This window comes from Bombina bombina, chromosome 7 (genome assembly GCF_027579735.1).
Source record: "Bombina bombina isolate aBomBom1 chromosome 7, aBomBom1.pri, whole genome shotgun sequence".
NCBI lineage: Eukaryota > Metazoa > Chordata > Amphibia > Anura > Bombinatoridae > Bombina > Bombina bombina.
Genome location: NC_069505.1, coordinates 579,243,845 through 579,295,336, shown reverse-complemented (window position 1 = coordinate 579,295,336; position 51,492 = coordinate 579,243,845). Strand labels below are relative to the sequence as shown.

The 51,492-nt window shown below is 37.1% G+C and overlaps 2 protein-coding genes across 5 annotated transcripts; both read left to right on the top strand.

The window, feature by feature from the left end:
* The first annotated feature begins 3,679 nt into the window (after positions 1 to 3,679).
* Positions 3,680 to 13,748, top strand: LOC128636101 (uncharacterized). 2 transcript variants are annotated; one of them, XM_053689167.1, is made up of 3 exons: positions 3,680 to 3,788; positions 9,237 to 9,344; positions 12,749 to 13,748. In XM_053689167.1, exons 1-3 carry the CDS (start codon positions 3,695 to 3,697, stop codon positions 13,381 to 13,383), a joined length of 837 nt encoding a protein of 278 aa, XP_053545142.1. In that variant the 5' UTR covers positions 3,680 to 3,694; the 3' UTR covers positions 13,384 to 13,748. The 2 variants fall into 2 exon arrangements, with proteins under 2 accessions (XP_053545142.1, XP_053545141.1); XM_053689166.1 differs by having other exon boundaries at positions 9,237 to 9,350.
* A 10,955-nt stretch (positions 13,749 to 24,703) lies between these two features.
* LOC128667113 (zinc finger protein 41) lies at positions 24,704 to 47,406 on the top strand. Of its 3 annotated transcripts, none has more exons than XM_053722020.1 (10): positions 24,704 to 24,986; positions 25,839 to 25,955; positions 27,634 to 27,693; positions 30,888 to 31,035; positions 34,389 to 34,496; positions 35,307 to 35,417; positions 37,347 to 37,454; positions 41,405 to 41,512; positions 43,902 to 44,021; positions 45,418 to 47,406. In XM_053722020.1, the coding sequence occupies exons 2-10, from the start codon at positions 25,878 to 25,880 to the stop codon at positions 46,335 to 46,337; spliced, it is 1,761 nt and encodes a 586-aa protein (XP_053577995.1). In that variant the 5' UTR covers positions 24,704 to 24,986; positions 25,839 to 25,877; the 3' UTR covers positions 46,338 to 47,406. The 3 variants fall into 3 exon arrangements, with proteins under 3 accessions (XP_053577995.1, XP_053577993.1, XP_053577994.1); XM_053722018.1 differs by having other exon boundaries at positions 41,405 to 41,518; XM_053722019.1 differs by lacking the exon at positions 24,704 to 24,986 and adding an exon at positions 25,023 to 25,686 and having other exon boundaries at positions 41,405 to 41,518.
* The last annotated feature ends 4,086 nt before the right edge of the window (positions 47,407 to 51,492 follow it).

The following is a 51,492-nucleotide window of genomic DNA, read 5'->3' as shown; positions in this document are numbered from 1 at the left end:
GTAGATGCTTTTTAAGTGAGAGTGCGCTTTCCTTACTCTATTATATATATATATATATATATATATATATATATATATATAATATATATATATATATATATATATATAATTATACAAGACATCAAATTATTGTATAGAAAATTAGCAAATCTAGGCAAGTTATCAACTCTTGTTTTCCCCCAGAAGTACCTGTATACATTGTTACCAGTGCACCAGGGAACTCTGAGTAAGATATGCAAATTAGATATACAATATCTCACGCTTTTATCTCCACTTCTGGACAACTGTTTGGAGTTTTTTAACTCTCATCAGCAGACGATATGTTTAATTTTCTGCTTGGTGAAGCTTATTTCAAGAGAAAAAGCAATACTCATTTGAGTTATGGTGGAGATAAAATCGTGAGTTTAAAATCCTCCATTTCATACAATTAAGAATAGAAATATTGTAAAGAAAATTAGCAAATCTAGGTAAGTATCCCCACTTGCTTTTCCCCAGAAGTGCTTTGTATACATTGTTACCAATGCACCAGGGAACTCTGGGTAAGCTGGGTAAGATATGCAAACTAGATATACAATATCTCACGCTTTATCGTTACCATAACTCAATGACTATTCTTTTTCTCTGAAAATAAGCTCTCACCAAGTAGCAAATTTTAAAACTCATCTTTTGCTTATGTCTGACAATTAAAACATTTGAAACAGCTGTCCTGGAGTGTATTTTTTGTTATTTTTATTTTTTTTGCTGCATCTACAACATCAAGGATTGCTGTGTATAAAACAGTACTTGGAAGCAAAAAGCATGAGATATTGTAATCTAATTTGCATATCTTACCCAGAGTTCCCTGGTTCATTGATAACAATGTATACAGAGTACGTCTGGGGAAAAGCAAGCTGTGATACTTGCCTAGATTTGCTAATTTTCTATACAATAATTCTATGGTCACTTTTATGAAATGGAGAATATTACTTTTTTGTATCTCCACCATAACTCAAATGAGTATATATAATGTAAGATTTTGAACACATCAGTACAACAAAAATATTTTGGTTGAGTAATAAGAATTAGAAACTTATTTTCATTTTTGGGGTTTAACAGGTCACAGTGATAATAATCTCGATATAGAACCAGTCATTGAGAAGGTAGAGGATGAGCAACTTGGAAAAACAATTCCACATGTGGAGACCCACTCAGATCTATTTGCCGGTAAGTGATAGAGCTTTGCGGATTCACCAGAATTAGAAAAATTATTTGGCTTTTTTAATGTATAAAAGGACGCTAAATACATTTCATGCATTTTCCTGTAATCATGGGAGCTGCCATTTTGGAACCTAAGTTACACTGCAGGTATCTGAAGGAGAGTTACTGCACATGTGCGCAGAGGTCAGCTCTGGAATGTAGTAAAAATATTTAAAAATGGCAGCTCTCATGACTAGAGGGAGGTGAGAAATATCCTTAATACAGGTGGCCCTCGGTTTACACCGGTTCAATTTGCACCGTTTCAGAATAACAACCTTTTTTTTCAGTCATGTGACTGCTATTGAAAAGCATTGAGAAGCAGTGCATTGATTAAAATAGCCAGTAGGTAGAGCTGTCCGCTTGTGTTGCAGCACAAGATATAAAAGCCAAGCAAGCTGAAGATTAATCAGTTTAACCAGACCTGAGCTATCGAGCAGCTTGCAAAGGAACAAGATCTTCCTGTCTATAAATCGGTCCCAGATTGGAATGCATAGAAAGAAATGTTTGCAGAAGAAATGCAAGTGAAGTCGTGTGTTATGTGATTATTTTATTAGGTTTATAATGCTGTTTAGCATTTAAAAATCTTCATTTCAAAGCTTTAAAAATAATGTATTAGGTGTTACTTATGCCATTTTTCAGAGGGGCCTGGAACCTACTCCCTCACTTTCCCATTGACTTACTTTATATGGGATTTTCAATTTACAACAGGTTTTCAATTTTACAACCATTACTTCTGGAACCTAACCCTGGCGTAAACTGAGGGCTACCTGTACTATACTTTTTCTCTGCTGCATCTTAAAGGAACATTGTACACTAGGTATTTTTTTGCTTAAATGTTTTGTAGATGATCCATTTATACAGCCCCCCTGGGAGTGTTTTGTAACAATGTATAGTTTTGTTTATTTTTAAATAATTGTGCTGATTTTTAAGACTCCTAACCAAGCCCCACAGTTTTAGATGTATACTTATGTCTACAGACTTCACATTGATTCTGTTTGTGTTATGAGTCATGCAGGGGAGGGGGGGGCAGGGTCATATCTTTCTTTTATGATAATTGATACAAAATATGATCACTAAGAAATGTTTTCCTACAGGTGAAGATGATGATGAGATTAAGATTGTAGTGAATACCGAACAAACAGACCTAGTGTGAGCGCATCAGATGAGAGCAGAGCACAGAGACTTGGACAATATATTGGACCTGGTAAACAAACATAATATTCCTACAAGAAGAGGGTTAACATGCGAGTGCTTAAAGGGACATGAAACCCAAATGTTTACTTCATTTAAAGGGACAGACAACACTAAAATTGTTATTGTTTAAAAAGATAGATAACGCCTTTATTACCATTCCCCAGCTTGCACAAAAAAACATTGTTATATTCATTTACTTTATAACCTTTTAACCTCTAAATTTCTGCATGTTTCTAAGGTCTCTAAAGACAGCCCCATGATCACATGCTTTTGTATATGCTTTTCACATCAGGGGGAAGCTAGTTCATGTGAGCCTATAGATAACATGTGCTGACCCCCGTGGATTCTAGCAACACAGCACTAATTGGCTAAAGGGACGTGAAACCCAATTTTTTCTTTTGTGATTCAGATAGAGCATGACAATTTTAAGCAACTTTCTAATTTACTCCTATTATCAATTTTTCTTCATTCTCTTGCTATCTTTATTTGAAAAAGAAGTCCAGACAGGCACTTGTTTATTGGTGGATGAATGTATCCACCAATCAGGCAAGAACAACCCAGGTTGTGCACCAAAATGGGCCGGCATCTAAACTTACATTCTTGCTTTTCAAATAAAGATACCAAGAGAAGAAGAACATTTGCTAATAGGAGTAAATTAGAAAGTTGCTTAAAATGCATGCTCTATCTGAATCACAAAAGAAAAATTTGGGTTCAGTGTCCTTTAAGTGCAAGGTCAGTAGATAAAGTCGTGATCAGGGGGCAGTCAGAAGATGCTTAGATACAAGGTAATCACAGAGGTAAAAAGTGTGCAAAACTGGGGAATGGGTAATAAGGGATTATATATCTTTTAAAACAATAACAGTTTTTGAGTTGACTGTCCCTTTAAAACTTTCTTGCTTCAGATAGAGCATTGTCATTGTAAACACCGGTTCTGATTCACCTTTAAGAATCACATTTACTTTGTTCTTTTGTGTATCATTTGTTGAAAAGTATTCCTAGATAGACTCATGAGCAGCAATTTACTGCACATATATGCCTCTTGTCATTAGCTCAACTGATGTGTTCAGCTTCAGCTAGCTCCCAGTAGTGCATTGCTGCACCTTCAACAAAGGGTAACAAGAGAATGACATTTGAAAATAGAAGTAAATTGGAAAGTTGTCTAAAATTGTATATTCTGTCTAAATCATGAAAGAAAATGTTTGTATTTCATGTCCCTTTAAGGAAATGACTTTGTCTTTTTACAGGTGAAGAAAATGGTGATAATATGTTAAGTGGTGCCCAAACAGAAGAAGAAGCGGCTTGTGTAAGGCGACATCTTATAGTTCCTGAGCAGAACATCTGTAACAATATCTGCAAAGGTGTGTTATATGTGAGGGATTTCTCATACAATCAAAAATATATAGGGGAAATTCATGTCAAAACTCTCAAAATACGGGCACTGCGATTTTCTAAATGATAATATAATAATATGCGCATGTAGTCACATCCACGAGACTTCCCCGGACACCTGTATTGTTGGCGAGAAATAATAATACATGCATGTCATTTTTACAACTTAGACCGCCGTATTCTATGGATTTTGATACTCAAAAAAACCCCCATCAGAACACACGAAAAACGTTCACAATCTGCTTGCTGAAGATTGTATCTAAAACAGAGCAAAAAGAGCCAAGATAGCAGCATATCTATATATCTACTAGACGTGCGTTCCTTGCTTTCTTTGCACAATTAATGCCAAATTTGTTCGCGAGTAGCTCTCTGCTGAGCCGAATTTCTTATGAAAGTGTAATACACAAAGTGTGTTGCACTCTAACAAAAATAAATTCGTCTCCGAAGAGATCCAAATGTCGCTAACCGCACCTGCAGCCATATTTGGCATTTATTGTACAAAGAAAACAACAAATGTTTGTCTTATACTACATGTGTTTTTACGGCACTGCTTCCTTCATCAGAGCACCCCAGCAACAATTAAATACAGATAGCTGTACAATAAAATTATTTACACTGACATTCAACAATTCCCTTAAATCAGGGTCACTTTTTTGGTCTCCTTATGTGAATGTCCTTTATAGAGTTGTGTGAAAACCATGCTTTCATGCATAGTTACTATACTGTCGCGGTCTGTTGCTGGATATCTTTTATTTTATTTTTTTTTTTATTTTTTTTAAAGGCAATAAAATTCACCTTTCACCACAAAGATTATATACAGCACCTTGCTAGACACATAAGTTATTGTGCAAATTGGGACAGGGTAGCTGCTATGCCCCATAAATAAATATTGAACAAGAATTCGCAACAGGCAGACCATGTAATTACCATCAATCTTTTATTGAAATGGAAATCCAAACAAACAGGTGATGTTTCAGGGATGTTTTTGTCAGTATATACCAGGGTTATAATACAATTTATTTTCTATTATTCTTTAAAATAACCTCCAATAAAAATATATATACGAAACAATTGAAATTAATATTTATTCCTAAATTCTTGAGATTAGTTAAATTTATAAACACATTGAAATATATTAAGTAGAGACTAGCTTATGAATCAAATTACACACATTTATTCCGTTACAATATTCGTATACAACAGATCATAAAAAAACTATACTTTAAAATTAACTTTACTCACAATGAATCACATTAAAATACCAGAATATGGACCGCTAACTTAGCAGTGTTTAGTTGAACAATATAACAAGATACTTCACACAAATCTTACTGGGTCTCAGTAGATTTAAGATAACTTTCAGACAAGTATAATTAAGCTACTTAGCCCACAAATGATTCTATATAACTCCAATTAAAAACACCAGAAGTTGTATATATTATTAATGCAAACAGCGAATTTATATGCCAATTTGTCTGACCTGAATTTACCTCTTATTTAGCTCCAATAAGGCAAGTTCTAAAATATATATATATCAATAACTGTAATTAATTTCTGATATTAAAATACAAAATTCTTTCTAAACATTAATATTTAATACCAGTATATTTACTACAATCTAACTAAAGCTTTAGAATATCTTTGATTTAAATATAAAAGTATGAAATAACCTATTATATGTTACCAGATAAAATTGAAGTTCACCTCATAAATTAAGAGAGGTATTTTTGCAATATGGATGAAAAGGTAGCCCAATTCTGCTTATAGTGACTGTGTCCCAAATAAGCAAAAAGGTAATCAGTCAAAAATTTAGCAAGCCAAATACCCCCTTCTTTCTCTTTGCATGAGGTTATATCATGTGATACACCCCACTCCCTTTTTATACTAATCATTGATGAACATGAATATACTCCACTTAAAATTTCTTAAAAATGCGTTTTAAAATAATTTTTTCTATGAAAAGATTTAAAAGGATTATAATACCTTCATCATGGACTCAATTACTTTCTCAGTTATCATCTTAATATCACATACATACCTTGAGATCAGCAATTAGATGTCATTACACATAATTATATCTATACTGGACTATTATCCCATATTAATATAAATATTGCATATCTGTACAACTCTGCTGAGTGTATAAAAACATATGATATTATTTACAGCACCAATTATACATATACACTTATTAGATGCCTGAAAAATATAAGAATATACTATCCATTTTGAAACAAGTTGATTAAACATTTAAAATAGGACAGTTACATATTCACTTTAGATTTAAAGGGTATCTTATGCATTATATATATATATATATATATATATAATATATATATATATATATGAACTGGGAGATGTGTCTATGTATTTGAGTATTTTAAATAGATTTGAAAATTATAGACAAATCATGTATATGACTTTCTAGGTATACATTTAATATATCTAAGAACTATGTAGATCATTTTGTTATCAAAAGTACATAGGTTAAGAAGATATTTTGAAATCTTGATTCTTAGGCTTTCAACTTCCCATATGTCTGTAGGTAACTTGAGTTCAGATTCTTTGTGTATTTAAAACTCAGCATGGAACAATTTAAAACTTAGACGATAAGGGCTATCTCCTCTGAGTATGTTTGTATATTCCATTATCAGTTCAGACTAAGCGACTGCTTTTTCAGATAAGGAAAAACCTCTGAGGGGCGCCTCATGTGCAGGATCATCAAGTGTATGTGTGAACACAATGTTGCATAAGCCAAATGGATACTCCGCATATTAGTTGAGCACACCAATGTGCTAGTAAGGTGCAGGCTGTAGAATTATCGGGTGTAACAGCTCACCCCCAGCTAGGATTTCGTATGCGCTGCAGTAGATATATAAAGAATAAAAAAGGCACTATATGTGCAGGTCAATCAAAATATGATTATATCTAATTTGCAAACGCTAAATGGGTACTCACATGCTGACCAAGCACACCAATGTGCTGGTAGGAGCAGGCTGGCAGATTTAAGACAGGTGTGTCAGCTCACCCCACAAAGGTTTTCCCAATAGACCAGATCCAAGTGTATGGGCGTACTGGTAATTGTACTCCAAAAAAAGGTGTAAATCGGTAACACAGGCAGGTAAGGTGTTTTCCACTCAAAGTTTTTTTTTATAAAAAGGGTATTTATTAAAAAAAAGTTTAAAAATAAAGTACAACAAGGGGTATTCAAATATCCCCCTGTACATGCAACGCGTTTCTCGGCTCTATAAGGCCATTTCCTCAGGCATAGTACTCACCTTACCAATATACCTGCTTTATATAGCTCTTACCTAGCACAAATGAACCATGTTCAGCCCTCTAAAGGGTGTGTTCTCTAATTAATTTGATGCACCTGCATATTCTAAGTCTACCTCTGTGGTTAGAAGACAATCAAGCTGTATTTGCTAGTGTGCACCATCCAAATGTGTATGAGGCCAGCAATCATAAAACCAATATAAAACTTGTTCCATCATAAGGTAGCATAAAAATACATATAAATTAAAATGTACATTTCACTTCATTATACATTTCAAAAGAAAAAATGATATACACATTTCACTTTATATTACTTTCCATCAGCATCATTATAAGTGATTTTCACAAGTAACCTGTTAACATAACATATATATATTATACTATAGTTATCTCACAACAATCTCCATTTCAATGTTAAATCTAATAAATTCCTCCATCCTCTCTTTCAATATACTATAATGCCATATTTGATCCGTATATAAGATCTAAATCCAAAATGGATGGGGGCGTGATTTCAATAAACAAAAGCTATATTAGTCCTAGCCATCTGTTTTTTATTGTTGACGGATCCCTAGCAGGCCTATCTACCCATCCTACCTTTATATCTCCGTTTGTATGAGTCAGTTAATTCCTTTTTCTTTTTTCAAAAATATGTGGTATATGTCTAATTATTTTGTAAAACATTCCGGATTAAGTGTGTATTGTTTGTAAACACTCCGGATTACAAACACTTCCGTATTTGAATTATGTTACCGCTTGCTTAGCCAATGTGTATTCCTCACTTGTGAGAGCAAATTTTCTGGGACCTATCATAACAGAGGTGTTTCCTTTCTTACTACCGCCCACGTCCATCATAATGCCTATGAGATGAATCTCTGTGTGCTTAGCCCCTTGATGTTGTCCTGTGATTGGTCTGCATATATTGTCGGTTTGATATGCAGATGGTGGGTCTACACTTAACCCTTGCATCACTGGCCCAGGTAACCGATTACTGTCGGTCACAACTAGGATCCAGATCTACATACTTGCTGCTACTCTATGTCTAATTTGAGATGTCCTGGCCTGTAATATGTACCTAGTCACAGCAAAAGGGGGGTCTGTGGGTCATCCTGAGATTTTACAGATTGTGAGTCCCTTTGTTCCTGATGTTCTGTAATCAGGAAAAAGGGGGGTTGGTCTATTTCGGTTATAGCCCACACAACTCATGTCAAGGGAGATCTTAGCTGACATCAAATATCACAATGTATTTGATACATATGTATTTAATGCTATTCACAGGTACCCTGACAGTTTAACCCTTAATCATGCATGATTATGGGCTAAACACCCGAAACGTTGCCTGTTGTTTGGATTTCCATGTTCCAAAAGATTGATGGTAATTACATGGTGCTATGGGATTCTTGTTCAATAAAATTCAACTATGGCATGACCCATATGGACGTGTCGTATCTTTTAAATTTCCATGAATATGTGTTTTAAGGTTATAGAGACTGTTTGCCTACATTTATTTTGCTATATCTTCCTGGCAAGCCACCCATCAGCTTAAATCTGTCCCATCCATATGCCCCAGCTGTGTCATTTTGAGGGGCTGTCCTAATATAGGATCTCATTCCTGTACCCCTAAGATACTCCTTTCAGATCCCATCATGTATATAAACAGACATCACTGCATTGCTGGTGCATGTAAATGAAAAGGAAGATACAGTTATGTCTGGTGACATTATTATGTTTTGTGATGAAGTTATGAAAGGCAGATACACCTCACTGCATGTGGTTTAAGGGCCCTCTTCCATAGCACATATGTTGTCTTCTGTACCACACAAAGGACCAATTTAGTTGAAAGCAGAAAGTATTCTCTTTCAAATGAGTGGCTGCATATTCCTCTATGATGCAGGGTATAACTAAACATCCCCTGCAGTACAGGAATATAGTTACTTTTTAGTGAAAAGGAGGGGTGAACCTAACCAGCCCCCTATCTTCTTTGTTTGATAGAGAGGAAGCCCCTCTTTTGAATGACTGGTTGTGTGATAACTGTGAGGCACCTATCTGACTGAAATAAAAATATATTAATGGAGAAAAAAAAGAAAGAATAGAACATATTACTTGAATATGAATATTAATATTATTATTTGTTTGTACAGATGACATTAAGACTGAAATTATACTAAATACTGAACAATCCAATGATCTGTGTATAAAGAGTGACCTAGATGCCCCAGTGCAAGAAGTGTGTGACGGCATCAGCATAGGTGAGCGTACGTATCCATCTTCTGTTACGAGTAGGGCTCTATTATAGTAATTATGGTAATTGAAAATGAAAGTCAATTTATTTTCTTAGTCCATTTAAAAAAGTGCTTAATAAAATTCTATATGCATTTTTTTTCCTTTTTTTTTTTTTTTGCAAAAAATAAGCTTTATTAGCATAGTGACTGATACAATATAACATCATTAAATAACATTTATATACCATGACTTATATAAGCAAGAGAGCTGCTAAAACTGTATTGGATTTCGGAGCCCCCTGTATAGATGTCATAAGTCCAGTGAGTCCACAATTACACAGCCGAGAGTTAGACTTACTTGTTTTTTTGTTCTTATATAGTTCCATGTCCCTTAAATAAGCTTGATCCTATTCCTTTTATACTTCAGTATTTGTATGAAGTGTTATGTAATAACTAGTCCTAAAGCCCGTTCACACGGGCCATTTTTTGCAGTACAGCGGTCCCACCTCTTGCGCTCTTCTCCCTCCCCCTCTCTTTTGCTCTCCCTCTCTCCCCCTCTCTTTTGCTCTCCCTCTCCCCCTCTCTTTTGAGCTTTCTCTCTCCCCCCTTCTCTTTTGATCTCTCTCTCTCTTTCTCTCTCTCTCCCTCTCTCTGTTGCGCTCTCTCCCCCCTCTCTTTTACGTTCTCTCTCCCCCCTCTCTTTTGAGCTCTCTCCCCATCTCTTTTGAGCTCTCTCCCCATCTCTTTTGAGCTCTCTCCCCATCCTCTTTTGAGCTCTCTCCCCCCTCTCTTTTGCGCTCTCTCCTTTCCCCCCTCTCTTTTGCGCTCTCTCTCTCCGCCCCTCTCTATTTGCGCTCTCTCTCTCCCCCCCTCTCTTTTGCGCTCTCTCTCCAACTCTCTTTTGCGCTCCTCTCTCCCCCCTGACTTTTGCGCCTCTCTCTCTCCTCCCCCCTCTGTTGCGCTCTCTCTTCCCCTCTCTTTTGCTCGAGCTCTCCCCCTCTCTTTTGCTCTCCCTCTCCCCCTCTCTTTTGAGCTTTCTCTCTCCCCCCTCTCTTTTGATCTCTCTCTCTCTTTCTCTCTCTCTCCCTCTCTCTGTTGCGCTCTCTCCCCCTCTCTTCTTACGATTCTCTCTCCCCCCCCTCTCTTTTGAGCTCTCTCCCCATCTCTTTTGAGCTCTCTCCCCATCTCTTTTGAGCTCTCTCCCCATCTCTTTTGAGCCTCTCTCCCCATCTCTTTTGAGCTCTCTCCCCCCCTCTCTTTTGCGCTCTCTCTTTCCCCCCTCTCTTTTGCGCCTCTCTCTCTCCGCCCCCTCTCTTTTGCGCTCTCTCTCTCCCCCCTCTCTTTTGCGCTCTCTCTCCACCTCTCTTTTGCGCTCTCTTCCCCCCTGACTTTTGCGCTCTCTCTCTCTCCCCCCCTCTGTTGCGCTCTCTCTTCCCCCTCTCTTTGCGCTCTCTCTTCCCCCCTCTCTTTTGCGCTCTCTCTTCCCCCCCTCTCTTTTGCGCTCTCTCCCCCTCTCTTTTGCTGTCTCTCTCCCCCTCTCTTTTGCTGTCTCTCTCCCCTCTCTTTTGCTGTCTCTATCCCCTCTCTCTTTTGCTGTCTCTATCCCCCCTCTCTTTTGCTGTCTCTATCCCCCCTCTTTTGCTGTCTCTATCCCCCCTTTCTTTTGCTGTCTCTCCCCCCCCTCTCTTTTGCTGTCTCTCTCCCCCTCTCTCTTTTGCTGTCTCTCTCCCCCCTCTCTTTTGCGCTCTCTCCCCCCCCTCTCTTTTGCGCTCTTCCCCCCTCTCTTTTGCTCCTTCTCTCTCCCCCCTCTTTTGCGCTCTCTCTCTCCCCCCTCTCTTTTGCGCTCTTCCCTCCTATCTTTTGCGCTCTCTCCCCCTCTTTTGCTGTCTCTCTCCCCCTCTCTTTTGCTGTCTCTCTCCCCTCTCTTTTGCTGTCTCTCTCCCCCTCTCTCTTTTGCTGTCTCTCTCCCCCTCTCTCTTTTGCTGTCTCTCTCCCCCCTCTCTCTTTTGCTGTCTCTCTCCCCCTCTCTCTTTTGCTGTCTCTCTCCCCCCTCTCTCTTTTGCTGTCTCTCTCCCCCCTCTCTCTTTTGCTGTCCTCTCCCCCTCTTCTCTTTGGCTGTCTCTCTCCCCCCTCTCTTTCGCTGTCTCTCTCCCCTTCTCTCTTTTGCTGTCTCTCTCCCCCGTCTTTTGCTGTCTCTCTCCCCCGTCTTTTGCTGTCTCTCTCCCCCTCTCTCTATCTCTCTCCCATCTTCCATCTATTGCGCGACCGCGACCGGCCACGCCCCCTTCACGCCCCGCCACGCCCCCAGTCACGCCCACTTCTACCGCAGCGCAGATCTTCAGCTAGGGACTCAAAGGCCAGGTGTGTTTTTCCTCGTGCTGTCTCTACTGCGCATGACAGCTTCGGACAAACACACTTGGCCTTTTATTATATAGGATGTTAAACATTAATAAACAAAAACAAATGTCTGTGTCTCTACTAATGATTCAGATAGAACATATGATTTTAAACAACTTTCCAATTGTTTTGTTCTCTTGTTATCCTTTGTTTAAAACAATCCCTAAGTAGGCTAAGGATCTGCTGATTGGTGGCTGCACATATATTCCTCATGTTATTGGCTCACCCCAATGGCATTCATCTAGGTCCCAGTAGTATATTGCTGCTTTTCAACACAGGATACTAAGAGAATGAAGCTAATTAGATAATAAAAGTAAATTTGAAAGTTGTTTAAAATTATATTCTCTATCTGAATCATGAAAGAAAAAATGTGTGTGTTATGTCCCTTTAAAGGGACATGAAACACTGAATAAATACTAGATAAAGTGATGTGTTCAAAGGAACAGTTAGCCTAAGAATAATATTCAGATATATTTTTTATTTACAAAATACATTCAGTTGTTTATATATTGAAAAAATGTGTAAAGTTTTAGTGTCTGTAAAGTAATGGGAGCTACCATGTTGTAACATAGGTTTTCCTCTCTGCTTGAGACCAATCAGTTTATAAATGGGTCACTAGAGTAGATATCAATGACCAATTGTGTAGAATATAGCAGTGCTAAATAGGATGTCTGCACTTTTAACAGGGAACTGGTAACCCCTCAATTTTTATAATTAAACTGACAAGTGAGTCTATTGCATACAACCTGATATGTGCAATAAGTTAACTAATTATATATTGTGCAAGCTGCTGATTGGTGCCTGCACACATTTGTCTCTTGTGATTGGCTAACTAGATGTGTTCAGCTAGCTGCCAGGAGTGCAATGCTGTTCCTTCAGCAAAGGATAACAAGAGAATGAAGCATAAAATAACATAAACATAAAATTGTATGTTCTACCCGAATCATGAATTAAAATTTTGGAGTTTCCTGTCCCTTTAAATATTTTATATTACAATCTTAAAGTTTCATGTCTCTTAAATTAATTTCCAACAGATGGATCACTTAACCAGGAAGACGAAATCCTGGACGTTTATTCATCGCAAAGGACAAGAGGCGCTAACAACAGTTATAATACACAGCACAGTCAAAGAGAAGTATCTAATTACTCATTTGTAGAACCGATATTATGTGCTGGAGACAATTTTGAATCCATATTTGCTTCTTCTTCACAGGAGCAACAATTATGTTTAAACAATAATTTTGATAATGAAAGTGACGATGTGCTATTTCATTCCATAAATTTTAAAAATGAAGACTTGGCAGACTGTGCCAAACAAATTAATAAAAATGTAGCTTGTGAATCTTACCGAGAATTGACGACTGAAGAGAAGCAATACATTTGTCAAAAATGTGGGAAGGGTTTCTCCCAGAACTCGCAAAAGATCACGGTTCTCCAAACACGGTGTTTGCCAGGAATGTGCAAAAGTTTCCTCTGCCAGATCAAATCTGGTTACAAAACAAATAACTCATACGGGGCGGACAACGCCATCTTTATCAGAAATTTGGTAAAGGCTTTTCCTTCAAGTCACACCAAGGAATTCATACAGGGGAGAAAACATTTGTTTGTAGAGAGTGTGGAAAAGGTTTCTCTGCAGGTCTTCCATGCTAAAACATCAGCAGGTCCATAGAGAAATAACCGATATGGTTCTGAGGTTTTGGCTTCTACAGGAGAAAAAACATATGTTTGTCATGTATGCGGAAAAGACTTTCCTCACATAGTCGGTGTTGATCACTCATCATAGAACTCATACAGGAGAAAGGCCATTTACCTGCAACAGTGCGGCAGAGCTTTCGCCCAAAGCGGTAGCTTGGTACGGCATCAAATCGTTCATACAGGAGCAAAGCCGTATGTTTGCCAGAAATGTGGAAAAGCCTACACTCGGAGGACATATTTGATGATGCACCAAAAAAAAACCATGTATGGGTTTTGGTGCAATGAATCGGTTGCACTCTGGTGTGACAGTTAAAAGTGTGTTGTTTTTTTTTTTGTTTTTTTTTTTTGGGGGGGGGGGGGTTATTTACAAATATAATACACAGGGTGTTCAAATGACTAATGCATTTTTGTATTAAAAATAACCTGTATGTGTATTCTATAATTAGTGTTATCTCTTTATTACATTAGTATTAACAACAAATTAACTTAATTTTTCTCCTATTTCATGATCACTTAAAAACGTTAACTTTTAACCCAAAAAGTGTTTTAAAAATAAATAAATGTTTCCAAAGCACATGCTTGGTACAGAACCAAATTGTTTATACAGGAACAAAGCTATACACTTTCTAGAAAGGTATAAAAAAACCATATTCTGGGTGACAGTTGAAAGGGAAATTCCTTTATTGTTCGTGAAAAAAAATGTTTACACCAAGGTTGTTCACATTACTGACGCGTTTCACACACAGATCATAATTATAGAATACACATACAATTTATTTCATTTAAAGAGATATGATCAGGTAATTAAGTTTAGTCTCCTTTAATTTCATGAAAATGCCAAAAACATTAACCCTTAAAGGGACTGTTGACACATTGAGATTGTAATGTAATATAATATGCTAATTATTCATAGTAAAAAAAATAATAAAAAATGCAATATTCTTTCATTATTTAATTTTTCCCCTTTTCCTATAATTTAAAAAGTTATGGATTTTCCGGTCCAGAAAACTGAAACATTGGCAGGCTTCAAAAGCCTAACACTGCCACATAACTGTCCATAATTTACAGTTTGTTAACTTATCTTTTCTGCTGAACCAAACAATAGTTTTTTTTGTTAACACAATGACAGTAGCAAGTATTGTTGTCTCCAGACAAGTCCTGATTGACTCCACCCAATAAGGAAAGTGGTGGTGGAGTTTAACCACTGGAAAACAAATGCAGCAGACAAGGTGTTAATCTGTTGTAATAACATTCAGACTCTGCTGCTATATTAATCTCCTAAAAGACTGCAGAAAAAATGTAGTAATTACAAGGTGTATACTGCCCCTTTACACCAAAAATTGTTTCAAAAAGTATCACATTCTCAAAGAGGAAACACTTCTTTATTGGATTTTGTCTTTAGCGCAGATAGACGTTTGGCTGGCAAGGTAGAGCATTTATTCATATATTAAGTAGCCTATTAAATTCAACATGTAACTCCTTTTAAAATGTCTAATTATGCAAAGAAAAATAAACTTGCAGTGTACTTTTATTTCTTGTTTGCCTGTTTTTTTGTTTTAGTTATTTGAATTTGTTGTAATTGAGAGCATATATAACATATACTCAAATGGTATGTCCCTGTACTGCAAACATTACAAACAAAATTGCCCCAGACTAATATTTAAAAAAAACAAAACTTAAAGTGATTGTAAACTTTAATTAATTAAAGGCCAGTATTAAATAATACTCTTAAAAACAGGGGCACTTTAATTACTTTAATTAATTAAAGGCCAGTATTAAATAATACTCTTAAAAACAGGGGCACTTTAATTCATTAAAGTTTACAAAAACGCTTATTTTTTAAAATATTTACCTTTTGCTATATGGTAACCTTAACACCGTTCCTCCGGCAGTAGATCCTCCTTTCTTTAGATCAACGATGATGAATTTGGCTTCCTCCAATCGTTGCGTGCCCCCTTTGGCGTCCAGCTCGTGGGGCAACGTGACGATTGGAGAAAACCAATAACGCAATCGTAAGTATTTTTAAAAAATAAGCGTCCAAAACAAAATGACCACAATTGCCGGTACCTTCTATTATTATGTAATATTATTATTCATTATTTATAAAGCGCCAACAGATTCCGCAGCGCTGTCCATGAGTACAAAGATATAAGTACAACGGTGAAACAACACAATATAAGACAGCATTTTACAGACAAATACAGGTGGAATTGAGGGCCATATTCCCGTGGGAATTTACAATCTATCTGCTGTTCACCTCTCCAGAGTTGTTTTCTTTAGGTGTCATCTTGTTTACCCATCCACCAGAAATCACCAAAACACACATTTTTAGTGCAACTTTTTCTTGGGGCCACAAAATCTATGGCACACTTTCTTACTTCTGCTATTTCCCAGGGGCCTCAAAAAGTAGTGCAGAGGGCCACCTGTGGCTCATAACCAGCCAGTTGGTCATCCCTGTTAGAGCGTTTTATTATTCTACCATTGTTAGTATATAACCGTGTGTTCAACCTCTGCAAAGGGGTTAAACACATAGTTAAAGTCAGACGCAGAGCGACAATGAACTGCTGGGAGCTAGCTGAACACATCTGGTGAGCCAATAACAACAGACAAGTGTGTTAGCCACCAATCACCAGTTAGCTCCCTGTAGGGTAGGATGTGTACATATACTTTTTCAACAAAGGATACCAAAACAACAAAGTAAAGTTGGAAATAGAAGTTAATGTAATAGAATCTTAAAAAAATATGCTCTATCTGAGTCATGCAAGTTTAATTTCTACTTTCCTATCACTTTACACTGCAAAAAAGAGGTTAAAGGTATTAGATAACGTCAGAGCAGAAATGCACTACTGGGAGCTATGGTGAGCCAATCACAAGAGGATTATGCACATATCTACCAATCACCAGCTAGCACCCTCTTGTGTATTGCTGATCGTACACTTATACACACACAGTTTGGGGCTGCATTTCTGCAAATGGAGTTGAGTATTTGGTCAGAATTAATGGTCTCCTCAATGCTGAGAAGTACAGGCAGATACTTATCCATCATGCAATACCATCAGGGAGGCATCTGATTGGCCCTAAATGTATTCTGCAGCATGACAATGACGCCAAACATACAGCCATAGTCATTAAAAACTTTAGCTTAAAAAAGAACAAGGAGTTCTGGAAGTGATGGTACGGTATGGTTTGGCTATCTGCTATATGTAGATGGGTGTCTTTTGGTAAGTATGTTTTTTATTTCTTAAGACACCTCAGCTATGGTTTGGCACTTTATGCATTTATATAAAGTTCTAAATATATGTATTGTACTTATATTTGCCATGAGTCAGGTTCATGTATTTCCCTCTGCAGACTGTCAGTTTCATATTTGGGGAATATAAACATTTTTAAAAAAAATAAATTTATTTCTTACCTGGGGTTTAGTCTTTTTTTCAATTGACTATTTCTTACAAATTGCGGGCGGTATTAGGCCCGCGGGTGCGTCAAATGCTTAACTTTATTGTGTCATTTTTGGCGCGAAAAAGTACATCTATGACGCAAGTTCGTCACTTCCAGCGTCATACGTGACGCCGAGACCTTTCACACTGTTGCGTCATTAGTGACGCGAGTGTGTCATTTCTGGTTATTTTTTCATTATTTCAATACCCCATTGATGTTTGCCTGTTGCTTTTTTCTATCAGAGGGCTATGCTATTTGCATTTTTTCCCATTCCTGAAACTGTCATATAAGGAAATAGATAATTTTGCTTTATATGTTGTTTTTTCTCTTACATTTTGCAAGATGTCCCAATCTGATCCTGCCTCAGAAGTTTCTGCTGGAACATTGCTGCCTGACATCGGTTCTTACAAAGCTAAGTGCATTTGTTGTAAAATTGTAGAAATTATCTCGCCGAATGTCATTTGTAATAGTTGTCATGATAAACTTTTTCATGCAGATAGTGTTTCCATCAGTAATAGTACATTGCCGGTTGCAGTTCCCTCAACTTCTAATGTACATGATATACCTGTAAATTTTAAAGAATTTGTTTCTGATTCTATTCTGAAGGCTTTGTCTGCATTTCCACCTTCAAATAAACGTAAAAGGTCTTTTAAAACTTCTCATTTAGTTGATGAAATTTCAAATGACCAACAACATAATAATTTATCCTCTTCTGATGAGGATCTATATGATTCAGAAGATCTTTCCTCAGACATTGACACTGACAAATCTTATTTATTTAAAATTGAGTATATGCGTTCTTTATTAAAAGAAGTGTTAATTACTTTGGATATTGAGGTAACCAGTCCTCTTGATGTTCAGTCTAATAAACGTTTAAATGCTGTTTTTAAACCTCCTGTGGTTTCTCCAGGGGTTTTTCCTATTCCTGAGGCTATTTCTGATATGATTTCTAAGGAATGGAATAAGCCAGGTACTTCTTTTATTCCTTCTTCAAGGTTTAAAAAATTGTATCCTTTACCAGCAAAATCTAGAGAGTTTTGGGAAAAGATCCCCAAAGTTGATGGGGCTATTTCTACTCTTGCTAAACGTACCACTATTCCTATGGAAGATAGTACTTCCTTTAAGGATCCTTTAGATAGGAAGCTTGAATCTTATCTAAGGAAGGCCTATTTATATTCAGGTCATCTTCTAAGACCTGCAATTTCTTTGGCCGATGTTGCGACTGCATCAACTTTCTGGTTGGAGAATTTAGCGCAACAGGAATTGGATTCTGACTTATCTAGCATTAGTCGCTTACTGCAATATGCTAATCATTTTATTTGTGATGCTATTTTTGATTTTATCAAAATTGATGTTAGATCCATATCTTTAGCTATTTTAGCTAGAAGAGCTTTGTGGCTTAAATCCTGGAATGCTGATATGACATCTAAATCTAGATTACTATCTCTTTCTTTCCAAGGTAATAATTTATTTGGTTCTCAGTTGGATTCTATTATTTCAACTGTTACTGGGGGAAAGGGAGTTTTTCTGCCTCAGGATAAAAAACCTAAGGGTAAATCTAAGGCTTCTAATCGTTTTCGTTCCTTTCGTCAGAATAAGGAACAAAAACCCAATCCTCCCCCCAAGGAATCTGCTTCCAATTGGAAGCCTTCCTCAAATTGGAATAAATCCAAGCCTTTTAGGAAACCAAAGTCAGCCCCTAAGTCCACATGAAGGTGCGGCCCTGATTCCAGCTCAGCTGGTAGGGGGTAGATTAAGGTTTTTCAAGGATGTTTGGATAAAATCTGTCCAAAATCAATGGATTCAGAGCATTGTCTCTCAAGGGTATCGAATAGGATTCAGAGAGAAGATTTTTTCTCTCACGTATCCCAGTAAATCCAGTAAAAGCTCAGGCTTTCCTGAAGTGTGTTTCAGACCTGGAGTCTTCAGGGGTAATCATGCCAGTTCCTCTTCTGGAACAAGGTTTGGGGTTTTATTCAAATCTATTCATTGTCCCAAAGAAGGAAAATTTATTCAGACCAGTTCTGGATCTGAAAATTTTGAATCGTTATGTAAGAGTACCAACTTTCAAGATGGTGACTATAAGGACTATTCTGCCTTTTGTTCAGCAAGGACATTATATGTCCACAATAGACTTGCAGGATGCATACCTTCATATTCCGATTCATCCCAGAACATTATCAGTTTCTGAGATTCTCTTTTCTAGACAAGCATTACCAATTTGTTGCTCTTCCATTTGGCCTAGCAACAGCTCCAAGAATCTTTTCAAAGGTTCTGGGTGCCCTACTCTCTGTAATCAGAGAACAAGGTTTTGCGGTGTTTCCTTATTTGGACGATATCTTGGTACTAGCTCAGTCTTTACGTTCTGCAGAATCTCACATGAATCAACTAGTGTTGTTTCTTCGGAAACATGGTTGGAAGATCAATTTACCAAAAAGTTTCTTGATTCCTCAGACAAGGATTACCTTTTTAGGCTTTCAGATAGATTCAGTGTCCATGACTCTGTCTCTAACAGACAAGAGACGTTTAAAATTGGTTGCAGCCTGCCGGCACCTTCAGTCTCAGTCATTCCCTTCAGTGGTTATGTGCAGGGAAGTTTTAGGTCTCATGACTGCAGCATCGGACGCGATCCCCTTTGCTCGTTTTCACATGAGACCTCTACAGCTTTGTATGCTGAAACAATGGTGCAGGGATTATACAAAGATATCACAATTAATATCCTTAAAGGGACATGAAACACAAATTTTTTCTTTCATGATTTAGAAAGAGCATACAATTATAAACAACTTTCTAATTTACTTCTATTATCTATTTTTCTTCATTCTCTTGATATGCTTTGCTGAAAAGCATATCTAGATATGCTTAGTAGCTGCTGATTGGTAGCTGCACATAGATGCCTCCTGTGATTGGCTCACTGTGTGCATTGCTATTTCTTCATTAAAGTATATCTAAAGAATAAAGCAAATTAGGTAATAGAAGTAAATTGGAATGTTGTTTAAAATTATATTCTCTACCTTAATCATGAAAGAAAATGTTTGGGTATAGTGTCCCTTTAAATCCCAATGTACGACACTCTCTGACATGGTGGATAGATCACCATCATTTAGTTCAAGGGGCTTCTTTTGTTCGGCCAACCTGGACTGTGATCACAACAGATGCGAGTCTTTCAGGTTGGGGAGCTGTTTGGGGATCTCTGACAGCACAAGGGGTTTGGAAATCTCAAGAGGCGAGATTACCAATAAATATTTTAGAACTCCGTGCATTTCTCAGAGCTCTTCAGTTTTGGCCTCTGTTAAAGAAAGAACCGTTCATTTGTTTTCAGAAAGACAATATCACAACAGTGGCATATGTCAATCATCAGGGTGGGACTCACAGTCCCCAAGCTATGAAAGAAGTATCTCGGATACTTGCTTGGGCGGAATCCAGCTGCTGTCTAAACTCTGTGGTGCATATCCCAGGTGTAGACAATTGGGAGGCGGATTATCTCAGCCGCCAGACTTTACATCCAGGGGATTGGTCTCTCCATCCAGATGTTTTTTCTCAGATTGTTCAGATGTGGGGTCTTCCAGTGATAGATCTCATGGCCTCTCATCTAAACAAGAAACTTCCCAGATACCTGTCCAGGTCCAGGGATGTTCAGGCGGAAGCAGTGGATGCGCTGACACTTCCTTGGTGTTATCATCCTGCTTACATTTTCCCGCCTCTACTTCTCCTTCCAAGAGTGATTTCCAAAATCATCATGGAACAATCATTTGTGTTGCTGGTGGCGCCAGCATGGCCACACAGGTTTTGGTATGCGGATCTGGTTCGAATGTCCAGTTGCCCGCCTTGCCCACTTCCGTTACGGCCAGACCTACTATCTCAAGGTCCGTTTTTCCATCAGGATCTCAAATCATTAAATTTGAAGGTATGGAAATTGAACGCTTAGTACTAAGTCATAGAGGTTTCTCTGACTCAGTGATTAATACTATGTTACAAGCTCGTAAATCTGTCTCTAGAAAGATTTATTATAGAGTTTGGAAGACTTACATTTCATGGTGTTCTTCTCATAAATTTTCTTGGCATTCTTTTAGAATTCCTAGAATTTTACAGTTTCTTCAGGATGGTTTGGATAAGGGTTTGTCTGCAAATTCCTTGAAAGGACAAATCTCCGCTCTTTCTGTTTTATTTCACAGAAAGATTGCTATACTTCCTGATATACACTATTTTGTACAGGCTTTAGTTCATATTATGCCTGTCATTAAATCAATTTCTCCTCCTTGGAGTCTTAATTTGGTTCTGAAGGCTTTACAGGCTCCTCCATTTGAGCCTATGCAATCTTTGGACATTAAACTACTTTCTTGGAAAGTGTTGTTCCTTTTGGCTATCTCTTCTGCTAGAAGAGTTTCTGAGCTATCTGCTCTTCCTTGTGAATCTCCTTTTCTGATTTTTCTTCAGGATAAGGCGGTTTTGCAGACTTCATTTGAATTTTTACCTAAGGTTGTGAATTCTTACAACATTAGTAGAGAAATTGTTGTCCCTTCCTTGTGTCCTAATCCTAAGAATCCTTTGGAAAGATCCTTACATTCTTTGGATGTGGTGAGAGCTTTGAAATATTATGTTGAAGCTACTAAAGATTTCAGGAAGACTTCTAGTCTATTTGTTTTATTTTCTGGTCCTAGGAAAGGTCAGAAGGCCTCTGCTATTTCCTTGGCCTCTTGGTTAAAGCTTTTGATTCATCAAGCTTATTTGGAGTCGGGTCAAGCCCCGCCTCAGAGAATTACAGCTCATTCTACTAGATCAGTCTCCACTTCGTGGGCTTTTTAGAATGAAGCTTCAGTTGATCAGATTTGCAAATCAGCAACTTGGTCCTCTTTGCATACATTTACTAAATTCTACCGTTTGAAGCAGTTTTTGGTAGAAAAGTTCTTCAGGCAGCTGTTTCAGTTTGATTCTTCTGCTTTTGTTTTAAGTTTTTTTCTTTCAAAAATGAAAATAAACTTATTTTTTTGGGTTGTGGACTAATTTTTTTAGCAGAATATGGCTATTTTTATTTTATTCCCTCCCTCTCTAGTGACTCTTGAGTGGAGATCCACATCTTGGGTATTGATATCCCATATGTTACTAGCTCATGGACTCTTGCCAATTACACGAAAGAAAACATAATTTATGTAAGAACTTACCTGATAAATTTTCATATTGGCAAGAGTCCATCAGGCCCACCCCTTTTTATGGTGGTTATGATTTTTTGTATAAAGCACAATTATTTCCAAATTTCCTTTGTTGATGCTTTCTACTCCTTTCTTTATCACCCCACTGCTTGGCTATTCGTTAAACTGAATTGTGGGTGTGGTGAGGGGTGTATTTATAGGCATTTTGAGGTTTGGGAAACTTTACCCCTCCTGGTAGGATTGTATATCCCATATGTCACTAGCTCATGGACTCTTGCCAATATGAAAGAAATTAATTTATCAGGTACGTTCTTACATAAATTATGTTTTTCACACTTATAAACACACTCTTCTATCTATAAACACATATAAGTGTGGTAATAAATGTGTGCATAGATGTATGGTAATAAATATGTTTAGATAAATGTGTTTGTGTTTAGAAATGTGTTGTTAAATATGTGTATAGATAGATGTGTGTGTATAAGTATAGTAATATATGTGTTTATAGATACACAGTCACACTCATCTATCTATACACACATACTGTATAAGTGTGGTAATATATGTGTATAGATGTATGGTAATAAATATGTCTAGATAAATGTGTTTATGTTTAGAACTTTGTTAATAAATATGTGTGTGTTTATACGTATGGTAATATATGTTTATAGATCTATGAGTTTGTGTAAAAGTGTGGTTATACATGTGTGTGGTAATATATGTATGTATAAAAGAATGTGTATGTGTAGTAATAGTATATGTATAGATTGGAGTGTATAAGGTGTGTGAGAATTGATGTGTGTATAGGAGTGTGTGTGTCGTGAGTATAGATGTATAAATATATAAGGTGTGTGTGTATATAAGGGAATTTATATGTGTATAGGGGAGTGAGTGTGTATAGATGTATAAATATATAAGGTGTGTGTGTATATAAGGGAATTTGTATATGTATAGGGGAGTGAGTGTGTATAGATGTATAAATATATAAGGTGTGTGTGTATATAAGGGAATATATATATATATATATATATATATATATGATGTGTGAGAATTGATATGTGTGTGTAGATGTATAAATATATAAGGTGTGTGTGTATATAAGGGACTTTATATGTGTATAGGGGAGTGTGTATAAATATATAAATATATAGGTGTGTGTGTGTATATAAGGGAATTTATATGTATATAGGGGAGTGGGTGTGTATAGATGTATTAATATATAAGGTGTGTGTATATAAGGGAATTTATATGTGTATAGGGGAGTGTGTGTATAGATGTATAAATATATAAGATGTTTGTGTATATATATATATATATATATATATATATAAAAGGGAATGTATATGTGTATAGGGGAGTGAGTGTGTATAGATGTATACATATATAAGGTGTGTGTGTGTGTATATATATATATATATATAAATAAGGGAATTTATATGTGTATAGGGGAGTGAGTGTGTATAGATGTATAAATATATAAGGTGTGTGTGTATATATATATATATATATATATATATATATATATAAGGGAATGTATATGTGTATAGGGGAGTGAGTGTGAATAAATATATAAGGTGTGTGTAAATGAGGGAATGTATATGTGTATAGGGGAGTGAGTGTGTATAGATGTATAAATATATAAGGTGTGTGTGTGTGTGTATATATATATATATATATATATATATGGGAATGTATATGTGTATAGGGGAGTGAGTGTGTATAAATATATAAGGTGTGTATATATATATATATATATATATATATATGGGAATTTATATGTGTATAGATGTATAAATATATAAGGTGTGTGTGTGTATATATATATATATATATATATATATATGGGAATGTATATGTGTATAGGGGAGTGAGTGTGTATAAATATATAAGGTGTGTGTATGTGTATATATATATATATATATATATATATAGAGAGAGAGAGAGAGAGAGAGAGAGAGAGAGAGAGAGAAATTTATATTGTATAGGGGAATGAGTGTGTATAGATGTATAAATATATAAGGTGTGTGTGTGTGTATATATATAAAAGGGAATTTATATGTGTATAGGGGAATGAGTGTGTATAGATGTATAAATATATATAATGGAATGTATATGTGTATAGGGGAGTGTGTGTGTGTATAAATATATAAGGTGTGTGTAATTAAGGGAATTTATATGCGTATAGGGGAGTGTGTGTGTGAATAGATGGATAAATGTATAAGGTGTGTGAGTGAATATTATGTATGTATAGGGTAGTGTGTGTACTATAAGTAATGAAATATGTATAGGGTAGTGTGTGTATATAAGGTAATGTATATAGGGGAGTGTGTATAGACGGATAAGTGTGTAAGTATGGGAATATATATATATATGTGTGTGTAGATACCTACAGATAGGTGTATTTACCACATACCACAGTAACGGATATAAAATAACTATACAATGTATAGGGTAATATTTTTATTCAGAAATGATGAATGGTGGGTGCTGCAGTGGTACAATAATCTGTTATTTTGTAGCTGTTATTTGTGTGATTGCCTTCCCTCAGTGATTTCCTCTCCCTCCAGTCAAGGGCAAAATTCCGCAATTCGTATATGAAAGGTATTTTGACCTTTAGTGAATCCACTACGTCTTGACTCTCCCTCAACCAATCACTACATGTGGGTGTATATAAGAGGGCGGTGTCTATCCGATATTCCCTGATTCTCCACAACACAAGCTGCCAATCATTTACGTAATATATGTTCGTAAACAACTTCCGCCAGTTCATCCGAGTATTTAGAGAAACTATAATTTAGTTCCGCCAGCACCGCGATCTTCTATACTCAGGAATTTGCCGTAGTTCTGCACATATAACAAAGTCCTTGCTAGTATTGGCGTATAAAGAATGTGATATTCCTTTTCTGATTGGCTGTTTCTGTAAGGGGCGCTGGGATTTGTAGTCCAGTAATACACAATTAAGAAGACTTCCGGAAGGTCTTGTTTCCAGGTCAGTAAATCATCAGATGTTTTTAATTTAGTGTAAATGGCTTTATGGGTAATGTAAGGACAGTAGGTGTCTGTGTAACCGACACTAACCTCCTGCACTGTGTTAGAAAAAGGAGAAAAGGTGCTGAGGATAATATAGGATGAGGAAGGAATGGGTTAAAGGGACATGGATCCCCTTTTTATTACTTGAAGATTCAAGAAGCAGCAATGCACTACTGGGAGCTAGCTGAACTCATCTGGTGAGCCAATGACAAGAGGCATATAGATGCAGCCACCAATTACCATCTAGCCCCCAGTAGTGCATTGCTTTCTGTGGCTACCTAGGTATGCTAATTAACAAATGATGTCAGGAGAATTAAGTAAATTAGATATTGGAAAGGTGTTTAAAACTACATGTGCCGAGTCATGAAAATGTAATTTTGCCTTGACTGTGTGACAGTAGCTTGTGCCAGTGAAGGGTTAAATAATATCACCAGATCTCTGCATATAGACTGTCCAAAACATTGTTGCAAAAATGTGCATTTAATAAACATCAGTGTTTGCAACAATCTACCTGAAGAGATTTTTGGGGAAAGTCTGTGGGGAGAAAAGGGCTCCTGCACCCCAAAATATCTTTTGTCTGGGGCACAAACACTCTGATATTGCTCATAACCCTGGCTTGGATACCCATACTGATTTTCTGCAATGTAATAATATTGCAGGTATGTTTCATGCTATTTAAAACAAACATATGTAGTGTCAGATTTGGTCAAAATGAATAAATATATTTTATAGAAATTCTTATCTTTGCTTAATGATGTAAATGTAATAGACGTTTGTGTTCCTTTGCTTTTCTCATTTTCTATTATTTCAGTTCATGCATTTCTAATAGCTTTGGAATAAGTGCCTGACAATGAACAAACACAAGAAACAGATGGCGGAGCGGTTCTTGAATCACGCCCTGGGTGTCATTTACCTGCTGACTGGTGAGGTGAGAACTGCTGAGAAATGAGATAATGACGTCTCTCTATTGGTTATTCTATGTGACAACAAAAGGATTTTGTACAGGCAAAGTGATTATGAACAGGGGTAAAGTGAAATTATTGGGTAGAGTTAAAGGGAAACTAAACCCAAATTGTTTATTTAATGATCAGAATAGAGCAGCAATTTTAAGCAACTTTCTAGTTTACTCTTATTATCAATTTTTCTTTGTTCTCTTGGTATCTTTATTTGAAAAAGCAGGAATAAAAGCTTAGGAGCCGGCTGATTTTTGGTTCAGCACTCTGGATAGCGCTTGCTGATTAGTGGCTACATTTAGTGTTCCCCAGGTGCTGAACCTAATATGGGCCGGCTTCTACGCTTGCATTCCTTTTTTTCAAATAAAGATACCAAGAAAATGAAGAAAAATTGATAATAGGAGTAAATTAGAAAGTTGCTTAAAATTGCATGCTCTATCTGAATCCATGAAAGAAAAAATGTGGGTTTAGTTTCCCTTTAAGACGCAGACTAATACTGATTTAAAGCGGTTTATATACCACCATGTAATCACAATATAAATACACAATCACTCCAAGTCATCATTTGGACACAAAACATTCAGAACATCCATTTTATTTAAACAAGTAAAAAAGCCATACAGGTCACTGTGTACCACATCATTTAACACATTTAGATTCTGCTTCCTCAGAGGATGTTTTGCTTACTAACAAGTCCTAAATGCTTTAATTGTGACCAAAGGATGACTTGGACTGATCGTGTGTCTATATTGTGATTAACTCTACAAAACCTAAATCATAGCACATCTCTGACTCAAGGAGGTTTCAATAACATCTAAATCGCTTCACAGGACATAAAATCATTGCACTCACATTAAAAACTTAATACATAAGTATATCTCATAATCACCTCGCATCACCAGGGTTTCCTTTCCTGTGGGTCCCTCTTGTCCAGATAGCTCCACTCCGAGTCCTCTGTACACGCCGTGATCTCTCAGGACGGTTAACAGTCATGTGGATTTGGGTGCCTGTGTAACTTGTTCGCATGGACGAAATCTTGGGATTCGACATTTGTTTGCTAAACAAATGCTGAATATGGATGCAGGCAGCAACGTTCGTTTTGTTCTAGTGCTAGATATATCAGTGTGAAATAGTAACACACAGAGATCTATGCAAATCCAAATCTTTGTGTGTTCCACTTTCACATTGATATATCCGGCACAGATATCTCTTCTCTCTACACACACAATTTATAGAGGTAAACAATACTATTATAACACCATTATATGGGAGATTTAAATTTTAATTGAATGTTTCAGTAAAGAATTTTTTTATATATACTTGATTCTTATAAATGTTACCTTGCATACCCATGCCTATGTTTATAGCGATGCGGTATCTGTTGGGGCTCTACAAATAACTGATAATAATAATAGTATATGAATAGTATATGTCACAAATTAGGCACTGTATTGCAAGATATCTGTACACAAAATAAACACATGAATGCAATAAAAAAATAAAAAAAATTGAGTTGAATTGTAGGGTTTTGCAAATCCATATTTTTGGTGTTTGTGTGTGTGTATCTATCTATCTTTCGATATGTTGTCTAAATTGGTGATATTGTATCGAGCTTAATGTTGAAGACTAATCTGTCCCTCTCTTATGCTGCAGAAATATACGATTGTGAAGGAAAATTCCTCCCACAGCAGCGTTCACCGGCTGACAGGAGAGGTGAGCAATACTAGAGAACGCAACCTTACAAATGGCTTCAGGGCACAGCCACCATACTGTATCCTACGCCCTGTCTGCTTCTGCATGTTCTCAGTAACATTACCACGACTGTGTCAGTAGAATACTCGTTTCACGTCACACACGTTTTGTTACACACATAGATACACTATCCAGTTCACATCGTTTATTTTTTTATTTATTTTTTTGGTCATAATGAACTAATTATATCATCTGAGCTCTCCGTTTGTACGTGCTGCTGTTAGTGATTAATGTTTCTCATTATTTTCATCAAATGTCTTAATGATTTTGTGCAGACTAATGTTGAAATAGTTTTAGTTAACAGTCGCCCAGATTGCGAGTTTTGCGTTATGGCTGGCTCGCTAATTACTTGTACTTTATTTTCACCACTCACCTTTCATAGCGCTGCTATTACAGGTTTGCAAAAAAGCAGGCTTGTGCGGGCAATATGGTTGCGTTGAGCTCCATACCTCACCCAAATACAGACGCTGCTTTGACATGCTTGTGCACGATTTCCCCATAGACATCAATGGGGAGAGTCGGCTGAAAAAAAGCCTAACCCCTGCGATCGCGGAATGAAAAGCTCCGTAACGCAGCCCCATTGATGTCTATAGGGAAAAAAATGTATGTTTAAAACTAACATAAACCCTGAGTCTAAACACCCCTAATCTGCCGCCCCTAACATCACCGTCACCTACATTACACTTATCAACCCCTAATCTGCCACCCCCAATGTCGCCACTACCTACATAAATTTATTAACCCCTAATCTGCTGCCCCCAACGTCACCGCCGGCACTATACTAAAGTTATTAACCCCTAAACCTCTGGCCTCCCACATCACTAACACAAATAAATATATTAACCCCTAACGTAACCCTAAGTCTAACCCTAATGTAACCCTAACACCCCATAACTTTAACATAATTAAAATAATTCTAAATAAAACTTACTATTAATAACTAAATAATTCCTATTTTAAAATAAATACTTACCTGTAAAATAAACCCTAAGCTAGCTACAATATAACTAATAGTTACATTGTAGCTACCTTAGGGTTTATTTTTATTTCACAGGTAAGTTTGTATTTATTTTAACTAGGTAAACTAGTTAATAAATAGTTATTAACTATTTACTAGCTACCTAGTTAAAATAAATAAAAATTTACCTGTAAAATAAAACCTAACCTGAGTTACACTAACACCTAACATTACAATAAAATTACATACATTATATTAGTAAAATACAATTATCTAAATTACAAAAAAAAATACACTAAATTACACAAAATAAAAAATGAAATTATCAAAAATAAAAACGAATTACTCCTAATCTAATAGCCCTATAAAAATAAAAAAAAGCCCCCCCAAAATAACCCCCCTCCCCCATCCTACACTAAGTAAACCTAAGCTAACCGTTGCCCTGAAAAGGGCATTTGGATTGGCATTGCCCTTAAAAGGGTGTTTAGCTCTTTTACATTGCCCAAACCCTAATCTAAAAATAAAACCCACCCAAAAAACCCTTAAAAAAAACCTAACACTAACCCCCGACGATTCACTTACAGTTTTGGAAGACCGGACATCAATCCTCATCCAGCCGGCAAAGTCCTCATCAAAGCGGGCAGAAGTCCTTATCGAAGCGGCCAGAAGTCTTCATCCAGACGGCATCTTCTATCTTCATCCATCCGACGCGGAGCATCCTCTCCATACGGTCTCAGCCGTACACTGAAGGTTCCCTTTTAAGGGACGTCTTCAAAGATGGCGTCCCTTGAATTCCTATTGGCTGATAGAATTCTATCAGCCAATAGGAATTAAAGGTTAAAAAATCCTATTGGCTGAACCAATCAGCCAATAGGATTGAGCTTGCATTCTATTGGCTAATTTGAACAGCCAATAGAATGCAAGCTCAATCCTAATGGCTGATTGGATCAGCCAATAGGATTAAAGCTCAATCCTACTGGCTGATTGGATCAGCCAATAGGATTTTTTCACCTTTAATTCCTATTGGCTGATAGAATTCTATCAGCCAATAGGAATTCAAGGGACGCCATCTTTGATGACGTCCCTTAAAGGGAACCTTCAGTGTCCGGCTGAGACCGCATGAAGAGGATGCTCCTCGCCGGATGTCTTAAAGATGGACCAGCTCCGCGCCGGATGGATGAAGATAGAAGATTCCGTCTGGATGAAGACTTCTGGCCGCTTCGATGAGGACTTCGCTGGCTGGATGAGGATGGATGTCCGGTCTTCCAAAACTGTAAGTGGATTGTCGGGGGTTAGTGTTAGGTTTTTTGGGTGGGTTGTATTTTTAGATTAGGGTTTGGGCAATGTAAAAGAGCTAAATACCCTTTTAAGGGCAATGCCCATCCAAATGCCCTTTTCAGGGCAATGGTTACCTTAGGTTTATTTAGATCTACCTAGTTAAAATTAATACAAATTTACCTGTGAAATAATAATAATCCCTAAGCTAACTACAATGTAACTATAAGTTCTATTGTAGCTAGCTTAGGTTTTATTTTATAGGTAAGTTTGTATTTAGTTTTAAATAGGTATTATTTAGGTAATAAATTTAAGTTTTATTTAGATTTATTTTAATTATATTTAAGTTAGGGGGTGTTAGGCTTAGGGTTACCTTAGGGTTAGGTTTAGGGGTTAATATATTTATGTAGAGTTAGTGATGTGGGAGGCCAGAGGTTTAGGCGTTAATAGGTTTATTATAGCGGCGGTGTGGGCGGATTGCAGATTAGTGGTTAATAATATTTAAATAGTGTTTGCGATCCGGGAGGGCGGCGATTTAGGGGTTAATAATTTATTATAGTGGCAACGATGTCGGGGAGCGGCGGAATAGGGGTTAATACATTTTTTAAGTGGCGGCGATATCCGGATCGGCAGATTAGGGGTTAATAATTTAGGATTGAAATGGTTGAACATTTAATTGAATAGTTTATAAAATGGATAGAGGGACTTTGTATGTCATCTCTGATGAAGTTCAAAGTCTGTCACGAAAAGTGTAAGATACATATTAATCTGTCAAATCTATAGTGTCTTCTAATGTCTTTTAATTCTTTAATATCTTCCATTTTATTATATCCCCTACATGCTTTGACGCCGTTGCTTTCATGCTTTTCAGTAAAATAATTTGATATCTGTGTCAGCACTAAATGTAACTTATATGTTTTAGGTCCCTGTAACGTTTGATGACGTTGCTGTGTATTTCTCTATGGAAGAGTGGGACTATATAGAAGGGCACGAGGAGTTTTACAAAGACGCCATGATGAAGAAACGCCAGAAACTCAGCGCTGCAGAATTCCCATCTCACAAGAGCCCAGGTAACAAACAAATATATCACTCTACACAAGCAGAGCTTGACAAATACAGGGCACCATAGTGTCTACAAATTGGGACCTGAAATCGGGCATATTGTCCCAGCACTCTTAAAGGGATATAAAACACTCAGTTTTATTGTTTTAATAAAAAAAAACACCTAAGCAGTGGGTTATACTTAGTGGAAATCATTGTAATATCTGTTATTCATCATTTTAAAAGGATTCAACTTAATTTGTGCAGTGTCTATTGCTTCCTGTCACAGCCCTACAAGCGAGCTAGGGTATATACAAGAAGCCATATCTAGCTTGATGTCATAAAAGAGAAACAGGAAGCCAGTCTTGCCCATGTTGAGAAGAGGACAGTGTACATCATTGTTTATATAACTGCATGTAATAGACACTACTATAAAGAAGAATATGCACAGATACTGATCTGAAAATCCAGTATAAAACCTTTTAAAAACTTACTTAGAAGCTCCCAGTTTAGCACTGTTGGTGAGGTTAGGCTGGGACATCCACTGAAAGGGGCTGAGAAAGCAGGAAGAGTAGACCCTTCCCATTACACAAACAGGAGCCAGCAGGAATTTGTAGACTTCCGTCTACATTTGATACTTTAGACCTTGGTTAGGAGTCTGAAAACCAGTAAATGTTATTAACCCTTTCCTGCCGGGACTCGTTTGTCTACATCGGAACAAAGTTTCAATGTAAACGAATGAGTAAAAATTTGAATCGCGCAATCGTTCATGCGATTACAAGATTTAATGATGGGATTGGGTCAGAGGGGAGTACCTGTAACGATAGGCACACCCTCCAGTCCGCAATCCCATATAGGAAGCGGCTAAGGTTACAGGACAGCCGAACGGTTAGGACTTTCCATGCTGCCAAGTGCATTTAGGACGGCAGGGAACGTCATAACAGTGGGAAAGGATTAAATAACTATACATTGTTACAAAAACACTCCCAGATGGGCTATATAAATGGATAATCTAGAAAACATTTATGCAAAGAAAAAAATCCTAGTGTACAATGTCCCTTTAAAGGGACAGTCAACACCAAAATGGTTGTTATTTAAAGAGATAAATGCCTTTATTGCCCTTTCCCCAGTTTTGCATAACCAACACTGTTATATTAATACACTTTTTACATATGTGATTACCTTGTATCTAACCTCTGCAAACTGCCCCCTTATTTCAGTTCTTTTGACAAACAGGCATTTTAACCAATCAGTGCTGACTCCTAGGTAACTTTACGTGCGTGAGCTTAATGTTATATATATGACACATATGAACTAACGCCCTCTAGTGGTGAAAATGCATTCACATAAGAGGCAGCCTTCAAGGTCTAAGAAATTAGCACATGAGCCTATCTAGGTTTAGCTTTCAACTTAGATTACCAAGAGACGAAAGCAAAATTGGTGATAGAAGTAAACTGGAAAGCTGTTTAAATGACGTGCCCTATCTGAATCATGAAAGTTTATTTTGGACTTGACTGTCCTATTAAGTTACCAACATGTCAGCTCTTTCTTCTCTGAGGGGAGTTACATTTCTAAGTGCCCATTTGGCAAGAAAATAAATAGGTTGTTTGCCACTTTTTAACAATCTGTTTACTTTGATTTAACATTTGTATTTACTAAAGGAGACACTGTTATTTACTGTTAATTTTTTATGGCATTATGGGATTAATTACTGCTCTGTGTTACTGTCATTCATAGAGCTAACCACTGTTACTGACAGACAAGGGATTAATTACTGCTCTGTGTTACTGTCATTCATAGAGCTAACCACTGTTACTGACAGACAAGGGATTAATTACTGCCCTCTGTTACTGTCATTCATAGAGCTAACCACTGTTACTGACAGACAAGGGATTAATTACTGCTCTGTGTTACTGTCATTCATAGAGCTAACCACTGTTACTGACAGACAAGGGATTAATTACTGCTCTGTGTTACTGTCATTCACAGAGCTAACCACTGTTACTGACAGACAAGGGATTAATTACTGCTCTGTGTTACTGTCATTCACAGAGCTAACCACTGTTACTGACAGACAAGGGATTAATTACTGCTCTGTGTTACTGTCATTCACAGAGCTAACCACTGTTACTGACAGACAAGGGATTAATTACTGCTCTGTGTTACTGTCATTCATAGAGCTAACCACTGTTACTGACAAACAAGGGATTAATTACTTCTCTGTGTTACTGTCATTCATAGAGCTAACCACTGTTACTGACAAACAAGGGATTAATTACTGCTCCACGTTACTGTCATTCACAGAGCTAACCACTGTTACTGACAGACAAGGGATTAATTACTGCCCTCTGTTACTGTCATTCATAGAGCTAACCACTGTTACTGACAAACAAGGGATTAATTACTGCTCCACGTTACTGTCATTCACAGAGCTAACCACTGTTACTGACAGACAAGGGATTAATTACTGCCCTCTGTTACTGTCATTCACAGAGCTAACCACTGTTACTGACAGACAAGGGATTAATTACTGCCCTCTGTTACTGTCATTCATAGTGCTAACCACTGTTACTGACAAACAAGGGATTAATTACTGCTCTGTGTTACTGTCATTCATAGAGCTAACCACTGTTACTGACAAACAAGGGATTAATTACTGCCCTCTGTTACTGTCATTCATAGTGCTAACCACTGTTACTGACAAACAAGGGATTAATTACTGCTCTGTGTTACTGTCATTCATAGAGCTAACCACTGTTACTGACAAACAAGGGATTAATTACTGCTCCACGTTACTGTCATTCACAGAGCTAACCACTGTTACTGACAAACAAGGGATTAATTACTGCCCTCTGTTACTGTCATTCATAGTGCTAACCACTGTTACTGACAAACAAGGGATTAATTACTGCTCTGTGTTACTGTCATTCATAGAGCTAACCACTGTTACTGACAAACAAGGGATTAATTACTGCTCCACGTTACTGTCATTCACAGAGCTAACCACTGTTACTGACAGACAAGGGATTAATTACTGCCCTCTGTTACTGTCATTCATAGAGCTAACCACTGTTACTGATAGACAAGGGATTAATTACTGCCCTTTGTTACTGTCATTCACAGTAACACAGGGCAGTAACACTGTTACTGATAGAAAAGGGATTAATCACTGCTCTGTGTTACTGTCATTCAAAGAGCTAACCACTGTTACTGATAGACAAGGGTCTAATCACTGCTCTGTCTGTTTTTTTTTTTATAATTTAGATATATGTAATATAACATTTTGAACACATCACTAAAACCGCTAATCTTATGTTCCTGAAATGTTGGCTTGACTCAAACAAAAAAGTGTGAAGTTATTTTAACTCTCTGGGTAAAACAGGTCACAGTGATAACAATCTGGATACAGAGTCCATCGTTGAGGAGGTAGCAGATGAGAAGCCTGGGAAGACAATTCCTCAAGTGGAGACCCAAACAGATGTCTTTGTAGGTAAGTGATACGTGTATGTGATAATGCGCTAGATGTCTTTGTAGGTAAATGATACGTGTATGTGATAATGCGCTTTGGCTTTTGTATACTTCGTAAAACTCACTGGATTTTAAAATGTTTAATTATTAGGACCAATTTAAGGAATAGTTTAGTCAAAATTAAACTTTCGTGATTCATATAGAGCATGCAATTTCAAGCAACTTTCTAATTTACTCCTATTATCAATTTTTCTTCGTTCTCTTGGTATCTTTATTTAAAAAAAAGCTGGAATGTAAGCTTAGGAGCCGGATAATTTTTGGTTCAGCACTTGGATAGGGCTTGCTGATTGGATGGCTACATTTAGACACCAATAAGAAAGTGCTACCCAGGTACTGAACCAAAAATAGTCAGGCTCTTAAACATTCATTCTTGCTTTTTCAAATAAAGATGCCAAGAGAACAAAGAAAAATGGTTAATAGGAGTAAATTAGAAAGTTGCCTAAAATTGCTGCTCTGTCTGAATCATGAAAGCTTAATTTTGACTAGACTATCCCTTTAAGGGCTTGCTAGTTGGTTTTTTCTCGTTGCATGTAAAAGAGGTGATGTTTTATAAATATATTTCTTTGAAAAATGGATGGTCCTGTCCTGAGTTTTATTTGTACTCTTGGCACGAGCCTTTTCACCAGTATAGCTGTGGGCATTGTCTTTATCAGCCAATCACACTATTTATGGCTCTCTTGACCCCTGGAAGCTTATAAAATATTGATTTATTGAAATAAAAATGAATTAAATTATAGTAATAAAAATGATCTTCATTAAATGTTTCCTACAGGTGACGACAATGATGAGATTGAGATTATACTGAATACAGAACAAACAGACCTGTGTATAACGCATCAGATGGGAGCTGTTGAGCAGAGAGACTTGGACAATATCGGACCTGGTAAAGAAACATTATATTCCGGCATTTAAACAAATCTAAATGTTCGTACAAGAAAATAATTGACTTGTTAATATAAAAATCAAACTTAAAGGGACATTAAACACTAAATAAAAGCTAGATAGAATGATGCATTTAAATAAAAGATTAGTCTGAGAATAATATGTAGATGTATTTTATAAAGTTTCATTAACTGTTTAAATAGTGACAAAATAAGTGTAATGTTTTAGTGTCTATAAAACAATGGGAGCTGCCATGTTGTAACTTAGGTTACCTTCTCTGCTGTGGCCAATTAGGGACAGTTATAAATAGGTCACTAGAGTGTGCAGCCAATGGTTGTGTTCTGCACTTCCATTTCTAACAGGAACTGAAATGCTCACAATTTCAGAATGGAATTACAAGAAAAGGGGACAAAATAAATAATGAAAGTATATTGCAGAGTTTTTTTTATATATAGTTTATCCTTTTATATTACCATCTCAGTGTTTAATGTCCCTTTTAAACTTTGATTATTCAGACAGAGAGGCCAATTTATCAAAGGTCTGTCGGACCTGATCCAACAGTGCGGATCAGGTCCGACAGACCTCGCTGAATGTGGAGAGCAATACGCTCTCCATATTCAGCATTCTTGTGAGCTGCTGGTGCAACGTCGCCCCCTGCAGATTCGCGGCCAATCGGCCTCCAGCAGGGGGTGTCAATCAACCCGATCGTACTTGATCGGGTTGAATTGCGGCGATGTCTGTCCGCCTGCTCAGAGCAGACGGACAGGGTTATGGAGCAGCGGTCTTTAGACCGCTGCTTCCTAACTGCTGTTTCTGGCGAGCCTGCAGTCTCGCCAGAAACATGGGCCCTCAAGCTCCATTCGGAGCTTGATAAATGGGCCTCAGAGTATGAAAGGTAGCATTGCATAATCAGTAAATGCATATTAAAAAGACAATGCAATCACACTTAGTTTGAAATTCAAATCAGTAGTGGATTTCTTTGGGACACATTTTAAAATTCTATTTTCCCTCCCACTGTATCATGTGACAGCCATCAGCCAATCACAAATTGCATATATGAATATATTGTGAACTCTTGCACATGCTCAGTATGGGGCCTATTTATTATTGTGTGAGCGGACACGATCCGATAAAAGCCGACAGCATACGTTCTTGTGAACTGCTGGTGCAATGCCGCCCCCTGCAGATTTGCTAACAGGGGTTGTCCCTGGCAGCCATTTCAAAGTGGCCACAAACTATATTATTTTTAAAAATATCTTTACCGTTCCTGCTGCATGATATAGAAAAGGTGCAGGAGACTTTTTACAGCATTATCTGAGGTAAGACTTTAAGATGACTAAGTGTAGACTGTCCCTTTAACTTTGAATTGCTTGCAGAAGACACAGGGGTCATACAATGCTTGGTAAATGCGTTCTACTAGTTCTTGTTAAAGGGACACTCAATCAAAATTAAACTTTCATTATTCAGATAGAGCATGCAATTTTAAACAACTTTCCAATTTACTTCTATTAACAAAATGTGCACAGTCTTTTTATTTTTAAACGTTTTGAGTCACCAGCTCCTACTGAGCATGTGCAAGAATAAGTGTGTATGCATTTGTGAATGGCTGATGGCTGTCACATGGTACGTGTATGCATTTGTGATTGGCTGATGGCTGTCACATGGTACAGGGGGAGTGGAAAGACACATAACTTTTAAAATTGTCAGAAAAAAAATCTGCTTCTCAGTTGAAGTTCAGACTAAGTGCTATTGTATTGTCTTGTTATCTTGCATTTGTTGATTATGCAAATCTACTGTGTTGACTGGTCCTTTAATCAGTGATGTAGCAGGACTAATCACGCTGCTGAATGCTTCTATATTTTTTTTTTTTACGTGAAATAATAGAATTTACTGCATTTAGAAGTGAGAATGTTGTCTTATATTTTTACAGTTGAAGAAAATGCTAAGAATATGTTAAACGGTGCCCAAACAGAAGAACCACGTGTAAGGAGACATCTCAAAGTCCCGGAGCAGAAAGTCTGTAGCAATATCCACTCAGGTGGGTCTGTATGTTTGTTATATCTGACCATTGCGGTTCACAGCCCTTGTATCTGCTTTGCTTTTACACAGTTAAAGGGACAATAAATACATTTCATGCACCTCTCTCAAAAAGTGCGGCCATTTTGGAACCTAAGTTACACTGCAGGTATCTGAATGAGAGTTTCTGCACATGCACAAAAAGGTCAGCACTGGAATGCAGTGAAAGCTAGATTTCAACAAAGCAGCACCCATGATTAGAGGGATATGGGGAATAACCTCAATATTATGCTAATTAAATATATTTAGTGTTTAACCTTTTAATGCCGTTATGCCGTTCTATTCCGTCATAATTACACTGGGCTTTAGAGCCGTTATGACGGAATAGAACGTCATAGCCAACAGCTGTCCTGAAGCCTTCTGTGCTTCCTGGATTTGATTGCGGTCTGGAGGGCGTTCCTAGGGTTATAGGGATGCCCCCCAGATGCGATCCAGTAATTGAAATCTCGCGATCGCGTGCACGATCGCTAGGTTTCAATTTGTCAACATCGGAACAGTTGTTCCGATGTAGACACTTTAGCCCTGGCAGGAAAGGGTTAATGTCCCTTTAACCCTATTCAAAACACAGAGTATAAGGAAAAACCATGAGTCAAGCATGAAATACGGGCACAGCATTTTCAAAATTAAAGGAACAGTCTACTTGATTTTTATTGTTTAAAAAGATGGATAACATCTTTTACTACCCATTCCCCAGCATTGCTCAACCACATTGTTATATTAATTTACTTTATAACCTATAATCCTCTTAATCTCTGCCTGTTTCTAAGCCTGTCGGTCGCTTTTTATCGCAATACATTTTATTAGCTTTTCACAGCCAAACAGTGCTAGCTCATGTGGGCCACATAGATAAACATTGTGCTCACTCCTGTGGAGTTATGCAGGAACCAGCACTGATTGGCTAAAATGCAAGTTTGTAAATAGCACTGAAATAAGGAGCAGTCTGCAGAGGCTTAGATACAGGGTAATCGCAAAGGTAAAAAGTATATTAATATAACTGTGTTGGTTATGCAAAACTGGGGAATGGGTAATAAAGGGATTATCTGTATTTTTAAACAAACATTTTCAAGTAAACAGTCCCTTTAGTGTTAAACAGAAAGAACAGTGCATAAATTGTTGCAAGAAATTAATACCGGCATGCAATTCTCACACTTTGGGCAGCCATATTGTTTGGATTTGTTATTTTAAAAAAAAAAAAAAAAAAAAAAAGCAACGTGTCACTCCTACATTTTAAAAAAAAAAAAAAAAAGTTTTCTCTAAACTAATTTGCCCTTTTTAGCTTTACTAATGTTGTTTAATAGGTCACTACAGAGATGCGTAAAAAAACAACCCATAAGTTAGTAACGCAAAGTTACAAACTTATCTATGATTTTTTTTTTTTTTATGGACAAAAAAGTTAAACATTTGTAATCTTTGAAATACGGGTCGTGTTCAGTTGTTGAATTTCTTCCACATCCCACAAGGATCTGTGCTGTGATTGGTTTTCATTTACTGCATTGCTGAGAATCAGTGATGCTTTGTGACATCATCATATTGCTCGTGATAATATCGCACACAATAAGGAAGTGCTCAGAGGCACACAGTAAATGGGCCTCTTTTCCATAGGGCATAACTTGGCTCCAGTACTACGTAGTGAGTTCATTGATTTGAAAAAGGAAAGTCCGTCTCCCTATGATAAAGGGGATCACTCTAACTACAATGTTATATATAAATGTTAGACTATAAAAAGACTACAAGACAGCAGTGATTAGGACCACATGAAACCACAAAAATGTTAGGACACCAACCAGCTAAAGGAATAATTTTACTTCAAAGATCAACTATAATTGTATACAAAATGCATGAAAGAATGAGAAAACATAAATAATTAACACAGCTGCTAGTTAACAAATTACAATATTTGTACTAGGGCTGGGCGATATGGGGGGAATCGCAATTTTTTTCAAAATGTTCACGTCAGCACCCCCTGTAACCTCCATAAGCCTCCCTCTGTAACCTACATAAGCCCCATCAGCTCCCACTGTAACCCCCCAATAAGCACCGCCTGTAACCCCCGTAAGCCCCCATCTGTAACCTACATAAGCCCCATCAGCTCCCACTGTAACCCCCATAAGCCACCATCTGTAACCTACATAAGTCCCATCAGCTCCCACTGTAACCCCCCAATAAGTACCGCCTGTAACCCCCATAAGCCTCCCTCTGTAACCTACATAAGTCCCATCAGCTCCCACTGTAACCCCCCCAATAAGCAGCCCCTGTAACCCCCATAAGCCCCCTCTGTAACCTACATAAGTCCCATCAGCTCCCACTGTAACCCCCCCAATAAGCACGGCCTGTAACCCCCATAAGCCTCCCTCTGTAACCTACATAAGTCTCATCAGCTCCAACTGTAACCCCCCCAATAAGCACCGCCTGTAACCACCATCAGCCCCCAACCCACATAAGACCCAGCGCACCCCCCTCCCTGTAACCCGCATCAGCCACAGTGCACCCTGGTAAGTTGGCCCCCCTCCCTGTAACCTGCATCAGCCACAGCGCACCCCCATCCCTGTAACCCGCATCAGCCACATCGTTCCCTGGTAAGTCGGCCCCCCACCCTGTAACCCGCATCAGCCACATCGTTCCCTGGTAAGTCGGCCCCCCTCCCTGTAACCCGCATCAGCCACAGCGCACCCTGGTGAGTTGGCCCCCCTCCCTGTAACCCGCATCAGTCACAGCGTTCCCCGGGAAGTTGGCCCCCCTCCCTGTAACCCACATCAGCCACAGCGCACCCTGGTAAGTCGCCCCCCCTACCTGTAACCCGCATCAGCCACAGCGCACCCCCCTCCCTGTAACCCGCATCAGCCACAGCGCTCCCCGGTAAGTTGGCCCACTTCCCTGTAACCCGCATCAGCCACAGCGCACCCCGGTAAGTCGGGCCCCCCTCCCTGTAACCCGCATAGGTCACAGCGCACCCTCCTCCCTGTAACCCGCATCAGCCACAGCGCTCCCCGGTAAGTAAAGGAACACTAGTCTGGTCATACAATTGGTGTTCGTAATCCAGGTTGTATAACAACACTACTTCTCCAGTGCAAGCATTTATTTAATTGTGTTATTTGCTATTAGATTTAAAGGGACAGTCTAGTCCAAAATTTTTATTGTTTAAAAAGATAGATAATCCCTTTATTACCCATTCCCCAGTTTTGCATAACCAACATTGTTATATTAATATACTTTTTACCTCTGTGATTACCTTGTATCTAAGCCTCTGCAGACTGCTCCTTATCTCAGTTATATTAATATACTTTTTACCTCTGTGATTACCTTGTATCTAAGCCTCTGCAGACTGCCCCCTTATTTCAGTTCTTTTGACAGACATGAATTTTAGCCAATCAGTTCTCACTCATAAGTAACTCCACGGGCGTGAGCACAATGTTATCTTTATGACAAACATGAACTAACTCGTTCTAGCTGTGAAAACTGTCAAATGCATTGAGATAAGAGGCAGCTTTCAAAGGCTTAGTAATTAACATATGAGCCTACCTATGTTTAGCTTTCAACAAATGATACCAAGAGAACAAGCAAATTTGATGATAAACATGAATTGGGAAGTTGTTTAAATTTGCATTCACTATCTGAATCATGAAAGTTTAATTTTGATTAGACTGTCCCTTTAAGTGTTTACGGTTACTTCTTCTTTTATGCATTTTATATATAATTATATTTGATCTTTGAAGTAAAACTATTCATTTCTTTACTGTTTAGTGTTTGAATATTTTTGGGGTCTCATGTGGTTCCAATTAACGCTGTCCTGTAGTCTCACTGCGTGTTTAATAAATGTTAGAATATGTTAACAATATATATATATATATTATTATTTTATTTTATTTTTTTTGTTATTTTTTTGTTATATATTTCTTTTTTTGTTTTGTACAGATACCACTAAGACCGAAATTATACTAAATACTGAACAATCCGATGATCTGTGTGTAAAGTCTCAGCTAGACACCCCAGAGCAGGAAGTCTGTGACAGCATTAGCATAGGTGAGCGTACGTATCCATCTTCTGTTATATTTGGGTCATTAGAAAGATTTCTATTGCCACTGACTAAGTTTTGTCAGAGAGTGGGGCTTACATATATTTACTATGTTATATTATCAGTGATCTCTCCAGGACCTATTTAGTGGGAACACCACCCAACTGATTTAATTGACCACCTGCCTAAAATTTAAGCCAATATTAAGATACAATTAGCGAATATTCAAATTTTTTTATGTTTGTTGCACAGATTATAATTTAATCAATTTATGTTAAATTATGCAATTAATTTGTGCTATAGATAGCTTAAAGGGACCCACACTTTTTCTTTCATGATTCATGACGAATTCGCACAGCAATGACGAATCTGGCTTCCTCCAATCGTTGAGTTCCCCACGAGCTGGATGCCAAAAGAGGCATGCAATGATTGGAGGAAGCCGGATTCGTCGTCGATCTGCTAACTAGAGCAGGAGCTGTGGGCAGATGATCGCCGGTCTGCTTTCCATTAAGAAAAAGGTAAGTATTTTAAAAAAGAAGCTTCAATGTAAAGTTTAATGAATGAAAGTGTCCCTGTATTTAAGAGTATTTTTAGATATATTACTTATTCATTAAACTTTACATTCCCTTTATGTAACATTTATAAAAGAAAATGTTATAATATTTCAGAATATTACACTACCTCCACCCGGCTACTTCATAATGCCACCCGTCTGTCAACATTTTCTGTGACTGGCACTGAATACGAATATGCTCAGCAGAGAGGAACAGCTGTAGTGACTACTCCTTATGAAATGATAAAAACGCTTTCTCATTCTATGTGTTCATTGGAAAATTCTTTTATATCATGAAGATTGTGCTATGTTTTATTACTTTACCTGCTAATATAGCTGTGATCAGCATAATATAGTTGATAGTTTTATGTTCCAAAAGTGAGAAAAGAAAGATTCACACCAGCTTACTCCGTGGGAATATAAAAAACTTATTTATTAAATCAAATGATTAAAAATACAGCTTGGGTATGTGACACCTTTCGGGTTCAGCCCGAATGATAGACCACACACAAAAGGGCACCATTCACTTTTAAATACTGTACTTAAAACTTCTCTGATTGGTCAGTGTATAACAATAGAAAAATACAATAGGGAAAATATATACATACAACCAATAGATCGGATTCAATTAGCGGCCTTCTAATTGCCAAAAATAAATTGCAAAGCCATACATGTCTGCCATTTCTGAGCAAAGGGGATCCTAGAGAAACTTTTACAACCATTTGTCTTATGACTGCAGTAGTTGTGTGTAAATCATTTTAGTTTGAAACCCAATACCTTGGGTTGTCTAGTTTAAAATATATACAGGTAGCCCTCAGTTTACCCCAGGGTTAGGTTCCAGAAGGAATGGTTGTAAATCGAAACAGTTGTAAATTGAAGCCCAGTTTATAATGTAAGTCAATGGGAAGTGAGGGAGATATGTTCCAGGCCCCTCTCAAAATTGTCTTAAGTAACACCTAGAACTTATTTTTAAAGCTTTGAAATGAAGACTTTAAATGCTAAACAGCATTATAAACCTAATAAAATAATCACACAACACAGAATATATAATTAAACTAAGTTAAATGAACAAAAACATTTGCTGCACAGCATTATAAACCTAATAAAATAATCACACAACACAGACTTCACTTGCATTTTTCTGCAAACAGTTCTTTCTATGCATTCCAATCTGGACTAAATTATAGACGGGAAGATCTTGTTCCTTTGAAATCTGCTCGATAGCTCAGGTCTGGTTAAACTGATTAATTTCAACTTGCTTGGCTTTGCTGCAACACAAGCGGACAGCTCCACCTACTGGCTATTTTAATAAATGCACTGCTTCTCAATGCTTTTCAATAGCAGTCACATGACAGGAAAAAAAGGTTGTTATTCTGAAACGGTGTAAATTGAACCGTTGTAAAACGATGGCCACCTGTATATAGTTTTGGGAGTGAATTTTGAGAATTTATATTATAATTTATTTTATTTGTGTTGCAATTTTACAGTCATTTCTTAATTCTGAGAATAAATACCTAGTTGGGCTTGTCATCCACTGAAAGCGATTTTTATGCCCCCTCAAAAAATATTTAGTTTTTGTAGGTAAATCAGAAAAACAAAGACTCTATTTCAGTGTAAACGAAGTGATAGCAAAAAATGCTAAAAATTATCTTTGGACAACTTTTTTTCTCTGAAATTCCCAGTACCCAAAGGGATCAATATGATCATCATCTTAAAAACTCCCTAAAGAGCACAGAGGTGTGAAATGGCTCGACACTTAAATGGTTAATACCCCTTTAATGAAGTAACAATAGGAGGAAAAATGTTTAATAAATATGCATGAAACTAATTAAACTTGACATCAGAATTAACAGGCATTCATCACCATGAGAGGATACACTCGGGAGAACCTGTTTTTACTGGAAAACATGAACAAGAGGAAAAAATTATTCAGCTGGAGGAAATCCATTCCGAGCCCTATTCAGGTGATTAGATCTGATAATACCGATACAAGTTGTACAGAGGGGAAATGTTAAGGTGCTACGTGCAGAATTATATTTAATTGATATTTAGTACCAGATTACATATTGAGCGCAAAATATCACTTCCGCGAAAGCGATATTTGTGCTTAATTTAGTAATAACAGCGCACACAAATGTGGTATTACAAGTGAGATGCAATGTGTACGTGCATGGAAAGCATTGCACTCACGTAAGCACGCTTCCATAAGCTCCAATGGGAGCCTCGTTCTCATGTCGTCAGACACAGCATGAGAATGTAGTGCAGCGAAGGGGGTAAGTCGTGCAGCGACCCATTGGTGGACATTTTTTAAAATTAACCAGAGAGCCGATCTCTGGTTAATTTTATGAGCGCTAATTGCACACATTTGGGGGAGCGCAATAAATTAGCACTACACTTCTAATCAAACCCTTAATGAACACACCACCCAGCTAACATATAAGCAAATATTAAAGGGACTGTCTACACCAGATTTTTTATTGTCTTAAAAGATAGATAATCCCTTTATTACCCATTCCCCAGTTTTGCATAACCAACACTGTTGTATTAATACACTTTTTACCTCTGTGATTACCTTTTATCTAAGTCTCTGCAGACTGCCCCTTTATTTCAGTTCTTTTGACAGACTTGCATTTTAGCCAATCAGTGCTTACTCCTAGGTAACTCCACGTACGTGAGCACAGTGTTATCTATATGACTCACATGAACTAACACCCTCTAGTGGTGAAAAACTCAAAATGCTTTAACCTTAGAGGCGACCTTCAAAGTCTAAAAAATTAGCATATGAACCTCCTAGGTTTAGCTTTCAACTAAGAATACAAAGAGAACAAAGCAAAATTGGTGATAAAAGTAAATTGATAAGTTGTTTAAAATGACATGCTCTATCTGAATCATGAAATTTGATTTTGGACTAGACTGTCCCTGTTTACTTTTATCATCAAATTTGCTTTGTTCGTTTGTTATTCTTTGTTGAAATTTAAACCTAGGTAGGTAGGCTCATATGCTAATTTCCCAAAACTGCACACTACCTACCTAGGCATCTCTTCAACAAAAAATACCTTGAGAATAAAGTAAAATTGATAATAGTAATAAATATGAAACTTTATTAAACTTGTATCCTTCTATCTGAATCAATTAAATATCTTGGTTTCATGTTCCTTTAATAAGTTTGCCTATTTCTCTAAGCAATCACTGTCTTGTACGTAGTTGGTTTAGACAGTTTTGCAGCATTTTGAAGGAAATCTAGGTTACAGAATTTGCTTTTTAGCCTCTTTAGAGCTATTTTACAAAATAAATCATATCTAATTAAGTTTTTTTTATTTCACAAGCCCAAAGTTTCATGTCGCTTTTAATTTTCAACAGATGAATCATTTGATGAAATCATGGAGGTTGATTCATTACAGGGGACAAGGGACGCTAACAGCAGTTACACTACACAGCACAGTCAAGGAACAGTGTCTAATTACTCATCTGTAGAACCAATATTATGTACTGAAGGAAATTTTGAATCTTTATTTATGTCTTCTGAATGTGAACAAAAATTATGTGGTTTAAATAATAATTTTGCCCACAATAGCAAGGGTGTAAAATTTCATCCCCACAATGTTAAAAATGAATTGGCAGACTGTACTAAATATGTTAACACAGACTCATCTTGCGACTCTTATCTGGTATCACAGACAGAAGGGAAGCAATATATTTGTCAAAAATGTGGGAAGGGTTTCTACGATAACTCACAAAATCCACATTTTGCCAAAAATGGTGTTTGCCAGGAATGTGCAAAAGTTTCTTCAGCCAAATCAAATCTGGTTACAAAACAGATAAGTCATACGGGACGGAACACGCATCTTTACCAGAAATTCGGCAAAGCATTTTCCTTCAAGTCACACCAAGGAATTCATACAGGGGAGAAAGCATTTGTCTGTAGGGTTTGTGGACAGGGATTTAGTGCCAGGTCGTCAATGCTTAAACATCAGCAAGTCCATAGAGGAAATAGGCAATATGGTTCTCAGGTTTTGCCTTCTACAGGAGAAAAAACATATGTTTGTCATGAATGTGGGAAAGGCTTTCCTAACGTATCATCACTAATCACACATAACAGAATTCATACAGGAGAAAGACCATTTATTTGCCAGCAATGTGGAAGAGCTTTCGCCCAAAACTGCAGCTTGGTACGGCACCAAATTGTTCACACAGGAGCAAAACCGCATGTTTGTCAGAAATGTGGAAAAGCCTACACTCGTAGGACAACGCTGATGATGCACCAAGCTAAACATGTATGAGTGAAGGTGCGCGCCCAAAGAAATTAAAATGAACGCACTGTTGCATAAAAGTTAAAATCAAAACTAATTTATTTTTCACCTTTTTTTTTTTTTTTTTTTTACACAAAGGCTGCTCAAATTACTTACTCGTTTCGCTCTCTGAAATAGCTCATAATCAAAGAATACAATTACAAATGTATCCAAAAAGTACACATATGAGTGTAAATTGCTTGTACAAGATATATACAAACTGTTCTCTAATACATTTTATCTTTAGCACAGAAGGCCCCATACACCTGAAAAGATAAATATTAGTCTAGCATGGAATAACCCTTTCTCAAAACATAGCCTATTAATGGGACAATATATTCACTATTTAAAGGGCAGTCTACACCAGAATAGTTATTGTTTTAAAAGATAGATAATCCCTTTATTACACTTTCCCTAGTTTTTATCTCTGTGATTATCTTGTATCTAAGCCTCTGCAGACTGCCCGCTTATCTCAGTTATTTTGACAGACTTGCATTTTAGCCAATCAGTGCTGACTCCTAGGTCACTTCACGTGCATGAGCACAATGTTATCTATATGGCACACATAAACTAACGCCCTCTAGTGGTGAAAAACTGTCAAAATGCATTCAGATAATAGGCGATCTTCAAGGGCTAAGAAATTAGCATATGAACCTACCTAGCTTTAGCTTTCAACTAAGAATACCAAAAGAACAAAGCAAAATTGTTGATAAAGGTAAATTGGAAAGTTGCTTAAAATGATATGCCCTAGCTATCTAAATCATAAAAGTTTATTTTTGGCTAGAATGTCCCTTTAATTCAAAATAAAATGGCTTAGTTATAAATAGTGACATTTAAAAAACATATATTTATTGTGCTTGGTTTTCCTGTAATGAAATCATGGAAATTGACACGGTAGAGTGAATCCTGCATGAGTCAGGATATGCCCATACAACAAGCTACACGATTTTATTGGCCTTAGCAGAAAAATAAACCTAAGTTACAATATGGCGACCCCCATTGCTATATGGACATTAGAATGTTACTCTTATTTTTTTCATTATTTAAACAACTAATATAATTTTAAAAAATCCCTGTATATATTATTCTCAGGCTAATTTGTGCTCTGAATTCATCATTCTATCAATTATTTATTTAGTGTTTAATGTTCCTTTTAACTTTGCAACTTGACAGAAAAACTAATTTGAAACTCAGTGAGTTCTATTGCATTGTCTTTTTATTAAGTATTTGTAAATTATCCTATGATATTCAATGGTCCATTTTCTATGGAATCCACAAATAAGCCTCATGCCCTAATACTCGGTGTGGCCTACCTGATTTAAAGGGACATTCTTTGCTGTGTCTATAAAACAGAGTATTTGACAATGTAATAAAGTTTTTAAAAGAAAAAAAAACGAAATCCTGTTTCCTAATTTAAACTTTTTATCTTGCTGGATGTTCCAGGCATCATCAAACATGGCCCTCCAGAGGTTTTGGAACTACATTTCCCATGATGCTCTGCCAGCATATCAGCTGGCTGAGCATCATGGGAAATGGAGTTCCAAAACTTCTGGAGGGCCATGTTTGCAGATCTCTGATCTTCTACCAACAAACATGGAGTTTATTATCAATTTTAACAACTTTTGTAATTACAAGACATTTCTGTTGTATTGCTATAGAACAGTGATGATGAACTTTGGCACTCCAGATGTTTCAGAACTACATTTTCCATGATGCTTAGGCACTCAAAAGTCGAGCATCATGGAAAATGTAGTTCTGAAACATCTGAAGTGCCAAGGTTCGCCGTCACTGCTATAGAATAACATATCAACCAAGTCTTAATGTTTTTAAAACAAATTAAGTTCCTTTTTACTTTAGTTATTTTTAGGCCTGTTCATGCAGAGGTTTCGGATGTCTATGAATGTGGAAGAAGGGGGCCGCTCACGGCATTCAGCTCTTTTCGGAGTCGGTGTTCTGTCGAGAACTCCAATTCCTCGAAAACTCCAATCTGACGTCACTTCTGGTAAGTCTTCTATGTTAATATTTGTTTTGCCTCTGTCTGGGGGGCGCACAGCCTATCCTCTGGCATACACCCCAAATAAACCTTGGGGAATGAGGTTTACAAGGGGGCTTTGCCCCCCTAGAACCCCCCAGGCGGAGGCAAAATAGATACTGTAGATAGGCGATTACAGTGCCCATCTGATTGTTTGCGAGTCCTGTCACTCACTGGATACGGATCAGATATATGGATTCACCGGAAGTGACATCAGATTGGAGTTCTCGATAGAACACCGGATTTCTTCAGAATGCACAGGCCTAGTAGTTTTTCAATAGCCTTACCCACCATTTACCTAATTTGAAGGAGCCAATCTGGGCTTTAGTCTGCAGACAACAAGGCTTGTTACTGTCATAAAGTTAGTATTTAGTAAAAAATGTTGTAGTTGTTATTTGATAAAGTCAATTAGAGATTTATATGTAGCAAGGTTAGCCCTGAGAAGCCACCAGATGAATTTAAACTCATAATTGCTTAATGTTCAGAGCTAAATTATGTGAAAATGGGGCAAAATAAAGTAGTTTCATTATTTATAACTAAACATGTTATATAAATATCTATATTCACACAGTTGGTGGGTTTGAAAATGTTTTGAATGTAATAAAATTGTGTTTGTTGCCATTGTTTCTTAACAGCCAAATTCCACTCACTACTGGTTTTGTTATTTTGATAGCAAAACGTTAATTGTTTGGTAGTTTATTATCTCGTAATCTCTTCCAGGGGTTGACAAATCTGTTTAAAAATTGGGAGCCAGTAAGAATATTTAGGAGCCAGACAGTGGTATTTGTGTATAGATATATGGAGTATAACCCAAAAAAAAGTTAAGAGCCAGGTTTAAAATTCTAGGAGCCAATGGCTCCTGGGTTTGTCGAGCCCTTTAAGCCAATTAAACACTTTTGTTTCAATAAAAAGGGACATGAAACCCAAACTTTTTCTTTCATGATTCAGATAGAGAATAACATTTTCAACATCTTTCCAATTTATCTTTCCATATACTTTTTAGAAAATATCACCTGAACATCTGTATGTAAAAAGAACACATTTTACGTTGAAATGTCCTCAGTACCCTATTCCTATTGTAAAGGGACTTTAAGCAGCCAATCAGGATGCTAGTCCCAGGACTTACAAAAAAGTGTTCATCTGTTATTTACCTCCTCAGTTTAATGAAGTTTACTATAAAATATTTTGAGGTTATAGTGAAATCCCTTGAGATCACTGTAAAGCAAAGTGTGACTTTTGCACTTATGAAACTGATGGGCTGTTTTTGTTCCACCGTGCAGAAGACAGTAAAAAGAGTAGCTGAAGGATAACTGCTTTTGAGGTCTGAGTATTTTTTTTTTTAAAAAGAGATGTGACATTTTCTAGTTAGCTTTTTACAGATATGCCACATCACCCTCAAAGTCGTATATGTAAGGATGTATATAAGCAAGTATAGAGGTGTGTGTGTATATATATATATATATATATATATATATAATGTGTAAGTATAGGTGTGTGTATATATGTATAGATGTACGTGTGAGTGTAGGTGTGTGTGTATATGTATAGATGTACGTGTGAGTGTAGGTGTGTGTGTATATGTATAGATCTACGTGTGAGTATAGGTGTGTGTGTGTATATGTATAGATGTATGTGTGAGTGTAGGTGTGTGTATATGTATAGATGTACGTGTGAGTATAGGTATAGATGTACGTGTGAGTATAGGTGTGTGTGTGTGTGTGTATGTATAGATGTACGTGTGAGTATAGGTGTGTTTATATATAGATGTACGTGTGAGTATAGGTGTGTGTGTATATGTATAGATGTACGTGTGAGTGTAGGTGTGTGTGTCTATGTATAGATGTACGTGTGAGTATAGGTGTGTGTCTATGTATAGATGTACGTGTGAGTATAGGTGTGTGTGTATATAGATGTACGTGTGAGTATAGGTGTGTGTGTATGTATAGATGTACGTGTGAGTATAGGTGTGTGTCTATGTATAGATGTACGTGTGAGTATAGGTGTGTGTGTATATGTATAGATGTACGTGTGAGTATAGGTGTGTCTATGTATAGATGTACGTGTGAGTATAGGTGTGTCTATGTATAGATGTACGTGTGAGTATAGGTGTGTCTATGTATAGATGTATGTGTGAGTATAGGTGTGTCTATGTATAGATGTATGTGTGAGTATAGGTGTGTCTATGTATAGATGTATGTGTGAGTATAGGTGTGTCTATGTATAGATGTATGTGTGAGTATAGGTGTGTCTATGTATAGATGTATGTGTGAGTATAGGTGTGTCTATGTATAGATGTATGTGTGAGTATAGGTGTGTCTATGTATAGATGTACGTGTGAGTATAGGTGTGTATGCATGTATAGATGTACGTGTGAGTATAGGTGTGTGTGCATGTATAGATGTACGTGTGAGTATAGGTGTGTATGTATAGATGTACGTGTGAGTATAGGTGTGTGTGTATATGTATAGATGTACGTGTGAGTATAGGTGTGTGTGCATGTATAGATGTACGTGTGAGTATAGGTGTGTATGTATAGATGTACGTGTGAGTATAGGTGTGTGTGTATATGTATAGATGTACGTGTGAGTATAGGTGTGTGTGCATGTATAGATGTACGTGTGAGTATAGGTGTGTATGTATAGATGTACGTGTGAGTATAGGTGTGTGTGTATATGTATAGATGTACGTGTGAGTATAGGTGTGTATGTATAGATGTACGTGTGAGTATAGGTGTGTGTGTATATGTATAGATGTATGTGTGAGTATAGGTGTGTGTGTATATGTATAGATGTACGTGTGAGTATAGGTGTGTATATGTATAGATGTATGTGTGAGTATAGGTGTGTCTATGTATAGATGTACGTGTGAGTATAGGTGTGTCTATGTATAGATGTACGTGTGAGTATAGGTGTGTATGTATAGATGTACGTGTGAGTATAGGTGTGTGTGCATGTATAGATGTATGTGTGAGTATAGGTGTGTTTATATATAGATGTACGTGTGAGTATAGGTGTGTGTGTATATGTATAGATGTACGTGTGAGTATAGGTGTGTGTGCATGTATAGATGTACGTGTGAGTATAGGTGTGTTTATATATAGATGTACGTGTGAGT

What these genes read in the sequence shown, in the direction of transcription:
- LOC128667113 (XM_053722018.1), top strand. Translation starts at nt 25,878, where the DNA reads ATGAACAAACACAAGAAACAGATGGCGGAGCGGTTCTTGAATCACGCC. An exon ending in CTTGGACAATATCGGACCTG is followed by an intron (nt 35,418 to 37,346) that starts GTAAAGAAACAT and finishes ATATTTTTACAG; the next exon opens with TTGAAGAAAATGCTAAGAAT. An exon ending in CTGTAGCAATATCCACTCAG is followed by an intron (nt 37,455 to 41,404) that starts GTGGGTCTGTAT and finishes TGTTTTGTACAG; the next exon opens with ATACCACTAAGACCGAAATT.
- LOC128636101 (XM_053689166.1), top strand. Translation starts at nt 3,695, where the DNA reads ATGTTAAGTGGTGCCCAAACAGAAGAAGAAGCGGCTTGTGTAAGGCGA. An exon ending in CTGTAACAATATCTGCAAAG is followed by an intron (nt 3,789 to 9,236) that starts GTGTGTTATATG and finishes TTGTTTGTACAG; the next exon opens with ATGACATTAAGACTGAAATT. An exon ending in CGGCATCAGCATAGGTGAGC is followed by an intron (nt 9,351 to 12,748) that starts GTACGTATCCAT and finishes AATTTCCAACAG; the next exon opens with ATGGATCACTTAACCAGGAA.